Raw genomic sequence first — 60,948 nt, 5'->3', positions numbered from 1 at the left:
GGAGAAGGTCTGGTTAGAGAGAGGCTGGGATGTGGCTGTGGGGTCTTTTGGCTCATGAATTAGGAGAGAGTGTCCCTGGGCCAGGCTGCTCTTTGTAGGGTAATGGAGACCATGTGGCGCCTAGCGTATCCCTCTCACCACTGAATTGTGGCCTTGCCTCCTTTGTCACTGTGTAACCAGGCTGCTCATCACCCACCCTTGTGCTCTGCTTCCCCCCTGTCCTCTCTCCCAGGTGCATCTCCAGCCCAGAGACATGTCCTGCTACAGCCCGTGCCTGCCCTGCCGGCCCTGCGGCCCGACCCCGCTGGCCAACAGCTGCAACGAGCCCTGTGTCCGGCAGTGCCAGAACTCCACCGTCGTCATCGAGCCCTCTCCTGTGGTGGTGACCCTGCCCGGACCCATCCTCAGCTCCTTCCCGCAGAACACCGTTGTGGGCTCCTCCACCTCTGCTGCTGTTGGCAGCATCCTCAGCTCTGAGGGAGTGCCCATCTCCTCTGGGGGCTTTGGCCTCTCTGGCATTACCAGCCGCTACTGTGGCAGAAGGTGCCTCCCCTGTTAAAGATGCTGGGAATGCCCCAGGAACACACCTTGAGGAACTCAGAACATGGTAATACACAGGGGATCGGGATTTCGGAGGTGTTTTCAGTATAGCTGAATGGTTTTGCCTTGTTTCCCCTTTTCTTTGTTTGCTTTGTATCCCCTTGGCAGCAAGGTCCCACCAAAGCCAGCCTGGTGGGGACCATCTGGCTCCTCTCCCTTGTATGGCACAGGCAGACGGTCGTCATGCAAGAACTCTCCATGCACAAGGACTGCAGGCTCTAGGCTCCCTGCACTGCTGTCCTCCACTCAGAGTGACTTTGTTTCCCTCTTTAGCCTCATTAAAGTTCTGCTGCACTCAGGCCTGGCCTCCATCTGGTCCTTCCCTCTGTGGACACTCCCCAAGGTGCCAAAGGGGAAGGGTCTTGCTCTGGGGTGGAAGCAGGTGAGGGCACAAGGAGACCCTTCTCCTTTCACAGAGGAATGGGACGCATGGCACACCACACGCTGTGGTGGCTCCTCTTTTGGGCACCGTCCCTGGGAACTGAGGAAGTCATCCGTGGCTGCTCTGCTGCCAGTGACCATCAGGCCTTGCCTTGCTGTGTCTCTGCCCAAAAGTGGCCGGAGAGGCAGGAGGCGGTGAGGCATCAGCAGCCCCGTCAGCTCTTGAGGAAGGGCTTTGGTCTTGCTGTGTCTGGAGCTGTACTGGGGTAGCAGCGGGTGGGTGTGGGCTCCAGAAGGCCATTTGTTTTGCAGAAAAGCAAGAGTGGCAAAGCAAGAAACATAGAATCATAGAATCATAGAATCATAGAATCATGGAATCATTTAGGTTGGAAAAGACCTTTAAGATCATCCAGTCCAACCAGTAACCTATCATTACCACATCCACACTAAACCAATTAAGGGTAGACTAGACTAAACCATGTCCCAAAGTGCCACATCTACCCGTTGTTTGAACACTTCCAGGGATGGTGACTCCACCACCTCTCTGGGCAGCCTCTTCCAATGATTCACCACCCTTTGCGTGAAGAAATTTTTCCTAATATCCAATCCAAACCTCCCCTGGCGCAGCTTGAGCCCATTTCCTCTCATCCTATCACTACCTACTTGGGAGAAGAGACCAACAGCCACCTCACTACAACCTCCTTTCAGGGAGCTGTAGAGAGCGATAAGGTCTCCCCTCAGACTCCTCTTCTCTAAGCTAAACAACCCCAGTTCCCTCAGCCGCTCCTCAGAAGGCCTGTGCTCCAGACCCTTCACCAGCTCCGTTGCCCTTCTCTGAACACGCTCCAGCACCTCAATGTCTTTCTTGTATTGAGGGGCCCAAAACCGGACACAGTATTCCAGGTGCGGCCTCACCAGCGCCCAGTACAGGGGCACAATCACCTCCCTGCTCCTGCTGGCCACACTATTCCTGATACAAGCCAGGATGCTGTTGGCCTTCCTGGCCACCTGGGCACACTGCTGGCTCATGTTCAGCCGGCTGTTGACCAACACCCCCAGGTCCTTTTCGGCCAGGCCGCTTTCCAGCCACTTGGTGTCATCTGAAACCTTACTGAGGGTGCACTCAATGCCCTCATCCAGATCATCGATAAAGATATTAAACAAGGCTGGCCCCAAAACGGAGCCCTGGGGAACACCGCTCGTGACCGGCCACCAACTGGATTTAACTCCATTCACCACTACTCTCTGGGCTCGCCCACCCAGCCACTTTTTTACCCAGCAAAGACTACGCCCGACCAAGCCATGAGCTGCCAGCTTCCCAAGGAGAATGCTATGGGAACATATATGGAACACAACAGCCTTTGGGATTGCCCATACCTGCTACTCCAGCTTCCTCTCCCCTCCACCACCCAGTCCAGGGGTCATGGCCAGCACACATGGGCAGCAGGAGCAGGGAAAAGTCACCCATGCTGCTGAGTGCACCAAGGGTGGAAATTGGATCTAAGCATGTGGGAGCTGAGGGCAGTCAGCACAGAAACAGGGACAGTGAAATGGTGTATTTCTGAGGGAGAGCAAATTGCTCTGATACAGAGCGTGCAGGAGAATGTGAGATCAGCAAGCACGAGGGTACTGGGTGCACTTCCCAAGAGAGCTGCAGGGGGGCTCAGAGCTCTTGAGGGCTTCACTGGTCCTCCCGAAGAGTTTGTGCTCAGGAATTGGCTGCCATTCTCAGGGGAGAGGACTTTTTTCCATGTAAATCTCATCCCTTCTGGTGGGTGGAAATGTCTTGGCAGCTACTACAGTCTCATATCCTATTTTCAGCATGAAAATCCAGATGTCTTGACAAAAGTGTACAAGTGGAAGAATGCAAATCCCCACACTGATGTCCTTCACCAACAAGGAATTACAGCTCATGAAGCGTATCTCAGCACGACTGAAGGCCAAAAGCTTTATAAGGGCCTTTCATTTCCATGGCTGACATCCTTTTTCCCTCATCATACTATTAATAACCATCACCTCCAGCAGCACAGTTGGACTTCCTAACCTTACTGCACTAAATCTTGTAACAAGCAGAAGTACCTCAGGTCCTTCGCAGTCATGATACCATCTGCAATTGTCCTTGTAGAAGAGGAAGGGATGGCATTTCTTCTGACAGACGAGTAAGCCCTTTGGCCAAAGCACCGCCAGAGCGCTGCTACTGGCTCTTGCCATGACCTGTAGTTCGGCTGCGCAACCGAGGAGATTTGGAAGGGTAGGAAAAGGGCACAGGATCCATGCAGGTTTGACACTTCCAACTAAGGGCACTGTTGCCAGAGGTTGTTTTTTCTGATGGTGATTTAAATCGTGCTGTGGCTCCACTGTGTGGAAGGCAGGCACTGATCTGTCTCAACGTGTGCTGAGACTTCTGCCAGCACTGCTGCATTCCTGTCCTACAAATGCTGGGGCCTTATAGCATCATAGAATGCTTTGGGTTGGAAGGGACCTTTAGAGGTCATCTAGCCCAACCCCCCTGCTGTGAGCAGGGACAGCTTTAACCAGATCAGGTTGCTCAGAGCCCCGTGCAACCTGACCTGGAATATTTCTAGGGATGGGGCCTCCACTGCCTCTCTGGGCAACCCATTCCAGTGCTTCACCACCCTCACTGTAAAAAATTTCTTCCTTATATCCAGTCTAAAGTCTAGCCTCCTTTAGTTTGAAACCATTGCTCCTTGTGCTGTCACAACAGGCCTTGCTAAAAAGATTCTCCCCATCTTTCCTGTAGGCCCCCTTAAAGTACAGAAAGCCTGCAATAAGGTCTCCTCACAGCCTTCTCTTCTCCAGGATGAACAACCCCAACTCCCTCAGCCTGGCCTCGTACAAGAGGTGCTCCAGCCCTCGGATCATTTTGGTGTCCCTCTTCTGGATCTGCTCCAACAGGTCCATGTCCTTCTTGTGCTAAGGGCTCCAGAGCTGGACGCAGGGCTCCAGGTGAGATCTCAGCAGAGCAGAGCAGAGGGGCAGAATCCCCTCCCTTGACCTGCTGGCCACGCTGCTTTTGATGCAGCCCAGGATACGGTTGGCTTTCTGGGCTGCAAACACACATTGTCGGTTCATGTCCAGATTTTCATCCACCAGGACCCCCAAGGCCTTCTCTACAGGGCTGCTCTCAATCCCTTCATCCCCCAGCCTGTATTGATATTGGGGGTTGCCCCATCCCAGGTGCAGGACTTTGCACTTGGCCTTGTTGAACCTCATGAGGTTCACACAGGCCCACCTCTCCAGCTTGTCCAGGTCCCTGTGGATGACATCTTGTCCTTCTGGCATGTCAACTGCACCACTCAGCTTGGTGTCATCTGCAAACTTGCTGAGGGTGCACTCAATCCCACTGTCTATGTCATTGAGGAAGATATTAAACAGCACTGGTCCCAGCGCGGACCCCTGAGGGACTCCACGTGTCACCGGTCTCTGTGTGGACATCGAGCCGTTGACCACTACCCTCTGGATATGACCATCCAGCCAATTCCTTACCCACCAAACAGTCCACCCATCAAATCCTTATCTCCACAGTTTAGAGGGAAGGATGTTGCGGGGGACTGTCTCAAAGGCTTTACAGAAGTCCACATAGATGACATCTGTTGCTTTTCCCTTGGCCACTGATGCAGTCAGTCCTTCATAGAAAGACACTAGGTTGAGTCAGGCAGGACTTGCCCTTGGTGAAGCCATGCTGGCTGTCTCGAATCACCTCCCTGTCCTCCCCGTGCTTTAGCATAGCTTCTAGGAGGACCTGCTCCATGATCTGCCCAGGCACAGAGGTGAGGCTGACAGGTGGGTAGTTCCCAGGGGCCTCCTTTCTTCCCTTGTTAAAAATGGGCACAACGTTTCCCTTCTTCCAGTCACCAGGGACTTCACCTGACTGCCATGACTTTTCAAATATCATGGAGAGTGGCTTGGCAACTACATCAGCCAATTCCCTCAGGACTTGGAGGTCCCATATACCTGTGTACATTCAGGTTCCTCAGGAGGTCTCAAACCTGATATTCCCTTACAGTGGGAGGGGCTTTACCCCCCTGGTCCCCATCTTGCGGTCTATCGGCTCGGGAGGGGTGAGGAGAGAGGTTGCCAGTGAAGACTGAGGGAAAGAAATTGTTGAGTGCCTCAGCCTTCTCCTCACATATTGTTACCAGGTCGGCATTTGGGGGGGGTATACTTCCTTTAACTTTCCTTATAACAATAATACTCTTGTATTATTATGTGCAGAAACTGTTTTGTATGTGAGAACTTTGGCTGCAGGATAAACTCAGTCTGCTCATGGTGACAGAGGAGGCTGCAGGCAGCTCCCTCTCGCTACAGGCAATTACACCACGTGCACCTGCATGCAAAACACAAGAAGAAAAAACGCCAGCACATCAATTAGAACTGGGGAAAAGCAAAAAGAATGCATGAACTTTCACAGGATGGCCAAACCACTTTTTCAGCTGCTCTGTAAATTAGTGTTGCTTCTGCATTTCTCTGCCTTTTGAAGAGAGGGTATTTGCCTTACAGTGAGTCTAGAGCCAGGCTCACTGCTACATCACTTCTGATGTCCCAGCCTCAGCATCTGTAGCCTGAGGGGAGTCTGGCTTGTCCCAGACACAGCCTTCTGCAGCCACCTGAGTGTGTTACTGTAGCAGGGCTCCCTTTGCAAGAGCAAGGGCTGGTCCCTGGAGATCACACAGGTCAGGTGGGAGCTTCTAACACTGGAGGATTTTTATTCTTCTCCTAGGAATGTGGGAATTCTTTGTGGGGCTGTGGCGATGGGCATGTTCTCTAGTTTTTATATTATCGTTCACACACAAATGTGAGACGTGGAGAGGCTCAATGTGTGGAAAGGCCATGACAGCTTCAACTCTGCTGCGGTTTCTCTCTGCCTCACAGTGAGAAAAAGACCTGACTGAACCACTGTGAGACCCTTGAGCTCACTCAAGCTGATGGGGCTGGCCAGGGACTGATTTGTTGCCTTGACTGTAGGGTCTGAAGGACTTGCCTGGAGCTGTCTAGAGGGGCTGAGAGCTGGTGTTGGGCATCCTGGTTCTCAGTGGTGTGCGTGCATGGTTGTGCTCATGTACATGTTCTTCTGGCTGTGCTCATGTGTGCATTCGCATGTACATGTGTGTGCCTCTGGTAAAACTCATGGCAACTGTGGCTGTGCACAAATGTTCTCTATGTGTGAGCAATTGTGTCCGCGATTGTGTGTCACAAATGCAGGTTTGTGACTCCTGCTGATTATGTGAATTTATTGTGAATGAGTGACTTAACACAGTTTGATTTAGTAGCAGTTTAGATTTTACTGTAACAAATCGCAGGATTTTGTTGTAATATTTTAATAGCACTCAGTTATCAGTGATTAATAAAGGGATTAGACAAAATTGATCAAAACAGTGACTTAGTTACAGATTGGAAGATGGCAAGGTTCACTCTATTACTACATGGAAATGCATCAAGGAAAATTAAATTACACTGAGTTGGAATGATTCACAAAGAGATTGTGTATGCAGGGGATAAGGAGGACCCTCCTGTTGAGTCACGAGGTTCAGAATAGACCCCCTTGCTTTCTAAACTCCTTCTCAGAGAGGAGTCTAGGTGCGGCTGGGTCCAATCTTAGTCTCAGACTTGGTCAATGGTTTATAGGAATAAGGATAATGCAGCAGTGTAAGACTCACTTTAAAATCAAATTATACATCTACAGACTACTTAAACTGATTCACACATGCATACACACAGACAAAAACGGGTAGATGTGGCACTTTGGGACATGGTTTAGTCTAGTCTACCCTTGATTGGCTTAGAGTAGACTTGGTGGTGTAGGTTGATGGTTGGACTGGATAATCTTGAAGGTCTTTTCCAACCTAAACGATTCTATGATTCTATGTATACTTATATAAAAAGATCTGGTATACCAGTTTAAAGATTCCCCTCGAGTTCAGTGAAATGCTCAGGTCTAATGTCTTGGCGTTTCTCAACGGGCGAGGGTTGAGCCTCAAGGAGTGAAGGGTTTCAGCCCAGGCTCCACTGTCAGTCAGCAATGGACCTCCGATTGTAGCAAACTGAGTCTGCTAGCTGTGAGAGGAGTCCTGCTCAGGGGGAGATGCTGGTGCAGCCTGCTGCAGTCCAGGAGAGCTCAAAGGGCCTCACTTAGGACTGCTGTTTTATAAAATCGTGAGATGATTTGCTTTAGTCACTGTGAATCTCCATCCGAGCCACGCTCTCAGTCGGTAATTACTGCTCTGTTTCAAAGCTGTCAGGGGGTAACTGATTGTTCTCACTCCCCTGTTCTCACTCCCCACTTCAACCACGTAAAGCTTTCTGATAAGGACAAGGCCACTCTCCGCTTCGACCATGTAGCAGTTTCTGGTACAATTACAGGGCACCTAACCGACCAGCTCACTACACAAGGCCGCGGTCTGGCAGGAATCCCTGAGGTTGCAAAGCGGTTGAAGAGAGAAAAAAAAAAAAAGGGGGGGGGGGGGGGGGGATGCACCACCAGAGTGTGCATGCGATTTAGCACACACATGTGCCTTCATGCAGGAGAGGCAGCCGAGGAGAGTCACCGAGGCGAAGGGCTTGGGAGCAGACGCTCGTACCGGGGCACCCTTGCTAAGGTGGCAAAAAAACGCAGGGCAAGAGCGGGCAGCCCAGCCCCCAGCCTTGAGTGGGATAGGGCGAGCTGCTGACGTGCAGCAGCTCTGACGCAGCGTGGGCGGGGCCAGGAGTGAGGGCGGCCAAACCCCCACACCTATAAAAGCAGCCCCAGGGAGCGCGGCGAACAGGACGGGCAAACAGGGCGTGGCGTGTCAGAAGGGCGTGGCGCGTCAGTTTGCGCGGCAGTTCGCGAGAGCAGGGCGGGTGGGGAGGGCCAAGTGACCCCCCTCCTAGTTCCAAAGGGAAACTCAGGCAGTGGTCACCATCCGCCCAGGAGAACACCTGGCAGCCATGGTCACCACCCGCCCAAAAGCCTCTGCCAGAAGGAATGCGGGGACCCAGACGGAGCTCCCGCACAGACATGCAGCCGTCCAGGTCGCCGGCTGCGGGGAGTGCCTGAGCCTGTTACTTGTACAGCAGGGAAGTGGAGACGGCAAATGTCTTGGCTGTGAGCAGGGAGATGATCTGCTCAGCCTGGTGGCAGAGCTAAAGGAGGAGGTGGAAAGGCTGAGGAGTATCAGGGAGTGTGAGAGGGAGATAGACTGGTGGAGCCTCACCCTCCCGTCCCTGGGGCCAAGGCAGCAGGCGGAGGCCCCACAAGGAGCGCAGGATCCCCTGCCCTCTTGCTGGCAAGCAGAAGGAGGGGACCTAAGAGATGGGGGGGAATGGAAACAGGTTCCTGCCTGGGGTGGCATGAGAATCCCCTCCCGGCCTCCCTCCCCTTCCCAGCTGCCCCTACACAACAGATACAGGGCTCTGGAAGTTGAGGGCCAGGCAAGCGGGGAGGGAGGTGAAGGCGAAGGTCCAGCCAGGGAGTTGCCGAGGGCCAGTCAGTCAACCCCACGGATTACAACTGCCCCTGTTAAGAAAAAAAGGAGGGTAATTGTGGTGGGTGATTCCCTCCTGCGGGGAACTGAGGGCCCGATCTGCCGCCCGGACCCATCCCACAGGGAAGTCTGCTGCCTCCCTGGGGCCCGGGTTAGGGATGTTACTAGGAAACTCCCCGACCTCGTGAGGCCCTCCCATTATTACTCGTTGCTGGTTGTACAGGTGGGCAGTGATGAGATTGCATATAGAAGTCCTAAGGCAATGAAGAGGGACTTCAGGGCACTGGGGCGATTGGTCGCAGGATCGGGAGCGCAGGTAGTGTTTTCCTCTATCCCGTCAGTGGCAGCTAAGAGTGCTGAAAGCAACGGGAAAACTCACCTGATGAACAGGTGGCTCAGAGGATATTGCCGCCAGTGGAACTTTGGGTTTTTCGATCACGGGGAGGTTTACACGGCACCGGGCCTGCTGGCGGCTGATGGAGATCGGCTGTCTCCAAAGGGGAAAAGGATTCTCGCCCATGAGTTGGCGGGACTCACTGAGAGGGCTTTAAACTAGGTTTGAAGGGGGAAGGGGATATAAACAGGCTCGCTAGTGAGGAGCCCAGGGGCGGCATGGCAATGTTGGGGGCGAAATCGATAGCCCGGCTCAAGTGCATGTACACCAATGCACGTAGCATGGGCAACAAACAGGAGGAGCTGGAAGCCCTTGTGCAGCAGGATGGCTATGACATAGTTGCCATCACAGAAACGTGGTGGGATGACTCTCATGACTGGAGTGCTGCACTGGAGGGCTATAAGCTCTTCAGAAGGGATACGCAAGGAAGGAGAGGCAGTGGGGTGGCTCTGTGTGTTAGGGAGTGTTTTGACTGCATAGAGCTCGACAGTGGTGATGACAAGGTCGAGTGCTTATGGGTAAGGATGAGGGGAAAGGCCAGCAAGGCGGATGTCCTGTTGGGAGTCTGCTGTAGACCACCCAACAGGATGTAGAGCTAGGTGAAGTGTTCGATAAGCGGCTGGCAGAAGTGTCGCAATAGCTAGCCCTTGTTCTCGTGGGGGACTTCAACTTGCCGGACATCTGCTGGAAATACCATACAGCAGAGAGGCAGCAGTCTTGGAAGTTCCTAGAGCATGTGGGGGATAACTTTCTGACGCAGCTGGTAAGCGAGCCTACCAGGAGAGGTGCCTCACTTGACCTGCTGTTTATTTACAGAGAAGGGCTTGTGGGAAATGTCGAGGTCGGAGGCCGTCTCGGGCTTAGCGACCATGATATGATAGAGTTCTTGATTCTGGGTGATGCCAAGCGGAGGGGCAGCAAAAGTGTTACTATGGACTTCCGGAGGGCAGACTTTGGCCTGTTCAGGACGCTGGTTGGGAAAGTCCCTTGGGAGGCAGTCCTGAAAGGCAAAGGGGTCCAGGAAGGCTGGGCCTTCTTCAAGAAGGAAGTCTTAAGGGTGCAGGAGTGGGCTGTCCCCGTGTGCCGTAAGACCAACCGGCAGGAAAAATGACCGGCCTGGCTGAACAGGGAGCTTTTGTGGGGACTCAGGGAAAAAAGGAGAGCCTACCACCTTTGGAAGAAGGGGCGGGCAACTCAGGAGGAGTACAGGGATCTTGTTAGGTCCTGCAGGGAGGACATTAGAAAGGCAAAAGCCCAGCTAGAACTCAATCTGGCCAATGCTGTAAAAGATAATAAAAAATGCTTTTATAAGTACATCAGCAATAAAAGGAGAGCCAAGGAGGATCTCCATCCTTTGCTGGATGCGGGGGGGGGGAACATTGTCACCAAGGACAAGGAAAAGGCTGAGGTACTTAACGCCGCCTTTGCCTCTGTGTTTAACAGCCAGACCAGTCATCCCCAGGGTACTCAGGCCCCTGAGCTAGAGGATAGGGATGGGGACCAGAATGGAGCCCTCATAGTCCAGGAGGAAGCAGTTAATGACCTGCTACGCCACCTGGACGTTCACAAGTCTATGGGGCCAGATGGGATCCACCCAAGAGTACTGAGGGAGCTGGCGGAGGAGCTCGCCAAGCCACTTTCCATCATCTATCAGCAGTCCTGGTTAACAGGGGCGGTCCCTGATGACTGGAGGCTTGCCAGTGTGACGCCCATCTACAAAAAGGGCCGGAAGGAGGACCCAAAAAACTACAGGCCTGTCAGCCTGACCTCGGTGCCGGGAAAGATTATGGAGAGGTTCATCTTGAGTGAACTCAACAGGCAAGTGCAGGTCAGCCAGGGGATCAGGCCCAGCCAGCATGGGTTCATGAAAGGCAGGTCCCGCTTGACCAACCTGATCTCCTTTGATGACCTGGTGAGCCGCCTGGTAGATGAAGGAAAGGCTGTGGCTGTCATTTACCTGGACTTCAGCAAAGCTTTTGACACCGTCTCCCATAATATTCTCCTTGGCAAGCTGGAAGCTCATGCCTTGGAGGGGCGTAGTCTTTGCTGGGTAAAAAACTGGTTGGGTGGCCGAGCCCAGAGAGTAGTGGTGAATGGAGTTAAGTGCAGTTGGCAGCCAGTCACGAGCGGTGTTCCCCAGGGCTCTGTTTTGGGGCCAGCCTTGTTTCATATCTTTATCAATGATCTGGATGAGGGGATTGAGTGCACCCTCAGGAAGTTTGCAGGCAACACCAAACTGGGTGGGAGTGTCGATCTGCTGGAGGGTAGGATGGCCCAGCAGAGGGACCTGGACAGGCTGGACTGATGGGCTGAGGCCAACTGTATGAGGTTTAACAAGGCCAAGTGCTGGGTCCTGCACTTGGGTCAAAACAACCCCATGCAACGCTGCAGGCTTGGGGAAGAGTGGCTGGAAAGCTGCCTGGCCGAAAAGGACCTGGGGGTGTTGATCAACAGCCGGCTGAACATGAGCCAGCAGTGTGCCCAGGTGTCCAAGAAAACCAACAGCATCCTGGCTTGTGTCAGGAATAGTGTGGCCAGCAGGAGCAGGGAGGTGATTTTGTCCCTGTACTCGGCACTGGTGAGGCCGCACCTGGAATACTGTGTCCGGTTTTGGGCCCCTCAATACAAGAAAGACATTGAGGTGCGGGAGCATGTTCAGAGAAGGGCAACAAGGCTGGTGAAGGGTCTGGAGCACAGGCCTTCTGAGGAGCGGCTGATGGAACTGGGATTGTTTAGCCTAGAGAAGTGGAGTCTGAGGGGAGACCTTATCGCTCTCTACAGCTCCCTGAAAGGAGGTTGTAGTGAGGTGGGTGTTGGTCTCTTCTCCCATGTAGTTAGTGATAGGACGAGAGGAAATGGGCTTAAGCTGTGCCAGGGGAGGTTTAGGTTGGAAATTAGGAAAAATTTCTTAATGGAAAGGGTGGTCAGGCATTGGAACAGGCTGCCCAGAGAGGTGGTGGAGTCACCATCCCTGGAAGTGTTCAAACAACGGGTAGATGTGGCACTTTGGGACATGGTTTAGTCTAGTCTACCCTTGATTGGTTTAAGAGTAGACTTGGTAGTGTAGGTTACTGGTTGGACTGGATGATCTTAAAGTTCTTTTCCAACCTAAACGATTCTATGATTCTATGATACTGGAGAGGGAGTCAAAGGTCCTTCTAAAATCCAGGTGCACACGTCCCCTGCCCTTCCCCTTCTCCACAGCACCCATTACCTCATGAGAAAGCAATGAGGTTGGCCTTGGGCAACAGTAGAGCTGCAGCTCAAAAGAGACTCCATGGAGAGGGGAATCAGGCCTGGCTGAGCTCTCCCAGCAGAGCTCCCTGGCACTTGGCTCACTAAGGTCCCCAAGGGAACGGGGGAAGCCCTTAGCTCAGTGCCCCCAAGCTGGAGCTGAGCTCAGGCTGACAGATATTCAGGAGGGGAGATGCACTTAGAAAATTTGCCCAGTGTGCAGAGCCCATGTGAGAAAGAGGGTCTGTTCTGGACATGGCTGTGGGAGAGCAGCAGGCTTTGGGGGATGCAGTCTCAAACCCAATGTCCCGTCCCTTCCCTCCCAGGGGCAGTTGCTGGGCACTCAGACTGACATTCCAATGCAGGGCATGAAGGTGTTTGTGGGCTGAAGCCCAAAGCAGTCCTCAGGTCTTTGGCTTTGCCTGCGCAAGCCACAGGGTCTGTCCTTCCACTCACAGCACAGCGACATCAGGCTTCATGTTCCTTTCATTCTGTACCTGTTCAGGACAAGGTCTCAGCCCCTGCCTCACACAGCAGCACGTCGAAGGGCTGCACAAGGACATTTGGCATTGACATGGACATGAGAGGGGGCTGTGTCCCACACCAGGCACCGCTGACGCTGCATTGGAAGCAGATCCACTGAGGGATGGCCAGCACGAGGTGGGCAGGATTCCTCAGCCTTTCTCCCTGCCCATCCTTTTGAACTCTCTAGCCCTGTGGAAGGCAGCGGTGTCCTGGCTTGGAGAGGCAGGGAGGGGGCACTGCCAGTTCCGCTGAGACACTCCCAATACTGTTACCATTGAACTAAAGTCAGGATCCAAGCTGGAGTGAACCTGTTGTTGTTGTGTCCTGAAATTGGCAGAGGCGGAGCGTGACCTTTGGAGGGGCAGGAAGAGGAGGTCTCAGGAGGCAGGGGTTGCATTTCCGTGCCTCTTCCCTGGACAGATCTCCAGCAGGCTGCTGCCATCAGCACTCAGCTGCACTCAGGCTCCTTCTGACCCTGGGAACCTGCTGCTCTGTGGTGCTCATGGACAGGGCAGAGGAGAGTGTCCCTGCCATGAGCGGCACATTCCCTCCTGATGAGGGGCACACAAGGACACACACACATGGACAGTAGACACAAGTAAAGAACACACATAGGAACACAACGAACCATGGACTCTGCTAAGGTCCCCTGGGGAGTGGGCAGTGTGAGGCAGGATGAGGTCAAAACCTAGGAGCACAACGCACACACCTGGGGAGGCAACAACAAGTGAGCATTGGGGTGATGTGAGGAGGGAGGGAAAGATAAGGACATAGGACGTCCTCATGCATGGGAGCCCACGGTGTTCACCTGAGGACAGCTGGACCTTCTTCCTCAGAACACCACTGCAAACAGCCCCACCGCAGTGACCCAGGCTGACGTCACCTGCTTGCTCTGGACCCATCCAGCACTTGAGCTGAGACTTCTGCCAGCACTGCTGCGTTCCTGTCCTACAAATGCCGCGGCCTTTCATCGAAGTGCTCAGAAGAATTCTTTCCTGGGAAATGGGCATGGCACAAATCTGGAAATGAAAAGGCATCAGTGCAGGAAACCAAAGCACAGCCCATGTCATTAGCTGCGCTGGTTTGCATTCAAGATGAGCTTGTCCGAGAATTGCTACCTCTGCTGCGGGTGCCTCTGGTCCTGCGGCAATGAAGGGCAGGTATAAAAGGCAGCGCAAGTGCCTGCTCTCTCATCCACTTCTCTTGCCTCCTTCTGCTTGGCAACCAGGTGAGTCTGAAGCCCCTTCTCCTCCTCTTCCAAACTGAGATCTCTCCCTGATGGACCTCTCAGCTGATATTGGCTCTGTGCTTTGCTGCATTTCAGATCTTCTGGTCATGGGAGAGGGAAGTGGGGAGAAGGTCTGGTTAGAGAGAGGCTGGGATGTGGCTGTGGGGTCTTTTGGCTCATGAATTAGGAGAGAGTGTCCCTGGGCCAGGCTGCTCTTTGTAGGGTAATGGAGACCATGTGGCGCCTAGCGTATCCCTCTCGCCACTGAATTGTGGTCTTGCCTCCTTTGTCACTGTGTAACCAAGGCTGCTGATCACCCACCCTTGTGCTCTGCTTCCTCCCTGCCCTCTCTCCCAGGTGCACCTCTGACTTTGAGACATGTCCTGCTACGACCAGTGCCTGCCCTGCCGGCCCTGCGGCCCGACCCCGCTGGCCAACAGCTGCAATGAGCCCTGTGTCCGGCAGTGCCAGAACTCCACTGTCGTCATTGAGCCCTCTCCTGTGGTGGTGACCCTGCCCGGACCCATCCTCAGCTCCTTCCCGCAGAACACCGTTGTGGGCTCCTCCACCTCTGCTGCTGTGGGCAGCATCCTCAGCTCTGAGGGAGTGCCCATCTCCTCTGGGGGCTTTGACCTCTCCTGCATTACCAACCGCTACTGTGGCAGAAGGTGCCCTCCCTGCTAAAGATCCTGGGAAACCCGTAGAAACACACCTTGAGGAAGTCAGAACATGGTGCTGGGCACGGGATCAAGATTTCGGAGGTGTTTTCAGTATTGCTGAATGGCTTTCCCTTTTTTCCCCTTTTCTTTGTTTGCTTTGTATCCCCTTGGCAGCAAGGTCCCACCAAGGCCAGCCTGGTGGGGACCATCTGTCATGCAAGAACTCTCCATGGACAAGGACCGCAGACTCTAGGCTGCCTCCGGGGCTCCCTGCGCTGCTGTCCTCCACTCAGAGTGACTTTGTTCCCCTCTTTTAACTCATTAAAGTTCTGCTGCATTCAGGCCTGGCCTCCATGTGGTCTTTCTCTCTGTCGACACTCCCCAAGGTGCCAAAAGAAAAAGGTGTTGCTCATGGGTGGAAGGGAGGTGAGGGCACATGGAGACCCTTCTCCATTCACAGAGGATTGGGAGGTTGGGACACCCTGCAGTGCCTCCTCTTTTGGGCACCATCCCTGGGAGCTGAAGAAGTCATCCTTGGCTGCTCGTGGCCATCAGGCCTTGCCTTGCTGTGCCTCTGCCCACAAATGGCCAGAGAGGCAGGAGGTGGTGAGGGATCAGCAGCCCCGTCAGCTCTTGAGGAAGGAATGTCCTCTTGCTAAGGTTTGAGCTGCACTGCGGTGGCAGGGGCTGGGTTTGCAGCACCAGCAGGCGATTTGCTTTGCAGAATGTCAAAAATGGTAAAGCAGGGAACAGCCTTTGGGATGGACCACAGCTACTGTTCCAACTTCCTCTCCCCTCCACCACCCAATCGAGCCAGTAGGCGTTGGCAGGGAATAGTCACCCATGCCATGGACTGCATCGAAGCTGGAAATTGGAGTAAAACATTTGGGAGCTGAGGGCAGTCAGCACAGACATGGGGACAGTGAAATGGTGTATTTCTGAGGGAGAGCAAATTGCTCTGATACAGAGCGTGCAAGAGAATGTGAAGATCAGCAAGCACGAGGGTACTGGGTACACTTCCCAAGAGAGCTGCAGGGGGGCTCAGAGCTCTTGACTGCTTGCTCCCCCCAGAGAGTCTGTGCTCAGAACTGGCTGCCGCTCTCGGGGGGAGGGATTTGGTTTTCCATGTAAATCTCCTCCTTTCTCATCAGTGGAAATGCCTCTTGGCAGCCACTATAGCCTCATATTCTATTTTCTGCATGAAAATCCAGATGTCTTGACAAAAGTATAGAAGTGGAAGAACAGAAATCCCCACACCTATGTCCTCCACCCGGAGGGAATTATGAAGCTAACAGAAACTAATGAAGCATATCTCGGAACAATTGAAGACCAAAAGCTTCAGTCACTCTTCTCCGGTGTCTTCCTTCCAAGGGTGCTGGAGGACTGCCAGCTGCTGGGCGGAGAGCACTGCTCCCTCTACACTGTCATGTCCTATGGCCACAGCTTGCCTACCTGCAACCCGCTGTGCTATGGGGCCATCCTGCATCAGGCTGTGTGCATCTGGCTGGTGGCAGAGACATGGCTGGCCAGTTCCCTGCCTCCTGCTCTGCATACAAGACTCACCTCCCAGTTGGCTCTCTGTGGGCCCAGGCACATCTGCCACTTCTTCAGTGTTCCGCCAGCCCTGCTGGCCATGGCTTGTGCTGGCACTTCTGCAAACAAGGCTGTGATTATCTTCAGTGTTGGCAGTGTGGCCCTCAGCTGCTTCCTCTCCGCCTTCACTTCTTACAGGCGCAGAGCAAGAGCGATCCTGTGGCTCTGCTGTGCAGAAGGCAGGCACAGAGCTGCCTCAACCTGTGCTTCCCATTTCACTGCTGTGGCCTGTTCCTATGGCCCATGGGTCTTCATGGGAAGTGACCTCAAACGGGTCACTAGACAGGGCACTGCTTGTTCTTTACACGGCTCTTACTCCCCTGCTGAACACCTTTAACACACCCTAAGAAACAAGGATGGGAAAGCTGCTGGTATTTGCTCACATGCAATACACAACTGGCAGGGTTGTAGTGTTTGACAGCTGAAATGATGACTCAATCTGTTGCCATGTGAAGAAAATGCTCTAAAGCTCAACTTACCAAAATGGGGTAACCATTCTGTGGATCAGATCTGCACAGGGTCCTGTGCCCTGGAAAGTGGGCAACACTTTTTCCTTGTGCTGTGGGAGTGACTGAGCACTGGCATAGGTATGCCAGGGAGTTTGCTGAGCCTCCCTCCTCAGAGAGATTAAAACCCCACCTAGACACAGGCCTGGGCAACTGGCTCTAGCTGGTCCTGCTTGAGCAGGGGGGGTGGACCCCATGACTTCCAGGGGTCCCTTCCAACCTCAGCTCTTCTGTGATTCTCTCATTCTGTGAGAGCAGCTGATGTTGAGCAGCTCAAGGTCCTCAGCATCTGAAGGGATGCAAGGTTATCTATATTGTCCTCTCTCTCTTTCTCGTCTTAGTGCTAAGAAATGGCATTTTCAGGACTGCTTTGTAGAGGCTGAGTGCCTCTCTTACTGGCATGCTCTCAGTGTCATTTCCGGTGCCCCGGCCTCAGTGTTTGCAGCCTGTGGGGAGCCTGGCTTGTCTCGGGCACTCCACTCCCTGCTGCTGTGTGAATACATCCCTGAGGCAGCAGTCCCTTTACAGAGCAGGGGCTGGTCCTACACCCGCACACCTCCCCCAAGGAGAAGACTAGGGACAGCTGGGACCATCTAAGGCTGGAGGAGTTTCTGCAATTGTAATGTGGGGATTCTTTGTGGCTGCAGCAGTTTGCATGTTCTCTACTTTGTACATTACCCCTGACCCACAGACTTGGGACAGGGAGAGGCTCCATGTCTAGAAAGGCCACAACAGCTTCCACTCTGCTGTGGTTCCTCTCTGTTTTCTACTGAGAAAAGAGCTGACAGCCTCAGTCAAACTCTTGAGCTCGCTAAAGCTGATGGTATTGGATTCATTGCCTTAACTGTAGGGCCTGAAGGACCTGCCTAGAGTCATGCCGAGAGGCTGAGAGCTGGCCCTGAGTGCCCTGGTTCTCAGCGGTGTGTGTGCATGTTCATGCTCACGTACATGTTCCCCTGGCTGTGCTCATGTGCGCTTTTGCACATACGTGTGTCTGTGAGTGCTTGTGGTAATGCACATGCAAGCGTGAGTGTGCACAAATGTTGCGCGCCAGTGTGTTTGGGCACGTCTGTTGATGAGTGTGTATGTCTTTTATCACATGCACATGCCTTCATGCAGCTTAGCGTGGACGGGTGAGACATTGGTCTGTGTATATGAAAGTGTGTGGCCATATGTGGTGGATATGTGCTTTTATGTGTGTCCATCTCTGTACCTGAGCGTGCACTCATAACTGTACGCAAATACACGTGTGCAAGAGCATGCATATGTGTAAGCATGTGTGTTTGAATATCTGTGCATACATGTTGGCATGGAGGGTGGCTGTGCCTGTGTCTGCACATGGGCTCCTTTGGGAACCTGTGTGCACACACCTCTTCATAAGTGCACACATACGAGTTACTGTTTGGGTGCGTGCAAGCTCACGTGTGTGGTTGTGCCCATGTGTGTGAGACTGTGTGCACACACGTCTGTGTGTGTGCGTGCCTGTGAGTGTGCATACCTCTGTGTGTGTGTATAGGTGTGCACCCATGAGGGTATGTCAAAGGTCTTGCTAAAGTCAAGGTACCCCAGAGCCAGTGCTCCTCCCCTTCCCCACAGTGCCAGGCACCTCCTCAGAGAAAGCAAGGAGGTTGGTGAGATGTGATTTCTTCTTCTACTGCGGGTGCTGCTTCGTTCCCAGAGAGTCTGCAGGAGGATCAGGGTTGTGGTAGACCTGTGGAGAAGCCATACCAGGAAAAACTGAGGAGAAATAGGCATCGAGTACATCAGCCTTTTCCCCATCATTTGTCACCAAGTCCCCTTCCTCAGCCAGCAATGAGCCCTCATCTACTCAGCCTTCCTTTTGCTGCCAAGAGGCTCAGAGGTACCTGTCTTCATTCCCTTCACCTGCCTTGCATGTTTCCACTGCGGCTGTGCTTTGGCTTTTCCTGACTCACCTTTGTGCACATTGCAGAGGACCATCCTTGTGCTCTGAGGACGCTGTCCTTGGAGGTTAGCCAGCTCTCCTGGGACCCTCTGTGCTCCAGGGCAGCTTCCCATGGCATCCTGCCAAGCAGGTAGGTCCCTGCTGAGACTAAGATGTGCCCTTCTGAAGTTGGGGGCAGAAGTCATCCTGTTTGTCTTGGTCAGTCTCTGAGGATCTTCAGAGGCACAGCCTCATGGTCACTGCAGGGAAAGCTGCCCTGGAACTTCACATCATCCAACAGTTCTCCTCATTGGTGAGTAGCAGGTCTAACGGAGTCTGTCTTCTAGTCCCTTCATGGATTGCCTGCATCAAAAATTTGTCTTCCAGATGCCCTAGACATGTCCTGCTTTGCTTGTGCCCAGCCACTTTGCTCCTGCAGCAGATACTGAGGTGGGAGAAGCCACCCATGAGTAGCAGGGCCTGTGACTGTGAGGCTTTCCCCAAGTGCCTGACATCAGGAGGCATCATCTGCCTCCTCTTCTTGAGCAGGAGGTGTGTAGCAGACATGTAACTACACCACCACCTGTGTCACAGCGGTAGTGTGAGAGCCTCCCCTGGCATGCTGTCCCCCATGCACACCTCTTCTAGCCCTTGTGGTCTCCCTGTTCCTCAGTCTACGGCACACCTCCCCCTCCATACCTACTTTAAACTCCTCCTTCCAAGGGTAGCAGCTGTTTGCAAAGACACTCTTGCCCTCACCTTGCCAAACCCTTTCCGCTCCTGTCCAGCAGTCCTCACTCTTCCAAGGGGGTCCCCTGGGGACAGAAGCCAAAGCTGCTGAGTGCTGCCACACCCCGCTCCTGCCATGCACGCTGCCCAAATGAGCTCTCGAGGGAGAGGGATTCTCTTCTGACTTCTGTGCTGTGCTTTACACCTCACTCTTAGTAAATAAAATGGATCAAGATCCCTTCAGGGAACATGTCCTTCCAGCCCTGTGGGACCAGCTCAGATTCCAGACATCCTCATGTAGGAGCTTATTCCACCCAAACTCCCTGCCCTGCAGGGAAGAACCTCACAGAGCCATCTTTGTTACCAACAAAATTCATAGAATTAAATATATAGAATATACATCTATACATAGAATTCATCAAATCATAGAATGGTTTGGGTTGGAAGGGACCCTGAAAGAACATCTAGTCTAACTCCCCCACCATGGGCAGGGAAATCTCTCATTTGGTCAGCTTGCTCAAAGCCCCATCTAACCTGACCTTGAACACTGCCAATGATGGGGCATCCACAACACCTCTGGGCAACACCTTCCAGGGTCTCACCACTTTCATCGGAAAATATTTCTTCTTCATGCCCAAGCTAAATCTACCCTCTTTCAGCTTAAAGCCACTGCCCCTTGTCCTGTCACTACAGAGCCTGGCAAAACATCTTTCTCTCTCTTTCTTATAAGGCCCCATTAAGTATTGAAAGGCCACAAGAAGGCCTCCCCAGACACTTTCCCCTCTCCACGCTCAACAACCCCCATCTCTCTCACTCTTTCTTCATAGAAGATGTGTTCCAACCCCTTGATCGTTTTCGTGGCCCTCCTCTGGACCTGCTCTAACAGTCTCTACAGACTCTTCCCACAGTCAGTGAAGAGACCTCAGCTCACACACAGGACTTATCCCATCCCACAGCAGATGTGCACAGTAAATGGGACAAATCATCTTTCTGGACACACTGATCCTGCAACTGAGCGATCATGGCCTCTACACTCCCCAGCTGGCATAATCCCACAGCAGGGCCTGCCTACCTGGTCACGTGTGCATGGCTTGCTTCATCACGCGATCAGAAGGGAACCCACAGGCTGTCCTACCAGAGCCTACAAGCACCTCCATCCCATGGCTAAAGCCCACATCCATGTCCATGGTACTCAGGGACAGACAGAGAGCAGGGAAAGGGCTTTGGTGTGGGCAGATGGGCTCAAGCTGGGCACGTTACTCTCATCACCTGCATCTCCCACTCTCACCCAGTGCCGAGCAGTCTTCCCGCAGCCACGCTGAACCCTTGCAAAAAGGACACGCAGAAGAGGACTCTGTTCAAGTCCAACACTGTGCAGTGGTCCTGGACAGTGTAGACAGCCTTTGTTTGGGTGCCTTGAGTCTTCTCCATTAACTCAGGTGACTGGACGTCTAGATCTGTGTGTGTGTATGTGTGTTGTCTAAGACAGTTTTTCAGTCTATCTTCAGTGTCCTTCACTGGACTCTTCCAGCATGTTGAGATGAGTCCTCTGCCCACGCTGATGTGTTTTGCACCGGAAATGCTTGGGCCTCTCATCCTGTCATGCAAAATACGCCTTCACTGGGGAATGTGCCTGGCATAAAGCAGGAAATGAAAAGCTGCAATCGAGGAAGCCAAAACACAGCCCATAGCATTAGCTGGCATGTCTTGCATTCAAGATGAGCTTGTCAGAAAATAACCACCTCTACAAGGGATGCCTCTGGCAGCCTGGGGCAGGAAAGGTCCATGATAAAAGCCAGCCCAGCTCCTCGCTCTCTCATCCACTTCTCTTGCCTCCTTCTCCTTGGGAGTCAGGTGAGTCTGAGCCCCTTCTCCTTCTCTGTTTTCTCTAAAAGGAGGTCTCACCTCAATGGACCTCTCAGCTGACACCAGCCTTGTCCTATGGCAGATGGGTGCTTGTGGGTGCTTCAGGTGGGAGAGGGAAGTGGTGAGAAAGTTAGCCATGGAGGGAAGCTGGGACTGTAGTGAGGTGGCTTCTAGACTAAGAGGCTGGGCAGTAGCTGCACAGGAGGTGGTGGGTCTTTTTGGGCCCTGTCAGGATGAGGCCAAGAAGCCCTCATACATCTCTGCACAGCCTCCACCTCGCGGTCCTGCATGGTCTTTGGCTCCCTCATGGTGTGGTGACAGGCTGCTCCTCATGCATCCCTGTGTTTTGCTTCCTCCCTGCCCTCTCTCCCAGGTGCCCCGCAGGCCCCAAGACATGTCCTGCTACGACCAGTGCCAGCCCTGCCAGCCCTGCCAGCCCTGCGGCCCGACCCCGCTGGCCAACAGCTGCAACGAGCCCTGTGTCAGGCAGTGCCAGAACTCCACTGTTGTCATTGAACCCCCTGCTGTGGTGGTGACCCTGCCCGGACCCATCCTCAGCTCCTTCCCGCAGAACACCCTTGTCGGATCCTCCACCTCCGCTGCTGTTGGCAGCATCCTCAGCTGTGACGGAGTGCCCATCACCTCCAGGTGCTGTGACCTCTCCTGCATTACCAGCCGCTACTGTGGCAGCAGATGCCCCCCCTGCTAAAGATGCTGGCAATCGACCATGATAAGGACCCCCAGGAACTCAGAACGTGGTGCTGGACACAGGATCGAAATTCATGCCGTTGTTTCAAGAGCAGCTGACCATGTCTGACTTGCCCTGCAAGGGCAGACTGGAAGGGGCCAGCCTGGGCTCTCTGAAAACATGGCCAATGTCTACCTCTCCTATCTTCCACTCACCTTTTTCTTTCTTTTCTTTGTTATCTTGTCCTCCTCTCAAAGCCTGCAGTGAGGGCCCCAGAAACCAGCCTGGAGGGAGCTGCTAGCCTCTCTGCCTTTGCCAGGCAGGTCCCCACATGCCCTGTGGGAACTCTGCCAAGCAAAAGGGAAACAGCTTCTTGGCTGCTCCTGCTGCTCGCCTCACTGGGGACCTCCACTTGGAGGGACCTCATTTCCCTCTCCAAACTCATTAAAATTTGCTGCAACCCTGCCTGTGTCCCTTAGGTGGTCTGACCATCTGCATACTGAGTGCTGATGAGGAAAGCCATTGCTTTGTGGAAGGAAATAGGTGGGGGCACAGGGCAACCCTTCATCACTGCTCGAGGTGTTGGAGGGTGGGACGCACTGCAGCGAGTCCCCTTCCAGGCACTGCCTCTTGAAGCTGAGGAAGACAGCACTAGTTACTCCACTGCTGGAGTAATGGCAATCAGTCCTTGCCTTGCTGCGTCTCTGCTCAGAATTACCCCCTTGGCCCTGGAGCACGCCATGTGAACAGCAATCTGTTGTCCTCCAGAGAGGCACTGTGGGCATGTGGGAGGCCCTGGGGAGGTCAGCAGTCTCACAAACTCCCCTGTCCCTGGGAACGCAACACCCCCTTGGCTGAAGGCAGGCCCAGGACAGTGACTGTTGCATGAACATGCAACGCTGCTCTGTGCTGCCTTGTCTGCCTCAAGCACAGCTTTCCTGAGGCCCAGCAGCTCTACAGACCCACAAGTGCCGCAATGCAACTCTGCTCTGGAAAGGTGCTGTGGGAGAGGAGATAACGCCCAGCTCCACAGGGTCATGTCACTGACAGTGGGATTTGATTCCAGCCTAAATCTACCCTCCTTTAGCTTAAAACCATTCCTCCTTGTGCTGTCACAACAGGCCTTGCTAAAAAGATTGTCCCCATCTTTCCACCAAGCACAAGGTTCCCTTTGTTGCCTCCGTCTCTGATTCTTACCCAGAAGCTTTTGACGTGCTCGTGGCTATTCTTCAGGGACAGCTCTTCACTACTGTATCGATCATCTTATCGATCTCAGAAGAGAGGACCATCTTATAAACTCAGGGGTGTTTCTGTCTACAATGGGGGCAGACCTCATTATGGGATGCAGTGGGAAAAGTGTTTTAAGGTGGTGATGTGGCTGAGGGGGCTTTTGGTTTACAAATTAGGAGAGAGCCTCCCTGGGCCAGGCTGCTCTTTGTAGGGCAATGAAGACCGTGTGGCTGCTGGCACAGTGTCCAGCTCCCTGCTCAGTAGTGGTCTTGGCTCCTTTGTCACTGTGTAACCAGGCAGCTTCTCACTCACCTTGTGCTCTGCTTCCTCCCTGCTTCTCTCCCAGGTTCACCTCCAACCCAGAGACATGGGTTGTCCTGCTACGACCAATGCCAGCCCTGACGGCCCTGCGGCCCGACCCCGCTGGCCAACAGCTGCAACGAGCCCTGTGTCAGGCAGTGCCAGAACTCCACCGTCGTCATCGAGCCCTCTCCTGTGGTGGTGACCCTGCCCGGACCCATCCTCAGCTCCTTCCCACAGAACACCGTTGTGGGCTCCTCCACCTCTGCTGCTGTTGGCAGCATCCTCAGGTCTGAGGGAGTGCCCATCTCCTCGGGGGGCTTTGACCTCTCCTGCATTACCAACCGCTACTGTGGCAGAAGGTGCCTCCCCTGAGAAAGCTAATGGGCATAGCTCTTGGGAAGGCTCCCCAGGGACTACAGACATAGCGCTGAACAAAGAATGAATCTTCAGGCCATTGCTTTCACAGGAATTCACCATCCTGAACTGCTCCTGCAAATGCTGGCAGGAAGGGGCCAGCCTGCGTTTAGCTGGAAACATGGGCTGTGTCTCTCCACCCATGCTTCCACCTACCTCTTTCTTTCTCTTTTCATTCTTTTCTTCTGCTCCCCTGGGCTGCAAGGATCTCTGCAGGAAAGGCAGACAGATGCCCTGCATGAACTTCACCGTGGCCAAGGGTGAGAGTACGGTCTTTTACTTGCCCCTGGTGACCCCTGCATGCAGGGGCTCTGCTTGGAGTGACCTCGATTCCCTCTTTAGACTCATTAAAGATTTCTGCATCCCAGCCTGGGCCTCCAAGTGGTCCTTTCCTCCATGTATGCCCTCCCAAGCTGCTCAGGGAGAATGGATTTGGTCTTGGCAGGGGATGAGATGAGGGTATGAGGAGACCCTTCACTAATCCCAGAAGAATGGCAGGTTGGGACACACTGCAGAGGGTCCTCTTGGCAGCACTATCCCTTGGCAGTATGCCAAACCACCCAGACTACCTCAGAGCAAGTGGCCATCAGCCCTTGCCTTGCGGTGGCTCTGCCCAGCTCTAGCCCCACAGAGCCTGCAAACAAGGAGCGCAACCTCTGCTTTCCTCAAGTGAGAAGCTAGGACTCTGGGAGGCCATGGAGGCAAGCCACCCTGTAAGCTCTATAGGGAATGGGGCACCTCTTGCTCTAGTCAGTGCTGTGCTGGGGAAGGAGGAGAGGACAGAAGAGGTCCCCAAAGGACAGCAGGAGTGCCGATGGGTGGAATAGTCTCAGGGATGGCCCATGGCCTCACCTCCACCTTCTCCTCCCCACCATTGCTCATCTAGAGCCATGGCCAGCACACATGGGCATGGGCAGCAGGGATCACCCTCCCAAGCAGCCCTACCACCACGCCTACAGCACTTGGCAGGGCCCACGTTTTGGCAGGCATGCAGGGCTTACACCACTCACAAGTCAGTATTGGGATTAACCACACTGGGTCACACACTAGAGTCCCTGGGAGCCCAACAGCCCCATGGGCCAGGGCAGTCCAAGGACAGTAACCAGTGCCCACAGCCCCATCGCTGCTCTGTGGTGCCTCGTCGCCCCAAGCATGGGCGGAGCAGCTTTCCTCAGGCCCAGCACCTCTAAGGTCCTGCTACGTCAGGACCAGCTCTGCTCCGGAAAAGCTCTGGAGCTTTTCTCACCCCAGGCCCCTTGAGATGTGAAGGTGACAATGGGACACGCTCAGCGCTACCTGTGAGGTGTCTATGGCAGGCAACTTGTGTTCACGAGGGTACCTCTTGCTTCCACCGATGCTCTTGGGCACTGGTTTGATCCAAAGCACACCAGAGGCCTCAGCCAGGAAGAGCCTGATGGACAGAACACAACCATCCATCCATGCATGCATCCATCCATGCATCCATCCACAAAGGGGCCTGTGGCAACTGCCCTTTCCGCAGCTGGGAATTAGACAGCCTTTTCTTCTGGAGGATCAGGTTGTGAAGTCCTTTGCCAACATCCCCTCCTCTTGCCTGCCTGCCCAATGCTGAAGCAGGGTGACCGAGGTGTCAAGGCACTGACCCCAGCTCCCTTGCAAACAAGGTGAATGAGGACTCTGTAAGCCAAGCTCTGCAGGCCTCAGTGCCACAAAATGTCTGTCCCCGGCACATCCCGGTGGGAAATGCCCACTTTTCAGCCATCCCTCCACAGTTTACAGCTGCTGAGTAACAGGGCAAGTGGCAGCGTGGCACAGCGGGTCCCTACAGACAGTTGGGCTCTCCAGGGTCCCACAGCCCGCTGAACTCAAAACAGGGGCTCAGGCACGCAGGGCCCAGCAGGCCAGGTGAGGTGCCCTGCACTTTCCTCCTGCTTGAGACTTGGGGCAGGGCCACTGATCCCCTCCATCTCTTTGGCCGCTGGACACGTTCTTGTCATAGCCAGAGAACAAGGGCTCGCTCACCTCCTCCCACACAAGCCCCGCACTCTTGGCACTGGGGTGAATTGTGAATATCTGGGCAACCCAGCTCCTCACCCTGCCTGGGACCCCCAGAGTTCTCCACTCTCTCCCTGCCCCACAGGCAGCCCTAGGGCACAAGCACCATAGAACAGAATCATAGAATGGAAAGGACCTCTACGATCATCAGTCCAGTCATCAACCCAACACCACCATGCCCACTAAACCACGTCCCAGAGTGCCACGTCTACCTGTTTTTTGAACACTTCCATGGATGGTGACTGGGGACTCCTGCCCTGGGGACGCAGTGGTATATGCACTCAACAGCCCAACCACAGAGCACATGCTGGAGCATTCCCACCAGCACCCAGCTACCCAGCACCTCCAAGCCAGGCCGAGCTACTGCTCTGCTTGCAGCACGCTTGTCCCAGCACAGGCTATGCTCATGCTGGCCCAGCACCACAGGAGAAATCAAAGGTCAACAAGCTTCCTGGTGCAGAAAGGATGCCACAGCAGCAGAGGCAACTGGGAGAAGATGACAACAAAGCCCACTGCCCATGCTCCCAGCGCTGGCAGGAAGTAGACTTTCTTCATCGTGACAGTGGTTTTCGGTAGAGCAGTTTGCACATGGTGACATAATGATCAAAGGACGTGGCTGAGAGGGTCAGGAACTCAGTCATGCCCAGGAAGAAGCGGAAAAATGACTGTGCCAGGCAGCAGGAAACACAAATGATAGTCCTGGTGGCAAGGAAACTCTCCAGTGTTTTGAAGGCAATGGTGGTGGTGCAGCAGATCTCCAAGGAGGAAAGCCTGCCAAGGAAGAACTACATCGGGATCCTCAGAGAGCCCACTGCTCACTCCCCACAGTGACAAGGGTGAGGCTGTTCCCACCACGGTTCAGAGACACATGGGGAAGGCAAAGACAAGCAGGGCCACGTGCCACCTGGGGAGGCCACTGTGCTTGACTACGTTTGTGTTTGCTTCGGGGCAATGTACTGCCCTGCTTGGAACAGCTTTCTCATGTCCAGAGGCAATCAGCTGCTCAGGCAAGAGGGAAGAACCAAAGGTGTGCTGGGGTAAATCTTTTGTGTCTCTCGGTGTCAGAAGAATAAAATCAACCGCTGCTGCAAGGCAAGGTAACCACTTTACCCCAGATGAAAGTCTCGACCTGCCAGGGCTGAGGAGCAGGTGGTAGACCACGGTAAAGAGAACTTGGCAGAGCCAAGCCATTTCTGGTTTCTTGCAATGGGCCTTTGCCATGTAAGGGCTGACTCTGGTAATGCCTGGGTGCGTGGGTTTCTTAATTGCCCCATTCTTAATTGCTTACTTTGAATGTCCAAGGAGCCTGTCAGCGGTAATAACAGCCTTGGGTGGAGATGGTGGTGCATGTCCTTGGGAAGGGAAAAAACACTGGGAAAGTGTCCCCTCTGTGACACATTTCTGAGACGATGCTGGCAGGCCAGAAGGTGCCACATTAACCCAGAACACTCTGAGCCCTTTCTGGGAAGCAGGAGAGCCTTGTGGGAAACACCCGACTCCCCTCCCTGCCTTGCACAGAGCCTCTCAGTCTCCACAGGTAGCGCTGAGCGAGGGCGGCTCTTTGCTGCCTTCAGGAGCACTGATCCGCAGCCACCATCACGGAGAAGAGGTGCTGAGCCCTGTTGGGTCTGGCTGAGTTGGAGTGAGTTTTCCCCATAGCAGCCCTCATGGTGCTGTGCTTTGGACTGGTAGCAAGAAAGGTGTTGCTAACACACCGGTGTTTTGGCTGCTGCTGAGCAGTGCTCCACAGCATCAAGGCTGTCTCTCCAATATTCCCCCATCTGGCTGGGGGCGGGCAAGAACTGGGGAGGGGGCACAGCCTGACCCAAAGTGAAGAAAAGGATATTCCATACCATATGACGTCTGCTCAGCAATAAAAGCTATGGAAAGGAGGAGGAGAGAAGGAGCTGAGAGAAGAGTGTTTCATTGTACATCTTTCAACTCAGTCAGAATCCTAGTTCCCCCCGCCGCACTGCGTCCTGCCGAGGAGGGGAGGAATGGAGCGGCTGGGTGGGCACCTGGTGCCCAGCCAAGGTCAGCCCACCCCATGAGCCCAGGCACTGACTGCAAGGAGGACCTGGGGATGCCGGTGCCGCTGTCGATGCCGAAGCCGTTCCCAGTACCGGTGGCGGTGGCGGTGCCAGGGGGCGGAGCGGCAGCGCCCCCTGTTGGTCCCGGCCGGGGCTGTCCCCCCGCCCCCCACACACACACGCCCGGCCCCGCCCGCCGCGGTTCGTGCCCGCCCGCAGCCCCGGCTCCTCTCCCCGTGCCTCCCACGCCGCAGTAATACACCGCCGCGTCCCCGCGCCGGGGCCGGGAGAGCCGCAGGGCGCTGGACCGGCGGTCTGCCACCACCGACAGCTGCCCCGGAGGGTCCTGCACATTCTTGGAGTCTTTAACAGTGGCCACGATGAATGTGGGGCCTCGGCCCGGGAGCTGACGGTACCAGTGGATAAAGTCGTTGGTGTTTATGTTGGGGTGTGAGCAGCTGATGCTGATGCTGGTGCCCTCGGTGGTCTCTGCCGAGGGGTCCTGCTGCACCTGGGCTCTGCCCACAGCCACTGCAGAAGAAGAAGGGAAGCCCAAAGGTCATCAAAGATCGCCCAGCTCTCATTCTCCCAGACAAACTGTTGTGAAGAATGGAAGTGAGACAGAGCCAGACTGGAACGGATGGAGAGCTGTTCAGCTGGGATGGGGAGTGATCCTGGTGTGGGTGTGTGGAGTGAGGGACAAAGGCTGGCAGGGATTTTGAAACTGATGCATGCAGAGATGGGATGAAAATCAGGTGCATGGATGGATGGACAGCGAGAGGGAGAGGTGACGGGAGAGTTGGGTGTGTTCCAGTGAAGGAAGGAGGGCTGAATTCAGAACAGAAATAAAGGCTGAATGCACAGGGGGATGAGAGGATGTATGGCGCGGTGCAGGAAAGCAAACCTGTTGCCACAGCTAGGAAGGAAGCAGAGGGAGAGATGAGAGAGGGGTCTCAGAGCAGGAAGAGGGGTTAGGGATGGTAGCTGCATGGAGAGATGGGTCAGAAGAGGGGTGGATGCACGGATGGAGAGAGGAAGAGTAGCCAGCGAGAGTGGGTGTTGCAGTGAAGGAGGGCGGAAATCAGGGCAATAGTAAGTGCGGAATTACCCGAGGCAAGAGTGCGTGCCCGGAGAAGCGGGCGCACGTGCCAGCCAAGTTGTGATGGTAGAGATGATGGGAACAAAGGAGGCTACGTAGGGGGGACTGCAGAGCTCTGGGAAAGGGGGAGCAGAGAGGGCAGAGAGGCCGGGAGGGGAAAGAGACGGTGCAGAAGGAGAGGGCCGAGCTGGCGCTGGGCTCCCTGGGGAGCAGCCCGGGCACAGAGCCTACCCCCCCGCCACCGCCGCCAGCCCCGCGCACCCAGCAGCACGGCGGCCAGCCCCGCCAGCCCTGCGCCCCGGCACCGCCGCATCCCGCCGCTCCGCCGCCCGCGCCTCGCTGCCCGCCGCCAGCCCCGGCTCTCTGCTCCGGCCGCGCCGCCTCCTCTCCTCTCCTCTCCTCTCCTCTCCTCTCCTCTCCTCTCCTCTCCTCTCCTCTCCTCTCCTCTCCTCTCCTCTCCTCTCCTCTCCTCTCCTCTCCTCTCCTCTCCTCTCCTCTCCTCTCCTCTCCTCTCCTCTCCTCTCCTCTCCTCTCCTCTCCTCTCCTCTCCGCCGCCGCCAGCTCCGCCCCGGGGCTGAGCCCTGTGCCGGCGCCGCTCGGGGGCTCGCCCGGGCTCCCAGTGCTCAGCGGCTCTGCACAGGCACAACTTTGTCTCCTGGAAGCCCACTCTGCCCGTCCTCTCCCACCAACAACAAGCCTGCCCAGTGCCCGCTCCAGCCTGTGGCAGCTGCAGGGCCCTCACCCGCCACATGCACCAGCTTCCCAGAGCTGCCTGCCACCGCAGGGGCTGCAAAGAGCAGCCACACATTTCCTGCCCAGGGGAAGGAAGGAGCAGGCTGCAGAGCCTCCCTTCAGCTGCCTGTTTAGCCTGTTTCTTAATCAGAACTCCCCATGTTCCAGCAGCTGTTCATTGCCTCTACTCCTGCCACAAAGCACTTCCAGGGCCTACTCCATCTCCTCTCTTTCCTTTCAAACAGGTACTTCCTGGACCTGCTGGGAACAAGTTGGCTAACAGAGATGAGTGTAGCGTGTGTTTCCTGTGGTTGGGTGTTATCCCCAAACTTGCAGGAAGTGCCATCCTTCCCATTATTCCTGGTGTTCATGAAAATGTTCAAGAGTATTGGTCCTACTAAGTGTCTTGTAGCTGGGCTTTGCACTACTCTTTGAGCCTGATAGTCCAGCCAATGTTGCACCCACCTTATCAGCATCTTCATGAATCCATTCATCTCCAGTTTGATCATAAAGGAGGTACGAGAGAGGCTGTCAAAGGTCTTCCTAAACTCTAGGTGCATGCATCCGCTGCCTTTTCCTTGCCCACAGTACCTGTTACCTCAGGAGAAAGCAATGAGGTTTGCCACCAGCTAGGAATCTAGCTTCCTTCCAGCAAGTAAACACACAAACACACAGGCTCACGCACACCTGCATGGAATCATGCACAAATTTGTGCTCCCATGTCCATCCATGCAAACACAGCTGCACACAAAAGCACACAAGACAGGAACACCCATAGGAACACAACCAACCCTCAGGACTCTGCTGAGGACACCTGGGGACAACTGTGGCAATGCTAGAGCATTGTGGGCAAGGACAAGGCCCCAGGCATGCCCATGGCATCACCTGTGTGCTCACAGACTGCACAGAGAGGGACTGAGTCAAAACAGGTCAGAATTTTTTCCTGAGGGCAGTGTTAGGCAGGATGGGGTCAAAACCTAGGAGCACAACGCACACACCTGGGGAGGCAACAACAAGTGAGCATTGGGGTGATGTGAGGAGGGAGGGAAAGATAAGGACATAGGACGTCCTCATGCATGGGAGCCCACGGTGTTCGGCTGAGGGTGGCTGGACCTTCTTCCTCAGAACACCACTGCAAACAGCCCCACCGCAGTGACCCAGGCTGACGTCACCTGCTTGCTCTGGACCCATCCAGCACTTGAGCTGAGACTTCTGCCAGCACTGCTGCATTCCTGTCCTACAAATGCTGGGGCCTCTCATCCGAGGGCTCAGAAGAAGCCTTCATTGGGAAATGGGCATGGCACAAATCTGGAAATGAAAAGGCATCAGTGCAGGAAACCAAAGCACAGCCCATGTCATTAGCTGCGCTGGTTTGCATTCAAGACGAGCTTCTCCGAGAATTGCTACCTCTGCCGCGGGTGCCTCTGGTCCTGCGGCAATGAAGGGCAGGTATAAAAGGCAGCGCAAGTGCCTGCTCTCTCATCCACTTCTCTTGCCTCCTTCTGCTTGGCAACCAGGTGAGTCTGAAGCCCCTTCTCCTCCTCTTCCAAACTGAGATCTCTCCCTGATGGACCTCTCAGCTGATATTGGCTCTGTGCTTTGCTGGGGCTTGGAGCATCTTGCCACAGGAGCAGAAGTGGGGAGAAGGTCTGGTTAGAGAGAGGCTGGGATGTGGCTGCGGGGGCTTTTGGCTCATGAATTAGGAGAGAGTGTCCCTGGGCCAGGCTGCTCTTTGTAGGGCAATGGAGACCATGTGGCTGCTGGCACAGTGTCCAGCTCCCTTCTTAGTAGTACCTTGCCTGCTTTGTCACTGTGTAACCAGGCTGCTTCTCACCCATCCTTGTGTTCTGCTTCCCCCCTGCCCTCTCTCCCAGGTGCATCTCCAGCCCAGAGACATGTCCTGCTACAGCCCGTGCCTGCCCTGCCAGCCCTGCGGCCCGACCCCGCTGGCCAACAGCTGCAACGAGCCCTGTGTCAGGCAGTGCCAGAACTCCACCGTCGTCATTGAGCCCTCTCCTGTGGTGGTGACCCTGCCCGGACCCATCCTCAGCTCCTTCCCGCAGAACACCGTTGTGGGCTCCTCCACCTCTGCTGCTGTGGGCAGCATCCTCAGCTCTGAGGGAGTGCCCATCTCCTCTGGGGGCTTTGACCTCTCCTGCATTACCAACCGCTACTGTGGCAGAAGGTGCCTCCCCTGTTAAAGATGCTTGGGAAAAACCCAGGGAGACACCTTGAGGAACTCAGAACATGGTGCTGGGCACAGGATTGATCTTTTGGATGTTGTTTTCAGCATAGCTGACCGACCTTGCCTTTCTCTCCCTTTTCTTTGTTTGCTTTGGTTTGCAGTGGCAGCAAGGTTCCCTCAACACAAGCCTCGTAGGACTTGTCTGTCTCCTCTTTACTCTCATTAAAGTTCTGGTGCATTCAAGCCTGGCCTCCATGTGGTCCTTCCCTCTGTGTACTCTCCCCAGGGTGCACAGGAGAAGGGTGATGCTCTGGAGTGGAAGGGAGGTGAGGTCACAAGGAGACCGCTCTCCTTCAGAAGGACTGAAGACCAAAAGGCAGGCTGTGTGCATCTGGCTGGTGGCAGGGACATGGCTGGCCGGTTCCCTGCCTCCTGCTCTGCATACAAGACTCACCTCCCAGTTGGCTCTCTGTGGCCACAGGCACATCTGCCACTTCTTCAGTGTTCCGCCAGCCCTGCTGGCCATGGCTTGTGCTGGCACTTCTGCAAACAAGGCCTGTGATTATCTTCAGTGTTGGCAGTGTGGCCCTCAGCTGCTTCCTCTCCGCCTTCACTTCTTACAGGCGCAGAGCAAGAGCGATCCTGTGGCTCTGCTGTGCAGAAGGCAGGCACAGAGCTGCCTCAACCTGTACTCCCCCATTTCACTGCTGTGGCCTGTTCCTATGGCCCATGGGTCTTCATGGGAAGTGACCTCAAACGGGTCACTAGACAGGGCACTGCTTGTTCTTTACACGGCTCTTACTCCCCTGCTGAACACCTTTAACACACCCTAAGAAACAAGGATGGGAAAGCTGCTGGTATTTGCTCACATGCAATACACAACTGGCAGGGTTGTAGTGTTTGACAGCTGAAATGATGACTCGATCTGTTGCCGTGTGAGGAAAATGCTCTAAAGCTCAACTTACCGAAAGGGGGTAACCATTCTGTGGATCAGATCTGCACAGGGTCCTGTGCCCTGGAAAGTGGGCAACACTTTTTCCTTGTGCTGTGGGAGTGACTGAGCACTGGCATAGGTATGCCAGGGAGTTTGCTGAGCCTCCCTCCTCAGAGAGATTAAAACCCCACCTAGACACAGGCCTGGGCAACTGGCTCTAGCTGGTCCTGCTTGAGCAGGGGGGGTGGACCACAAGACCTCAGCCAGCAATGAGCCCTCATCTACTCAGCCTTCCTTTTGCTGCCAAGAGGCTCAGAGGTACCTGTCTACATTCCCTTCACCTGCCTTGCATGTTTCCACTGCGGCTGTGCTTTGGCTTTTCCTGACTCACCTTTGTGCACATTGCAGAGGACCATCCTTGTGCTCTGAGGACGCTGTCCTTGGAGGTTAGCCAGCTCTCCTGGGACCCTCTGTGCTCCAGGGCAGCTTCCCATGGCATCCTGCCAAGCAGGTAGGTCCCTGCTGAGACTAAGATGTGCCCTTCTGAAGTTGGGGGCAGAAGTCATCCTGTTTGTCTTGGTCAGTCTCTGAGGATCTTCAGATGCACAGCCTCATGGTCACTGCAGGGAAAGCTGCCCTGGAACTTCACATCTTGGAACTTCACCAACAGTTCTCCTCATTGGTGAGTAGCAGGTCTAACGGAGTCTGTCTCCTAGTCCCTTCATGGATTGCCTGCATCAAAAATTTGTCTTCCAGATGCCCTAGACATGTCCTGCTTTGCTTGTGCCCAGCCACTTTGCTCCTGCAGCAGATACTGAGGTGGGAGAAGCCAGCCATGAGTAGCAGGGCCTGTGACTGTGAGGCTTTCCCCAAGTGCGTGACATCAGGAAGCATCATCTGCCTCCTCTTCTTGAGCAGGAGGTGTGTAGCAGACATGTAACTACACCACCACCTGTGTCACAGCGGTAGTGTGAGAGCCTCCCCTGGCATGCTGTCCCCCATGCACACCTCTTCTAGCCCTTGTGGTCTCCCTGTTCTTCAGTCTATGGCACACCTCCCCCTCCATACCTACTTTAAACTCCTCCTTCCAAGGGTAGCAGCTGTTTGCAAAGACACTCTTGCCCTCACCATGCCAAACCCTTTCCACTCCTGTCCAGCAGTCCTCACTCTTCCAAGGGGGTCCCCTGGGGACAGAAGCCAAAGCTGCTGAGTGCTGCCACACCCCGCTCCTACCATGCACGCTGCCCAAATGAGCTCTCGAGGGAGAGGGATTCTCTTCTGACTTCTGTGCTGTGCTTTACACCTCACTCTTAGTAAATAAAATGGATCAAGATCCCTTCAGGGAACATGTCCTTCCAGCCCTGTGGGACCAGCTCAGATTCCAGACATCCTCATGTAGGAGCTTATTCCACCCAAACTCCCTGCCCTGCAGGGAAGAACCTCAGAGCCATCTTTGTTACCAGCATAATTCATAAAATTAAATATATAGAATATATATCTATACATAGAATTCATCAAATCATAGAATGGTTTGGGTTGGAAGGGACCCTGAAAGAACATCTAGTCTAACTCCCCCACCATGGGCAGGGAAATCTCTCATTAGGTCAGCTTGCTCAAAGCCCCATCTAACCTGACCTTGAACACTTCCAATGATGGGGCATCCACAACACCTCTGGGCAACATATTCCAGGGTCTCACCACTTTCATCAGAAAATATTTCCTCTTTATACCCAAGCTAAATCTACCCTCTTTCAGATTAAAGCCATTGCCCCTTGTCCTGTCACTACAGGCCCTGGCAAAACATCTTTCTCTCTCTTTCTCTCATTGAGGCCAATGTCTACCTCTCCTATCATCCACTCACCTTTTTCTTTCTTTTCTTTGTTGTCTTGTCCTCCTCTCAAAGCCTGCTGTTAGGACCCCAGAAGCCAGCTTGGAAGGAGCTGCTAACCTGTCTCCTTTTGCCAGGCAGGTCCCCACATGCCCTGTGGGAACTCTGCCACAGCAAAAGGGAAACAGCTTCTTGGCTGCTCCTGCTGCTCCCCTCACTGGGGGCCTCCACTTGGAGGGACCTCATTTCCCTCTCCAAACTCAATAAAATTTGCTGCAACCCTGCCTGTGTCCCTTAGGTGGTCTGTCCATCTGCATACTGACTGCTGACAAAGAAAGCCATTGCTTTGGAGGGGAGTTAGGTGGGGGCACAGGGCAACTCTTCAGAGGCATTGGAGGGTGGGACACAGTGCAGCGAGTCCCCTTCCAGGCACTGCCTCTTGAAGCTGAGGAAGACAGCCCTAGTTACTCCGCTGCCAATGGCCATCAGTCCTTGCCTTGCTGCGTCTCTGCTCAGAATTACCCCCTTGGCCCTGGAGCACGCCATATGAACAGGAATCCTGACAACTGCTGTGGTCAGGAGAGGATCTGTGGGCATGTGGGTGGCCCTGGGGAGGCCAGCAGTCCCACAGGCTCTTGGGCATGAGCACTCCTCTCATTTTGGCTGGAGCTGTGCTGGGCAAGAAGACTCAGAAGAAGACATTGCAAAAGGATTGAAATAATTGGGAATGGGTAAATAGCCCTGGGGATGGCCCACAGTCTCATCTCCACCTGCCCCTTCCCTCCATCACCCGATCTAGGGGCCATGGTCAGCACGCCTGGGCATGGGCAGCAGGGACCACTTCCCCATGCAGCCCTATCACTCTTCAGCACAGCACCTGGCATCGTCCACCTGTTGACCACATGTGTAGGGCTGAGGTGTTCACAAGTAACTACTGGTATCACCCACGGCAGGCCATGCACTGGAGTCCCCTGCCCCTGGGAACGCAACTCCTCCTTGGGTGAAGGCAGGCCCAGGACAGCAACTGGTGCCCAAACACACAACACTAGTCTGTGCTGCCTTGTCTTCCCCAAGTACAGAGCAGCTTTCCTGAGGCCCAGGGACTCTACGGCCCCACAAGTGCCACAGCCCAACTCTGGTCTGGAAAGGGGCTGCGTGAGAGCAGATAACCCCAGCTCTGCAGAGACATGGCAGTGATAATGGGCTCTGATTCTGCACCCAGCAGGATCCGTGAACTGTCCCTGAGTGGCACAGGGCTCGCACCAGCCCAACCATAGGGCACACATTGGGGTGCCTTCCCCAGGCACCAAGCTCCTCCAGCGTTCCCAGAGCCCTGGGGCTGAAGTGGTCCTTGTGCTCTGTGCAGCACCGCTGCTCCCCACACACAGGCCAGGGCCTTGCCACATGCGCAGACCCTGGGGCCCTGTGGCAGGGGGGCTTTGCCCTTGCACAGACCCCGCACACTGCCAGAACCACAAGACCAGGATGGAGGACAGGGTCATTCCTCTGTCCTGGGAGCCACTGAGCTGCAAAGCAGCTTTGCAGAAAATGACCTGGGTTGTGCTGGTGGACACAAATTTGATCATGAGGCAGAAACGTGCCCTTTCCTCAAAGAAAGGCTAATGGTGACCTGGGCTACATTGAGAGGAGTGTTACCAGCAGGTAGAGGGAGGTGATCCTTTCCCTCTACTCAACACTGGTGAGGCGACACCCGGAGTACTGGTTCCAGCTCTGGGCTCCTTAGTACAAGGGAGATATGGACGTCATAGAAAGAGTCCAATGACAGGTCACATAGATAATTAAGGGACTGGAGCATCTCTCCTATGAGGTAAGGCTGAGAGAACTGGAACTGCTTAGCCTAGAGAGGAGAATGCTGAGGGTGATCTTATCGACATGTGGTGGGATGACCTTGGCTGGCTGCCAGGTGCCCACCAAGGTGCTGTACCACTCCCCCTCCTCAAGTGGACAGGGGGAGAAAATGTGATGAAAGGTGTAGAAGGGGTGGAGATAAGGACGGGGAAATCACTCAGCAGTTACCATCATGCACAAAACAGACTCAGCTTGGGGAAATTAATTTACTTTATTTCCAATCAAAATCAGAGCAGGATAATGAAAAATAAGAACAACGGGTCCTTTCCACAGAGTGGAGTCCTTCAGGAACAGACTGCTCCAGCATGGGTTCCCCATGGGGCCACAGGTCCTACCAGAAAACGTGCTCCAGCATGGGCTCCTCTCCATGGGACCACAGTTCCTGCCAGGAACCTGTTCCAGCTCTCCACGGGGTCACAGCTTCCTTCAGGGTACAGCCACCTGCTCCAGCATTGGGTCCTCCATGGGCTGCAGGGTGGATGGATATCTGCTCCGCCTTTAACCTCCATGGGCTTGCAGGGGGACAACCTGCGTCACTGTGGTCTTCACCACAGGCTGCAGGGAAATCTCTGCTCCAGCGCCTGGAGCTCCCATGCTACCTCCCCATTCTTCTTCAGTGACCCTGGTGTCTGCATAGTTGTCTTCTCTCACATATTCTCACTCCTCTCTCCCGGCTGCTCTTGCTCAGCAGGTTTTTTACCTCTTCTTAAATATGTTGTCAGAGGAACGCTACCAACATTGCTGACTGGGCTCAGCTTTGGCCAGCATTGGGTCCATCTTGGAGCCGGCTGGAAGTGGCTCCATCTGATATAGGGGCAGCTTCTGGCATCTTCTCACAGAAGCCACGCCTGGAACCCCCTCTGCTACCAAAACCCTGTCACATAAACCCAACACGCTGTGTATGTATGCATCTATAAATAACTGAAGGGAAGGTGTGAAGAAGACTCTTCTCAGTGGTGCCCAATGACAGGCCCACAGGCAATGGGCACAGGCTGAAACACAGGAGGCTATCTCTGAAACATCAGGGTACACTTTTTTACTGTGAGGGTGACTGAGAACTTGAACAGGTTGCCCAGAAAGGTTGCAGAGTCTCCCTGTCTGCAGACATTCAAGAGCCATCAGGAGGACTTAGTTCTGGGCAACCGGCTCTAGGTGACCCTGCTTCAGAAGGGTGGCTGGACAAGGTCACTTCTAGTGGTCCCTTCCAACCTCAACCGTTCCCTGATTCTCCAAAAGGTTTTTTACAAAATTACTTTTCCCACAGTTGTTATGCTCTTCCAGGAGAGCAGAAAAGGGGTGCTTCTAGTGCATGCCCATGATCAAAAGCCATAAAGGAGGCTCTGAAATTTTTAGTCAGCACGCTTTTGTCACAGATCACTGTCTGCATCTTCCAAAGGGCTCTTGGTTTCTGTTGCCCACTTCTGCTTGTTCCTGCTGATACAGCGCTGCTCTGTCATGATCTCTTCAGGGTTGTCACTGTCTAGATTTACACTGTAATCCAACACGAGATCCCTCAGTGCCTCAAAACTGATATTTCCCTTGTTTGTTGCATTTAGAGTGATGCTTTTAACCTCTGAATTACACTTTTCTCTAGACTGCAAGAAGCTGTAGGATTTAGGGACTGATGACACAAACTCCACGATATGCTCATCTGGCAGACACTTGCCTGTCAACTCACTGAGCAGGGGGGTCCCAGTCCCCTGGATGACTCACAGATATCACAGAGACTGTGTCAAGATAAAGGCAATGGCCTTGCAGGGCACCTGAGAGACTGTAAAACTCTAGGTGCGCCTATGCTGTTGCGAAGGAAGCTACAGCAACGTTAGTATTGTACTCCAGGGTCGTGTACCCTTTGGCATGGTTCCATGAGACAGTGGCCACATCCTCATCAATAAAAGCACAAGAGGACATAGCATAAGCTGGAGAACAGAGGTAACCATACAACTCATCTGGTTGTCTTACAATGTTTACATTGGGTACGTTGGATCTCTGTCCAAGGGTTCCCCACAGAGAATTTAAAACCAGTTTTGCCATTTGGCATGTTGCAGGGTGTTTCTTACTATATTCAGGCCACAAAAATTACATCTTCCTTCTGCCTGTCAAGTTTCGAATTTCAACAAGTTTCATGTAGTGAGTAATGCCTGATGTAAATTAATAACTCTGTATCCTTCTAGATGTTGTCTAGCTCCAAACCTCTGGATCAGACAGTCCACTGCCCAGTGTGCTCCATGGAAGCCATGAGGCCGACCACTGCTTCCTCTGCCCCTGCTGTATTTGAGGGTGGGGGCCAAAATGGGCTCTCAGATGCTCCTCAGGATTTGGGACTGCAGCAGGCAACCTCCACAGGGAAACATCCTCGTTGCCTTGGGAGGGAGGGAGGGAAAGACGCAGCACGTCCTCATGCAAGGAAAGCCCTTGGGTGGCCAGCCAAGGATTGCAGGGCTGGGAGCAGCTGGGCCCCTTCCTGTCAATGCAGCCCCAGGCAACCCCACCGGTGTGCCCCAGGCCAACACCACTTGCCTGCACTGCACCCATCCGGCACTCGAGCTGAGTCTTCTGCTGGCACTGACACATTCCTGCCCCAGAAGTACAGGGGCCTCTCCATCCCAGCACTCAGAAGTAGCCTCCGTGAGGAAGGGGTATGGCATCAGCCAGGAAATGGAGAGGTAGTGCTGGGGAAAACAACCACCCAGCCCATGTCATTAGCTGGGATGTTTTCCGTTCATCATGAGCACCTCAGAATGTTGCCACTTCGGCAGAAGCTACCTCTGGGCCCGGGGCAGGTCAGTGCCACCATAAAAGCCAGCTTAACTCCTTGTTCTCTCATCCACTCCTCTTGCCTCCTTCTCCTTGGGAACCAGGTAAGCCTGAAGCCCTTTCCTCACGTCCTTTTTCTGGTCATGCAGATGCGTGCTCCTCCATCCTGTGCTGGGTCGTGGTGCTACTTGTCATGGGGGGAGGAAGGTGGGTGAAGATCTGACTCAGAGAGTGCCTGGGACTTGCCTGAGAAGGCTTTTCATTGAAGAAAGGCAGCAGCCCTCGTTAGGCCTGGCGACACTTTGCAGTACCATGTCTGGATGAGGCCAAGAAACCCTTTTGCCTCACTGCCCACTTTCTACCTCCCAGATCAACAGGTGTCCTTGACACGCTCGCAGCAGGGGGTGACGGACTCATGGCAAACTGCTCCTCACATGTCCCTGTGCTCTGATTCTTCTCTACCCTCTCTCCCAGGTGCACCTCAGGCCCCAAGACATGTCCTGCTACAACCCGTGCCTGCCCTGCCTGCCCTGCCTGGCAGTGCCAGAACTCCACCGTCATCATCCAGCCCTCTCCCGTGGCGGTGATAGTGCCCGGACCCATCTTCAGCTCCTTCCCACAGAACACCGTTGTGGGATCCTCCACCTCTGCTGCCGTTGGCAGCATCCTCAGCTGTGACGGAGTGCCCATCGCCTCTGGATGCTGTGACCTCTCCTGCATTACCAGCTGCTACTGTGGCAGAAGGTGCCCCCCCTGCTAAAGATGCTGGCAATGGCCTCCAATAAGGACCCCCAGGAACTCAGAGCATGATGCTGGATGGAGGATCAAACTTCATGCTATAGCTTTAAGAGCAGCTGACCATCTCTGGCTTGTCCCTGCAAGGGCAGGCTGAAAGGTACCAACCTGGGCTCTCTGAAAACATGACTAAAATTGAACTTCCTTTCCTTCCACTCTCTCCCATCTCTTTTTTGTCTCCTGTTCTTCTGGATTTTACAATACCCTGAGAGCCAATGTGGGAGATCTGCTGACCCGTGTCACTCCAGGTAGCATGCAGATGGATGCTCTGTGGGATCTCCACTATGGGCAATGGGCACAGACTTTCAACAGCTGCTAGTGCTCTCCCTGCTCTGGTCCCCTCACCTAGAAGTGATCTCATTTCCCTCTTCACAGTCATTAATGTTTTCCGCATTTCAGCCTCTGCCCCCAGTTAAACCTTTTTTGTTGCTGTTGTCTCGAGTTTTCAAGGAAGAAAGGCATTGTCTTGGGTGGTGGGGTTAAGGTGGAGGCACAAGCAGACTTTTCATCATTCCCAGAGGAAGGGGAGGGTGGGACACAGCACAATGCATCCCTTCCAGTCACTGTCTCATGGAGCTAAGGAAGACATACTCAGCTCCTCCTAAGTCAGTGGCAATCAGGCCCTGCATTCTGGCATCAGACCTCTGACACAATCCCCCACAACATCCTTCTCTATATTGGAGAGAGAGGGGTTTGATGGGTGGACTGTTCAGTGGATGAGGAAATTTTGAGGCACTGAGGCATCTCATGTTGGATTACAGTGTAAATCTAGACAGTGACAACCCTGAAGAGATCATGACAGAGCAGCGCTGTATCAGCAGGAACAAGCAGAAGTGGGCATTTTCCTGAAAATTTCCAAGGCCAGAGCCTGCACAACATCTCTAGAAAACCCATTCCAGTACTTGGGAATTTTCAAGGTTAGAAAAAAAAAAAAGTAGGAAAACAGTTTCTAATATCTAAATAGAATTTCCCAGGCTCCAGTTGTGCCTGTTGCCTCTCATCCTTCCACTGCACACTTTAAGAAGAGCTTGGCTTCATCTTTTCCACATCTTCAGAGCACACAGACACCCATAAGGTCTCCCTTCAGCCTTCTTTTCCTAGGGCCCTGTTCCCTCAGGCTCTCCTGGAGCGTGTTCAGAGAAGGGCAACAAGGCTGGTGAAGGGTCTGGAACACAGGCCTTATGAGGAGTGGCTGAGGGAACTGGGGTTGTTTAGCCTGGAGAAGAGGAGGCTGAGGGGAGACCTTATCACTCTCTACAACTGCCTGAAAGGAGGTTGGAGTGAGGTGGGTGTTGGGCTCTTCTCCCAAGTAGTTAGCGATAGGATGAGAGGAAATGGGCTCAAGCTGCGCCAGGGGAGGTTTAGGTTGGAAATTAGGAAAAATTTCTTAACGGAAAGGGTGGTGAGGCATTGGAAGAGGCTGCCCAGAGAGGTGGTGGAGTCACCATCCCTGGAAGTGTTCAAAAAATGGGTAGATGTGGCACTTTGGGACATGGTTTAGTCTAGTCTACCCTTGATTGGGTTAGAGTAGACTTGGTAGTATAGGTTAATGGTAGGACTGGATGATCTTAAAGGTCTTTTCCAACCTAAATGATTCTATGATTCTATGTCCTCAAGCTCCTTGACTGCCTTGGAGGCTTCCGCTGGACTCACTCCCACACGTCAACACTTTCCTACACATCGAGGAGCCCCAGACTGAACACAGAAGCCCAGGCATGGTCTCATGAGTGACAAAGCAAGGAGAAGCATCACTTCCCTGTGTCTGCTGGCTGCACTTTTGCTAAGACCCCTCAGCGTGCAGTGGGTCTGCTTTGCCACAAGGGCACACTGCTGACTCACCTTCAGCTGCTGGCCACCAGGCATCCCCTGCCTTCCCAGGTGTCTGACCTATAACCTCTGCCTCCAACACGCTCCCAGCTACATCAACAAGCTGAAAGGTGTCTGTCTCCAGAGGAAGTGATTGCTCCTGACTCAGGCCTTTGGAGGAAGATCCCATGGTGAACGGTCTCTCCCTTTCTTTCAAAACTGGGGCAGAGGCAACAATGGAACAGCAATTTTCTCTGCTGACCTGGGTAAGGTCTGGGTAAGATGAGCCATTCATAGCAATAGCCTGTGCCGAAAGTGAAGCCAATGAGAACATAAAGACCTCCTGCCTGAGATTCCTGCAGCCAGAGAGTGCTTCCAGCTCTCCCAACCAAACTGTGGTCAAAAAACCACAGAAACAGCGAGGATGTTAACTGAGCACTATTTCATATATTCTGCCTGCATTTCTCCGTGACTGTTCAGAGGACAGAATAGCGATATTAAATATATTAGAGGAGAACAAAAGGAAGAAGTGCTTGGACAAATGCTTATAAATGATTATAAAATCTAGAGGCAAAAACGGATGATGGGAAAGCATGACCCACATAATGATGGATCCTGGGTTCCCAGGAGTAATGAGCATGGCCATGGACAGGGACAGCATTCATGAGAAGAGTTGCTCAAATCCGCATCTAACCTGACTTTTTTTACTCAGTAATTCTAGAAGACAAGATATAGATGGTTTCATTTTCTTTCTTCCTCTCAAAAATCTATGTAAGAACAATATATCAAAAGCAAATTTCAGACAATAAAAAAAAATTGTGCAACCTTATTGCCCCTTTTATGCCCGCACCTCTTTTTCACAGCCTCAACTTCCCTCCTTCGTTCACGGCTCTTCTATTTCCTCCACCCGCAAGGAGCGCAGTGGGATGCGGGATGCGGGGGGTGCGGTCAGTACACAACAGTGCCTTTCTGCTGCCGTTTCCTCCTCCTCACACTTTTTCCTCTGCTCCAGCGGGAGCCCTTCCCATAGGCTGCAGTCTTTCAAAACCGGCTCCAGCGTGGATCCTGTCCACGGGCTGCAGTCCTTCCGGATAAGACTGCTCCAGCATGGGTCCTCCACGGCCCACAGTTCCTGCCAGGAGCCTGCTTCAGCATGGGCTCTGCACAGGCCACAGTTCCTGCAAGGGAGATCCACCTGATCTGGCGTGGGATCCTCCATGGGCTGCACTGTGGGTGTCTGCTCCACCGTGGTCTTTCTCATGGGCTGCCTGGGAATCTCTGCACCGTTGCCTGGAGCACCTCCTCCACCTCTTTCTTCTCTGGCCTTGGTGTTTGCAGGATTGTTTCTCACACTCCTTTTTGCTCCATTCCACACTTCCTGTGCAGTGTTTGGCCCTTTCTCAAATATGCCTTCACGGAGGCACCACCAGCGTTGCTAACGGGCTCAGTGCTGTGCAGCCATGAGCCCGTTTTGGAGCCAGTTTGGAAGTGACCCTGTCAGACATGGGGGCAGCCCCTGGACTCTTCCCACAGAGGCCACCCCTGCAACCTTCTCCCCCCGCTACCAAAGCCTTGCCACGTAAGCCCAATAGAGTGGGTCCAACGGGGTTTGAGGCACAATTAGATGAATAGACATTTCAACAGAAAAGAAACAGTCCAGGCTTCAGTAAGGGGTGGACATAACTTTGCATAACCTTCAGAAAAATGCTGCTGTTGGTCACGCTTTAAGATGTGGAAGAAATGCTCCAAAACTACAGCCATCTAATGTCCTTGGCAGATCTTTCTGATGCCTTTATCAAGTGGAGTGGATGGAGCTAGTTATGGTGATTTCCTTATTTTTGTCGTCATCAGGTCTTAACTGCTGTTTCTCACGTTCTCCCTGGGTGTCTCTGACCCCCGCGGGGCACTTTCCCAAAGGATTCTGGCTGGCAGGTCCCTGAGGGGACCGATACCCGCTCTGATGGAGTGCAGGCTTGCAATTTTGCCTTCTGTTTTGCACAGACGCTGCACAGTCCAGGCGTGAGAGCTACCCGAGCTTTTCTCCAAAACCCCAATAAGATCATAGGTCTGCGAGTGCGCACAGAGTTTTAGGTCATCGTGCTCGTGTTCTGGCTCAGGCTCTTGCCTTACATATGTCTGGGGTCAAGCTGGAAAGGCAAGTCAGTGAGTCGGTGAGTGAAGGTCAGACTGAGGGCTCATGGCAATAGTCCGGGTTCAACAAAGTCCAGCGATCACCAGGTGCGTTCATAGAGACGAGGCACGTCTCAAGTCAAGCTGGGAAGTCACGCGCACGTAAGGGTCCAGACTGAGATCAGTGGTGTCCATGGCCAGATCCAGGCACAGATGTGTCACCGCTAGAGATGTAACTCAGGTCGGGGCCAAGCACTAGCACTTAAGCTTGAAAGCTGCTCCCACGGGAAGGGGAGTTGGCTCTGGCTGAAGCCTCCCGGCAGCACCATCTGGCAATGACCTCAGCAAGGGCAACAAAGGGAAGGGCACAGCCCTCAGTTACGCTACCTTTAAGCTGGGTCGCAGACAAGGCAGGCTAGGATGGAGGATGATACACTTAGGTCCCTTACAAAACAGCTGCAGCCTCTGTCGCAAAGAGGGACTGTGCCTGACCTCCCTCATGAAACAGCAGCAGAGTTTGTGCGATTTGGCCCCGACCGAATCACATATCCCTGCCTTCCTAGGCATAGTTGCTGGGCACTCCGACTCAGTTTTGTATGGAGGACATGGAAGTCCTGCTGCTTGAACACCAAAGGAGTCCTCAGCTCTTTGGCTCTTCCCTGTGCCGCCCACAGAGTCAGTCCTACATCTCACAGCCGAGCAACATCTGGACCCTGGTCCCTTCAGTTCAATACCCATTGGGTGTGAGGTCTCAGCCCCTGCCCCACTCAGCAGCAGGCTGAGTGGTGGCATTGGCGTGGACATGAGGAGCCTGTGTCCCACCCCAGTCACCGGCAACACTGCATCATAAGGGGATACATTCAGGGACGACGGCCTGCACGCGGCGGGCAGGATTCATTGGCGTTTTTCTCCCTGTACAGAAAAGCAAGAAATGGAGGACGCAGGAGGCAGAGACTGCGTTTCAGTTCTCTGAGCACCTACCTCTCTGCCACGCTGAATCCACATCTTTTCCGTTCGAGATTCCTTTCCAGCTACCATTCCTGCTGTGACCTGCACATGCCCTCCTAACGAGGGTCACACAAGCACAGAGTGACACACGCGTGCTGACGCATGCCTGCACGGAACCATGCAGTAATCTCTACGCTCACGTAAGGCCAGGAAAACATCAGCAGCTGTGGACTCTGCCGAGGAGATGCTGGGGACCACTTTGACAAGACCTCTCACATGGCCGTCCTTGGGCATCTGGACGAGAGGCACGAGAGCGGTGCCCCTTTCCTGACAACTTTGCCACAAACAAGCCCACAGCAATGACCCAGGTGCACATCACCTGCCTGCACAGGCTGCCACCAGATCCCCAACAGCCAGGGACTGCAGTGCTAGGAAGACCCTGGTCTGCCAGTGAGGAGCAGAGCTCGGGCTGGTGTCATGGATGGAGTGAAAGAGAAGCAAAAATATACTTTATTGGTATAAAACAGTGAGTTAACAAAGTTCAATGGTAAATGCGACAGTGGTTTAACAAGACTCGATGGCAAGGTGCACTTGATTATTTACTGCATAGAGGACAGGGTCAGACAAAACTGTCAGGGAGACCCTCCCGTTGAGTCGTGAGGTTCAGAAAGGACCCCCTTGCTTCCTAAACCCCTTCCACAGAGAGGAGCCTAGGTGCGGCTGGATCCAATCCTAGTCCCAGACTTGGTCAACGGTTTATGTCGAAAGGATTATATATGTGCAATCAATCCTTTATATCACTTAGCTAAGCTTTCAAAGTTTAGCATGCTATTAGTCACTTACGGAGAATCTCTTTGGGCAAGGAATCTCTCAGCCTCGAGGAGTGACCTTGAGAGGCGTCCCTACTCAAGGGAAGATCCTGGCGTGCCGCCCGCTGCCGCGCAGGAGAGCTCAAAGGGCTCTTGGGCTGCTCACTATTGATGGGGTAAGACGATTGGCTTCTAGGCATATTTGCATGCCGACTGCAGGTGTTAGTTTCTTCCAAACGTGGCTTGAGTCGGACACCAACCAGCACTGTGGTTAGGTGGACACATTGCCATGAGTTAGCCATAGCATTTGTGCCATGCTTGGGTTGGTGCCTGTCCTGTAGCGCCAAAGGTGCCCAGCGCCCGGTGAGATGCACAAACACGGTGCCTCTGCCCTGAACTGTGGGCAGGACGAGCATGAGGGGAACCTCACATGGTCCACGGGGCACTGTGTGCCTGAGCCATCATTTGGAGCAGAGCAGTGCCTTCAGGACTTCCTTTGCTGCCCCCAGAAGACCACAGATGCCCGAGGGATGCCAGGATTTAGAGCATAAGCCGGGGCTGAAGGCCAAGGTCTAAAAAGAAATTTTCAAGTATAATTGAAAAGCATTGCTAAATGTTGACAGTACGCGTGAAGCCAGAAGTCATTTGCCCAAATTCAGGGACGACGGACACGTGAAAGGAGAACATGAGAAGGCAGGGGGTGACTGGACTGCAGAGAGCCCAAGTTGCCGTGGGAATGCTCTGTGCACTGCTGGCATCTGCCCAGTCACCATCCGCCTGTGAGTGGGGTGGTGTCCAGCAAGTGGGTCTTTGGGCACTGGGTGCTCTCCTGGAGCTGCAGTGGCCTATGCGGGTGCTGGATTCACAGGCGGTGGGGACTCCACTGTGCAGCCGGAGCGTGGCCGGTACCAATCCTAACTTGTGAATTACCTCAGCCCTCCATCTCTGGAGAGCAGCTGGGCCCTGCCAGGTGCTGGAGGACTGTGTGAGGTACCCATCTCATCTGGCCGTGCCCGTGGGCGCTGGCCATGGATCCTAGGTTAGGTAATGGAGGGGAGGGGAAGGCGGAGATGAGGCTGTGGGCTGCGGGCTGCATTATTGTTTCCCCATTCCCACTCCTGCCACCCTTTGGAGCCGTCCCCTCAGTGATGGCCACTAGCTGTGGAGTAGCCAGGGATGTCTTTGTTAGCTCCAAGGGAAAGGGCACAAACCAAAATGCGCTGCAGTGAGTCCCACCCTCGTCTTCCTCCACCTTTTCCCTGAGCACACTGGAAGAGTTGCCACAGAAGGAAGGAGGACTCGGAGGCCCAGGCTCGGATGCAGCACAACTTTAATGAGTGTAAAGAAGAAAAGGAGGTGCTTCACAGGGAGCAGCACCACAGGGGCAGCCACTAAGATGCGGTGGAGCTCCTGCAGGGCGTCCGTCTGCCTGCCCTGCAGAGGCAGGGAGGCCAACGTAGACGTCCCCACTCGGCTGGCTCCGGGAGGTGGCGACAGGGAAGGTAAGGAAGAGAGAGAAGAGAGAAGAATGAAGCTATGGCCCAAAGCTCTAAATATAATGCCCCGACGCTCTATCTCCTGCCGAGCACCATGTTCTGAGGTCTTGCAGGTTCTTGCCCAAGGATGTTGCCAGCGGCTTTAGCAGGGTTGACATCTGCTGCCACGATAGCAGCTGGTGATGCAGGAGAGGTCACAGCAGCCAGAGTTGATGGGCACTCCGTCACAGCTGAGGATGCTGCCAACCGCAGCAGAGGTGGAGGAGCCCACAATGGTGTTCTGCGGGAAGGAGCTGAGGATGGGTCCGGGCAGGGTCACCACCACGGGGGAGGGCTCAATGACAACGGTGGAGTTCTGGCACTGGCGGACACAGGGCTCATTGCAGCTGTTGGCCAGTGGGGTCGGGCCACAGGGCTGGCAGGGCAGGCATGGCTGGCATGGCTGGCACTTGTCGGAGCAGGACATGTCTTGTGGCTGGCGGTGCACCTGGGAGAGAGGGCAGGGGGAAGCAAAGCCCAGGGACACGTGAGGAGTAGCGCTGCACCCATCCACAGTGGAGCCAAGGCACCTCCTGGCTCAGCATACGCTACCCATCCCAAAGCCCAGGAGCCACCTCAACTAAGTCCCAGCCTCTCTCTGCGGAAGACCTTCTCCCCCCTTCCCTCTCCCATGGGAAGCAGCTGCCAGCCCTGGGCTAGGACAGCCCTTACCAGCGGAGACACACACCAAGGCAAGACCTGATCTTGAAGGAGGAGGAGAAGAGGCTTCGCACTCACCTGATTCCCAAGAAGAAGGAGGCGAGAGAAGTGGGTGAGAGAGCAGAGAGGTGGGCTGCCTTTTATAGTAGTCCTGCACTGCCTCAGGGCCAGAGGCACCCTTTGTGGAAGTAATAATTTTCTGACAAGCTCATGTCAAATGCAAACCATCCCGGCTAATGGTATGGGCTGTGTCCCGGTTTCCTGCACCGCCGCCTTGTCATTTCCTGGCTGATGCCACGTGCTCTCCCATAGGAAGGCTTCTGTAAGTGCCAGGATGAGAGGCCCGAGGATCTGCGGGGCAGACACACGTCAGAGCAGGCAGAAGACTCAGCTCAGGTGCTGGTGGCATCCTGTGCAGGCAGGTGATGTGCACCTGAGTCATTGCTGTGGGCTTGTTTGTGGCAAAGTTGTCAGGAAAGGGGCACCGCTCTCGTGCCTCTCGTCCAGATGCCCAAGGACGGCCATGTGAGAGGTCTTGTCAAAGTGGTCCCCAGCATCTCCTCGGCAGAGTCCACAGCTGCTGATGTTTTCCTGGCCTTACGTGGGTGTAGAGATTACTGCATGGTTCCATGCAGGCATGCGTCAGCACGCGTGTGTCACTCTGTGCTTGTGTGACCATCACAGCAGGGGGACCCTCCCCTGGTTTGTCCGTGGACACCGCAGAGCAGCAGGTTGCTCTTGCCAGAAGGAGCCCACCTATAGCTGAATGGTGTTGCCTTTGGCCTGGCAGAGAGGTGCTCAGAGAACTGCAATGCAGGCTCTGCCTTCTGTGCCCTCCATTTCTTGGTCTGTGTACAGGCAGGAAGGGCAAGAAAGCCTGCCCGCCGATGCAGGCCGTTGTCCCCGAATCGATCCCCTTATGACGCAGTGCTGCCGGTGACTGGGCTGGGACACAGGCTCCCAGTGGTACCTGCCCAATTGGTACGTGCCAATGCCAGATGCACTTCTGCAGCTCATCAGCCTGGTGCTGAGTGAGGCAGGGGACGAGACCTCGCAACAACTGGGTATCGGACTAAAGGGACCAGGGTCCAGGTGCCCCAGGCAACAAGGGGCTGACAGCGTTTCAGTGCCTGGCCCTGTTGTGGAGGGATGTCACTACAAGCCTTGGAATGGCTGGGCCCGGGCGTGAGGGCAGGCACAACTGCAAACACACACGCACGCACCAACACGTACGTACCCAACACGCACAGGTGTGCACAAAGATACACACAGACGCACAGACGCAAGCAAACGTGCACAAGGACACAGGCACGTGCAGTTGCATACAAGAACTCTCACCCGTGCACAAAAATACGCATGTGCACAGCAACATGATCTCACCAGAGGCACACCGGTGTGCGTACGCACGAGCATGCAAGCACATAGATGTGCATGCAAATAACGGCACAGACTGTTACACAATCACACTCACAAGCACATTATTGCAGCTGAGCACATGCGGGCAGAGGCGATAGGAAGGGATGTGACCGAGCAGCTGCTGGGGACCCCCCTGCCAGAGCAGGGACGGGGCGCTCTGAGCAAGGCAGGTGCACAGGTAGCACTGCTAGAGGAGTCTCAGGGACTGCCCAGAGAGAGGAGGAGGCCAAGGAGGTCGACAGCTTCCTCCTGAGGCCAGCTTAAGGTGAAAGAGAGTTGAAAACCTGAAGTGCAACGCGCCTGCCTAGGAAGACAACAGCCACTGACTGTTGGAGTGAGTGAGCTGGGAGGGAAGGAGAGAGGAGGATAGGGCACATACTCACAAGGAGCCCTTGGGGGACGAGCCAAAGATTGCAGGGCTAGGAGCACCTGGGGCCCTTCCTGTCAGCAGGCTCGTAAAAAAAAGCCTACCAGAGTGCCCAGGCTGGCATCAGCTACCTCCACTGGAGCCGTCTGGCATCTAGTCTGTGTCTTCTGCCCGCACCGAGGCATACTTGCCCCAGAAAGCACGGGACCTCTCGTCCCAGCACTCAAAACAAGCGTCCATGAGGGAATGGCCGTGGCATAAACCAGGAAATGCAAAGGCAGTGTAAAGGGAAACAGCAACACATGCCATGTCATTACCTGGGATGTTTCCGTTCATTAGGAGCGTGCAGGAAAATTGCTGCTTATGCAGCAGCAGCAGCTGCCTTTGGCCCCTGAGGCAGTGTGAGACCAGTATAAAAGCCAGCCCAGCTGGTTGCTCCCTCAACCACTTCTGTCACCTCCTTCTCCTTACGAACCAGGTGAGTTGGAACGCCCTTTCCTCCTCCACCTCCTCCTGTAGGAGCGGGTCTTGCCTTCAGGGACATCTCAGTGGATACCTGCTCCTTGGTCTTCTGTTAGCGCTCTGCGACCGTGGCCGTGGGAGAGAGCAGAGGCGAGACGGTCTGTCATGGAGATAGGCTGAGGCTGGGCTGAGGTAGCTTTTTGGCTGCAGGCTAGGCAGGAGCATCCCTGGGCCTGGCTGCTCTTTGAAGCACCCCGCTGGGCTCAGGCAAAGCAGCCCTTGTTCCCCCCTGCACACTCGCAACACCCCCACACGGCAGGTGTCTCGGTTTCATTTTGGTGGGCTTTCCAGCTGTTCCTCAGGTGTCCCTGTGCTCTGCTTCCTCCCTGCCCTCTCTCCCAGGTGCACCGCCAGCCACAAGACATGTCCTGCTCCGACAAGTGCCAGCCATGCCAGCCCTGCCTGCCCTGCCAGCCCTGCGGCCCGACCCCGCTGGCCAACAGCTGCAATGAGCCCTGTGTCCGCCAGTGCCAGAACTCCACCGTCGTCATTGAGCCCTCCCCCGTGGTGGTGATTCTTCCTGGCCCCATCCTCAGCTCCTTCCCACAGAACACCGTTGTGGGATCCTCCACCTCCGCTGCCGTTGGCAGCATCCTCAGCTGTGACGGAGTGCCCATCAACTCTGGCTGCTGTGACCTCTCCTGCATCACCAGCTGCTATCGTGGCAGCAGATGTCAACCCTGCTAAAGCCGCTGGCAACGTCCTTGGGCAAGAACCTGCAAGACCTCAGAACATGGTGCTCGGCAGGAGATAGAGCGTCGGGGCATTATATTTAGAGCTTCGGGCCATAGCTTCATTCTTCTTCTCTCTTCTCTCTCTTCCTTACCTTCCCTGTCGCCACCTCCCGGAGCCAGCCGAGCGGGGACGTCTACGTTGGCCTCCCTGCCTCTGCAGGGCAGGCAGACGGACGCCCTGCAGGAGCTCCACCGCATCTTAGTGGCTGCCCCTGTGGTGCTGCTCCCTGTGAAGCACCTCCTTTTCTTCTTTACACTCATTAAAGTTGTGCTGCATCCGAGCCTGGGCCTCCGAGTCCTCCTTCCTTCTGTGGCAACTCTTCCAGTGTGCTCAGGGAAAAGGTGGAGGAAGACGAGGGTGGGACTCACTGCAGCGCATTTTGGTTTGTGCCCTTTCCCTTGGAGCTAACAAAGACATCCCTGGCTACTCCACAGCTAGTGGCCATCACTGAGGGGACGGCTCCAAAGGGTGGCAGGAGTGGGAATGGGGAAACAATAATGCAGCCCGCAGCCCACAGCCTCATCTCCGCCTTCCCCTCCCCTCCATTACCTAACCTAGCATCCATGGCCAGCGCCCACGGGCACGGCCAGATGAGATGGGTACCTCACACAGTCCTCCAGCACCTGGCAGGGCCCAGCTGCTCTCCAGAGATGGAGGGCTGAGGTAATTCACAAGTTAGGATTGGTACCGGCCACGCTCCGGCTGCACAGTGGAGTCCCCACCGCCTGTGAATCCAGCACCCGCATAGGCCACTGCAGCTCCAGGAGAGCACCCAGTGCCCAAAGACCCACTTGCTGGACACCACCCCACTCACAGGCGGATGGTGACTGGGCAGATGCCAGCAGTGCACAGAGCATTCCCACGGCAACTTGGGCTCTCTGCAGTCCAGTCACCCCCTGCCTTCTCATGTTCTCCTTTCACGTGTCCGTCGTCCCTGAATTTGGGCAAATGACTTCTGGCTTCACGCGTACTGTCAACATTTAGCAATGCTTTTCAATTATACTTGAAAATTTCTTTTTAGACCTTGGCCTTCAGCCCCGGCTTATGCTCTAAATCCTGGCATCCCTCGGGCATCTGTGGTCTTCTGGGGGCAGCAAAGGAAGTCCTGAAGGCACTGCTCTGCTCCAAATGATGGCTCAGGCACACAGTGCCCCGTGGACCATGTGAGGTTCCCCTCATGCTCGTCCTGCCCACAGTTCAGGGCAGAGGCACCGTGTTTGTGCATCTCACCGGGCGCTGGGCACCTTTGGCGCTACAGGACAGGCACCAACCCAAGCATGGCACAAATGCTATGGCTAATTCACGGCAAAGGTCACTTTGCTCTGCAGCCATGAGCCCGTTTTGGAGCCAGTTTTGAAGTGACCCTGTCAGACTTGGGGGCAGCCCCTGGACTCTTCCCACAGAGGCCACCTCTGCAACCTTCTCCCCCCGCTACCAAAGCCTTGCCACGTAAGCCCAATAGAGTGGGTCCAACGGGGTTTGAGGCATAATTAGATGAATAGACATTTCAACAGAAAAGAAACAGTCCAGGCTTCAGTAAGGGGTGGACGTAACTTTGCATAACCTTCAGAAAAATGCTGCTGTTGGTCACGCTTTAAGATGTGGAAGAAATGCTCCAAAACTACAGCCATCTAATGTCCTTGGCAGATCTTTCTGATGCCTTTATCAAGTGGAGTGGATGGAGCTAGTTATGGTGGTTTCCTTATTTTTGTCATCATCAGGTCTTAACTGCTGTTTCTCACGTTCTCCCTGGGTGTCTCTGACCCCCGCGGGGCACTTTCCCAAAGGATTCTGGCTGGCAGGTCCCTGAGGGGACCGATACCCGCTCTGATGGAGTGCAGGCTTGCAATTTTGCCTTCTGTTTTGCACAGACCCTGCACAGTCCAGGCGTGAGAGCTACCCGAGCTTTTCTCCAAAACCCCAATAAGATCATAGGTCTGCGAGTGCGCACAGAGTTTTAGGTCATCGTGCTCGTGTTCTGGCTCAGGCTCTTGCCTTACATATGTCTGGGGTCAAGCTGGAAAGGCAAGTCAGTGAGTCGGTGAGTGAAGGTCAGACTGAGGGCTCATGGCAATAGTCCGGGTTCAACAAAGTCCAGCGATCACCAGGTGCGTTCATAGAGACGAGGCACGTCTCAAGTCAAGCTGGGAAGTCACGCGCACGTAAGGGTCCAGACTGAGATCAGTGGTGTCCATGGCCAGATCCAGGCACAGATGTGTCACCGCTAGAGATGTAACTCAGGTCGGGGCCAAGCACTAGCACTTAAGCTTGAAAGCTGCTCCCACGGGAAGGGGAGTTGGCTCTGGCTGAAGCCTCCCGGCAGCACCATCTGGCAATGACCTCAGCAAGGGCAACAAAGGGAAGGGCACAGCCCTCAGTTACGCTACCTTTAAGCTGGGTCGCAGACAAGGCAGGCTAGGATGGAGGATGATACACTTAGGTCCCTTACAAAACAGCTGCAGCCTCTGTCGCAAAGAGGGACTGTGCCTGACCTCCCTCATGAAACAGCAGCAGAGTTTGTGCGATTTGGCCCCGACCGAATCACATATCCCTGCCTTCCTAGGCATAGTTGCTGGGCACTCCGACTCAGTTTTGTATGGAGGACATGGAAGTCCTGCTGCTTGAACACCAAAGGAGTCCTCAGCTCTTTGGCTCTTCCCTGTGCCGCCCACAGAGTCAGTCCTACATCTCACAGCCGAGCAACATCTGGACCCTGGTCCCTTCAGTTCAATACCCATTGGGTGTGAGGTCTCAGCCCCTGCCCCACTCAGCAGCAGGCTGAGTGGTGGCATTGGCGTGGACATGAGGAGCCTGTGTCCCACCCCAGTCACCGGCAACACTGCATCATAAGGGGATACATTCAGGGACGACGGCCTGCACGCGGCGGGCAGGATTCATTGGCGTTTTTCTCCCTGTACAGAAAAGCAAGAAATGGAGGACGCAGGAGGCAGAGACTGCGTTTCAGTTCTCTGAGCACCTACCTCTCTGCCACGCTGAATCCACATCTTTTCCGTTCGAGATTCCTTTCCAGCTACCATTCCTGCTGTGACCTGCACATGCCCTCCTAACGAGGGTCACACAAGCACAGAGTGACACACGCGTGCTGACGCATGCCTGCACGGAACCATGCAGTAATCTCTACGCTCACGTAAGGCCAGGAAAACATCAGCAGCTGTGGACTCTGCCGAGGAGATGCTGGGGACCACTTTGACAAGACCTCTCACATGGCCGTCCTTGGGCATCTGGACGAGAGGCACGAGAGCGGTGCCCCTTTCCTGACAACTTTGCCACAAACAAGCCCACAGCAATGACCCAGGTGCACATCACCTGCCTGCACAGGCTGCCACCAGATCCCCAACAGCCAGGGACTGCAGTGCTAGGAAGACCCTGGTCTGCCAGTGAGGAGCAGAGCTCGGGCTGGTGTCATGGATGGAGTGAAAGAGAAGCAAAAATATACTTTATTGGTATAAAACAGTGAGTTAACAAAGTTCAATGGTAAATGCGACAGTGGTTTAACAAGACTCGATGGCAAGGTGCACTTGATTATTTACTGCATAGAGGACAGGGTCAGACAAAACTGTCAGGGAGACCCTCCCGTTGAGTCGTGAGGTTCAGAAAGGACCCCCTTGCTTCCTAAACCCCTTCCACAGAGAGGAGCCTAGGTGCGGCTGGATCCAATCCTAGTCCCAGACTTGGTCAACGGTTTATGTCGAAAGGATTATATATGTGCAATCAATCCTTTATATCACTTAGCTAAGCTTTCAAAGTTTAGCATGCTATTAGTCACTTACGGAGAATCTCTTTGGGCAAGGAATCTCTCAGCCTCGAGGAGTGACCTTGAGAGGCGTCCCTACTCAAGGGAAGATCCTGGCGTGCCGCCCGCTGCCGCGCAGGAGAGCTCAAAGGGCTCTTGGGCTGCTCACTATTGATGGGGTAAGACGATTGGCTTCTAGGCATATTTGCATGCCGACTGCAGGTGTTAGTTTCTTCCAAACGTGGCTTGAGTCGGACACCAACCAGCACTGTGGTTAGGTGGACACATTGCCATGAGTTAGCCATAGCATTTGTGCCATGCTTGGGTTGGTGCCTGTCCTGTAGCGCCAAAGGTGCCCAGCGCCCGGTGAGATGCACAAACACGGTGCCTCTGCCCTGAACTGTGGGCAGGACGAGCATGAGGGGAACCTCACATGGTCCACGGGGCACTGTGTGCCTGAGCCATCATTTGGAGCAGAGCAGTGCCTTCAGGACTTCCTTTGCTGCCCCCAGAAGACCACAGATGCCCGAGGGATGCCAGGATTTAGAGCATAAGCCGGGGCTGAAGGCCAAGGTCTAAAAAGAAATTTTCAAGTATAATTGAAAAGCATTGCTAAATGTTGACAGTACGCGTGAAGCCAGAAGTCATTTGCCCAAATTCAGGGACGACGGACACGTGAAAGGAGAACATGAGAAGGCAGGGGGTGACTGGACTGCAGAGAGCCCAAGTTGCCGTGGGAATGCTCTGTGCACTGCTGGCATCTGCCCAGTCACCATCCGCCTGTGAGTGGGGTGGTGTCCAGCAAGTGGGTCTTTGGGCACTGGGTGCTCTCCTGGAGCTGCAGTGGCCTATGCGGGTGCTGGATTCACAGGCGGTGGGGACTCCACTGTGCAGCCGGAGCGTGGCCGGTACCAATCCTAACTTGTGAATTACCTCAGCCCTCCATCTCTGGAGAGCAGCTGGGCCCTGCCAGGTGCTGGAGGACTGTGTGAGGTACCCATCTCATCTGGCCGTGCCCGTGGGCGCTGGCCATGGATCCTAGGTTAGGTAATGGAGGGGAGGGGAAGGCGGAGATGAGGCTGTGGGCTGCGGGCTGCATTATTGTTTCCCCATTCCCACTCCTGCCACCCTTTGGAGCCGTCCCCTCAGTGATGGCCACTAGCTGTGGAGTAGCCAGGGATGTCTTTGTTAGCTCCAAGGGAAAGGGCACAAACCAAAATGCGCTGCAGTGAGTCCCACCCTCGTCTTCCTCCACCTTTTCCCTGAGCACACTGGAAGAGTTGCCACAGAAGGAAGGAGGACTCGGAGGCCCAGGCTCGGATGCAGCACAACTTTAATGAGTGTAAAGAAGAAAAGGAGGTGCTTCACAGGGAGCAGCACCACAGGGGCAGCCACTAAGATGCGGTGGAGCTCCTGCAGGGCGTCCGTCTGCCTGCCCTGCAGAGGCAGGGAGGCCAACGTAGACGTCCCCACTCGGCTGGCTCCGGGAGGTGGCGACAGGGAAGGTAAGGAAGAGAGAGAAGAGAGAAGAATGAAGCTATGGCCCAAAGCTCTAAATATAATGCCCCGACGCTCTATCTCCTGCCGAGCACCATGTTCTGAGGTCTTGCAGGTTCTTGCCCAAGGATGTTGCCAGCGGCTTTAGCAGGGTTGACATCTGCTGCCACGATAGCAGCTGGTGATGCAGGAGAGGTCACAGCAGCCAGAGTTGATGGGCACTCCGTCACAGCTGAGGATGCTGCCAACCGCAGCAGAGGTGGAGGAGCCCACAATGGTGTTCTGCGGGAAGGAGCTGAGGATGGGTCCGGGCAGGGTCACCACCACGGGGGAGGGCTCAATGACAACGGTGGAGTTCTGGCACTGGCGGACACAGGGCTCATTGCAGCTGTTGGCCAGTGGGGTCGGGCCACAGGGCTGGCAGGGCAGGCATGGCTGGCATGGCTGGCACTTGTCGGAGCAGGACATGTCTTGTGGCTGGCGGTGCACCTGGGAGAGAGGGCAGGGGGAAGCAAAGCCCAGGGACACGTGAGGAGTAGCGCTGCACCCATCCACAGTGGAGCCAAGGCACCTCCTGGCTCAGCATACGCTACCCATCCCAAAGCCCAGGAGCCACCTCAACTAAGTCCCAGCCTCTCTCTGCGGAAGACCTTCTCCCCCCTTCCCTCTCCCATGGGAAGCAGCTGCCAGCCCTGGGCTAGGACAGCCCTTACCAGCGGAGACACACACCAAGGCAAGACCTGATCTTGAAGGAGGAGGAGAAGAGGCTTCGCACTCACCTGATTCCCAAGAAGAAGGAGGCGAGAGAAGTGGGTGAGAGAGCAGAGAGGTGGGCTGCCTTTTATAGTAGTCCTGCACTGCCTCAGGGCCAGAGGCACCCTTTGTGGAAGTAATAATTTTCTGACAAGCTCATGTCAAATGCAAACCATCCCGGCTAATGGTATGGGCTGTGTCCCGGTTTCCTGCACCGCCGCCTTGTCATTTCCTGGCTGATGCCACGTGCTCTCCCATAGGAAGGCTTCTGTAAGTGCCAGGATGAGAGGCCCGAGGATCTGCGGGGCAGACACACGTCAGAGCAGGCAGAAGACTCAGCTCAGGTGCTGGTGGCATCCTGTGCAGGCAGGTGATGTGCACCTGAGTCATTGCTGTGGGCTTGTTTGTGGCAAAGTTGTCAGGAAAGGGGCACCGCTCTCGTGCCTCTCGTCCAGATGCCCAAGGACGGCCATGTGAGAGGTCTTGTCAAAGTGGTCCCCAGCATCTCCTCGGCAGAGTCCACAGCTGCTGATGTTTTCCTGGCCTTACGTGGGTGTAGAGATTACTGCATGGTTCCATGCAGGCATGCGTCAGCACGCGTGTGTCACTCTGTGCTTGTGTGACCATCACAGCAGGGGGACCCTCCCCTGGTTTGTCCGTGGACACCGCAGAGCAGCAGGTTGCTCTTGCCAGAAGGAGCCCACCTATAGCTGAATGGTGTTGCCTTTGGCCTGGCAGAGAGGTGCTCAGAGAACTGCAATGCAGGCTCTGCCTTCTGTGCCCTCCATTTCTTGGTCTGTGTACAGGCAGGAAGGGCAAGAAAGCCTGCCCGCCGATGCAGGCCGTTGTCCCCGAATCGATCCCCTTATGACGCAGTGCTGCCGGTGACTGGGCTGGGACACAGGCTCCCAGTGGTACCTGCCCAATTGGTACGTGCCAATGCCAGATGCACTTCTGCAGCTCATCAGCCTGGTGCTGAGTGAGGCAGGGGACGAGACCTCGCAACAACTGGGTATCGGACTAAAGGGACCAGGGTCCAGGTGCCCCAGGCAACAAGGGGCTGACAGCGTTTCAGTGCCTGGCCCTGTTGTGGAGGGATGTCACTACAAGCCTTGGAATGGCTGGGCCCGGGCGTGAGGGCAGGCACAACTGCAAACACACACGCACGCACCAACACGTACGTACCCAACACGCACAGGTGTGCACAAAGATACACACAGACGCACAGACGCAAGCAAACGTGCACAAGGACACAGGCACGTGCAGTTGCATACAAGAACTCTCACCCGTGCACAAAAATACGCATGTGCACAGCAACATGATCTCACCAGAGGCACACCGGTGTGCGTACGCACGAGCATGCAAGCACATAGATGTGCATGCAAATAACGGCACAGACTGTTACACAATCACACTCACAAGCACATTATTGCAGCTGAGCACATGCGGGCAGAGGCGATAGGAAGGGATGTGACCGAGCAGCTGCTGGGGACCCCCCTGCCAGAGCAGGGACGGGGCGCTCTGAGCAAGGCAGGTGCACAGGTAGCACTGCTAGAGGAGTCTCAGGGACTGCCCAGAGAGAGGAGGAGGCCAAGGAGGTCGACAGCTTCCTCCTGAGGCCAGCTTAAGGTGAAAGAGAGTTGAAAACCTGAAGTGCAACGCGCCTGCCTAGGAAGACAACAGCCACTGACTGTTGGAGTGAGTGAGCTGGGAGGGAAGGAGAGAGGAGGATAGGGCACATACTCACAAGGAGCCCTTGGGGGACGAGCCAAAGATTGCAGGGCTAGGAGCACCTGGGGCCCTTCCTGTCAGCAGGCTCGTAAAAAAAAGCCTACCAGAGTGCCCAGGCTGGCATCAGCTACCTCCACTGGAGCCGTCTGGCATCTAGTCTGTGTCTTCTGCCCGCACCGAGGCATACTTGCCCCAGAAAGCACGGGACCTCTCGTCCCAGCACTCAAAACAAGCGTCCATGAGGGAATGGCCGTGGCATAAACCAGGAAATGCAAAGGCAGTGTAAAGGGAAACAGCAACACATGCCATGTCATTACCTGGGATGTTTCCGTTCATTAGGAGCGTGCAGGAAAATTGCTGCTTATGCAGCAGCAGCAGCTGCCTTTGGCCCCTGAGGCAGTGTGAGACCAGTATAAAAGCCAGCCCAGCTGGTTGCTCCCTCAACCACTTCTGTCACCTCCTTCTCCTTACGAACCAGGTGAGTTGGAACGCCCTTTCCTCCTCCACCTCCTCCTGTAGGAGCGGGTCTTGCCTTCAGGGACATCTCAGTGGATACCTGCTCCTTGGTCTTCTGTTAGCGCTCTGCGACCGTGGCCGTGGGAGAGAGCAGAGGCGAGACGGTCTGTCATGGAGATAGGCTGAGGCTGGGCTGAGGTAGCTTTTTGGCTGCAGGCTAGGCAGGAGCATCCCTGGGCCTGGCTGCTCTTTGAAGCACCCCGCTGGGCTCAGGCAAAGCAGCCCTTGTTCCCCCCTGCACACTCGCAACACCCCCACACGGCAGGTGTCTCGGTTTCATTTTGGTGGGCTTTCCAGCTGTTCCTCAGGTGTCCCTGTGCTCTGCTTCCTCCCTGCCCTCTCTCCCAGGTGCACCGCCAGCCACAAGACATGTCCTGCTCCGACAAGTGCCAGCCATGCCAGCCCTGCCTGCCCTGCCAGCCCTGCGGCCCGACCCCGCTGGCCAACAGCTGCAATGAGCCCTGTGTCCGCCAGTGCCAGAACTCCACCGTCGTCATTGAGCCCTCCCCCGTGGTGGTGATTCTTCCTGGCCCCATCCTCAGCTCCTTCCCACAGAACACCGTTGTGGGATCCTCCACCTCCGCTGCCGTTGGCAGCATCCTCAGCTGTGACGGAGTGCCCATCAACTCTGGCTGCTGTGACCTCTCCTGCATCACCAGCTGCTATCGTGGCAGCAGATGTCAACCCTGCTAAAGCCGCTGGCAACGTCCTTGGGCAAGAACCTGCAAGACCTCAGAACATGGTGCTCGGCAGGAGATAGAGCGTCGGGGCATTATATTTAGAGCTTCGGGCCATAGCTTCATTCTTCTTCTCTCTTCTCTCTCTTCCTTACCTTCCCTGTCGCCACCTCCCGGAGCCAGCCGAGCGGGGACGTCTACGTTGGCCTCCCTGCCTCTGCAGGGCAGGCAGACGGACGCCCTGCAGGAGCTCCACCGCATCTTAGTGGCTGCCCCTGTGGTGCTGCTCCCTGTGAAGCACCTCCTTTTCTTCTTTACACTCATTAAAGTTGTGCTGCATCCGAGCCTGGGCCTCCGAGTCCTCCTTCCTTCTGTGGCAACTCTTCCAGTGTGCTCAGGGAAAAGGTGGAGGAAGACGAGGGTGGGACTCACTGCAGCGCATTTTGGTTTGTGCCCTTTCCCTTGGAGCTAACAAAGACATCCCTGGCTACTCCACAGCTAGTGGCCATCACTGAGGGGACGGCTCCAAAGGGTGGCAGGAGTGGGAATGGGGAAACAATAATGCAGCCCGCAGCCCACAGCCTCATCTCCGCCTTCCCCTCCCCTCCATTACCTAACCTAGCATCCATGGCCAGCGCCCACGGGCACGGCCAGATGAGATGGGTACCTCACACAGTCCTCCAGCACCTGGCAGGGCCCAGCTGCTCTCCAGAGATGGAGGGCTGAGGTAATTCACAAGTTAGGATTGGTACCGGCCACGCTCCGGCTGCACAGTGGAGTCCCCACCGCCTGTGAATCCAGCACCCGCATAGGCCACTGCAGCTCCAGGAGAGCACCCAGTGCCCAAAGACCCACTTGCTGGACACCACCCCACTCACAGGCGGATGGTGACTGGGCAGATGCCAGCAGTGCACAGAGCATTCCCACGGCAACTTGGGCTCTCTGCAGTCCAGTCACCCCCTGCCTTCTCATGTTCTCCTTTCACGTGTCCGTCGTCCCTGAATTTGGGCAAATGACTTCTGGCTTCACGCGTACTGTCAACATTTAGCAATGCTTTTCAATTATACTTGAAAATTTCTTTTTAGACCTTGG

General features: G+C 54.8%; 4 protein-coding genes and 2 pseudogenes across 4 annotated transcripts; 4 read left to right on the top strand and 2 right to left on the bottom strand.

The window, feature by feature from the left end:
* Positions 1-253: 253 nt before the first annotated feature.
* Positions 254-559, top strand: LOC142595243 (feather keratin Cos1-1/Cos1-3/Cos2-1-like). The gene has a single exon (XM_075722975.1). It carries the CDS (start codon positions 254-256, stop codon positions 557-559), a length of 306 nt encoding a protein of 101 aa, XP_075579090.1.
* A 13,665-nt stretch (positions 560-14,224) lies between these two features.
* LOC142595259 (feather keratin Cos1-1/Cos1-3/Cos2-1-like) lies at positions 14,225-14,530 on the top strand. The gene has a single exon (XM_075722993.1). It carries the CDS (start codon positions 14,225-14,227, stop codon positions 14,528-14,530), a length of 306 nt encoding a protein of 101 aa, XP_075579108.1.
* A 16,997-nt stretch (positions 14,531-31,527) lies between these two features.
* LOC142595326 (feather keratin Cos1-1/Cos1-3/Cos2-1) lies at positions 31,528-31,833 on the top strand. Its single transcript, XM_075723071.1, has one exon. The coding sequence runs from the start codon at positions 31,528-31,530 to the stop codon at positions 31,831-31,833; it is 306 nt and encodes a 101-aa protein (XP_075579186.1).
* Positions 31,834-47,331: 15,498 nt separating this feature from the next.
* On the bottom strand, positions 47,332-48,100 carry LOC142595188 (feather keratin Cos1-1/Cos1-3/Cos2-1-like; annotated as a pseudogene).
* Positions 48,101-56,323: 8,223 nt separating this feature from the next.
* Positions 56,324-57,092, bottom strand: LOC142595184 (feather keratin Cos1-1/Cos1-3/Cos2-1-like; annotated as a pseudogene).
* A 2,010-nt stretch (positions 57,093-59,102) lies between these two features.
* Positions 59,103-59,872, top strand: LOC142595181 (feather keratin Cos1-1/Cos1-3/Cos2-1-like). The gene is made up of 2 exons (XM_075722772.1): positions 59,103-59,141; positions 59,528-59,872. Exon 2 carries the CDS (start codon positions 59,549-59,551, stop codon positions 59,870-59,872), a length of 324 nt encoding a protein of 107 aa, XP_075578887.1. The 5' UTR covers positions 59,103-59,141; positions 59,528-59,548.
* The last annotated feature ends 1,076 nt before the right edge of the window (positions 59,873-60,948 follow it).

This window comes from Pelecanus crispus, chromosome 18, assembly GCF_030463565.1.
Source record: "Pelecanus crispus isolate bPelCri1 chromosome 18, bPelCri1.pri, whole genome shotgun sequence".
In the NCBI taxonomy this organism is placed as follows: domain Eukaryota; kingdom Metazoa; phylum Chordata; class Aves; order Pelecaniformes; family Pelecanidae; genus Pelecanus; species Pelecanus crispus.
This window is presented reverse-complemented; position numbering and strand designations above follow the sequence as displayed.

Coding starts and splice junctions, on each gene's coding strand:
- LOC142595259 (XM_075722993.1), top strand. CDS start 14,225: ATGTCCTGCTACGACCAGTGCCTGCCCTGCCGGCCCTGCGGCCCGACC.
- LOC142595181 (XM_075722772.1), top strand. CDS start 59,549: ATGTCCTGCTCCGACAAGTGCCAGCCATGCCAGCCCTGCCTGCCCTGC.
- LOC142595243 (XM_075722975.1), top strand. CDS start 254: ATGTCCTGCTACAGCCCGTGCCTGCCCTGCCGGCCCTGCGGCCCGACC.
- LOC142595326 (XM_075723071.1), top strand. CDS start 31,528: ATGTCCTGCTACAGCCCGTGCCTGCCCTGCCAGCCCTGCGGCCCGACC.